The sequence below is a fragment of the Kogia breviceps genome, chromosome 4, assembly GCF_026419965.1.
Source record: "Kogia breviceps isolate mKogBre1 chromosome 4, mKogBre1 haplotype 1, whole genome shotgun sequence".
In the NCBI taxonomy this organism is placed as follows: Eukaryota; Metazoa; Chordata; class Mammalia; order Artiodactyla; family Physeteridae; genus Kogia; species Kogia breviceps.
This window is the reverse complement of record NC_081313.1, coordinates 129,684,123-129,756,211: the sequence shown is the minus strand read 5'-3', so window position 1 is coordinate 129,756,211 and position 72,089 is coordinate 129,684,123. Positions and strand designations below refer to the sequence as shown.

The window sequence follows — 72,089 nt, the reverse complement described above, 5'->3', positions numbered from 1 at the left end:
AAAATTAAATAATTTTCAGCCCTCCCTGTAGGAGGACAGCCTCCGTCCAGGAGATGGTAAAGCCCCAGGGTGGGCACTGAGATGTTCTTAGCCTAGTATCCCCAGAAGACAGGCACGGGGTAGTGCTTCCACCTTTGCTGAATGAGGTGTTGATATTGTGGATGCATAGCCTCTAATCACGGGAGAAGCAGTGGGCAGCACAGCTTGGCCATCAGCTCCACTGGGCACCGCTTAAACACTGATGGTCCCAAACCCTGCTGTTATACCTGGTGGGACCGGGGACATGGTGAGCTGCTGGGATGAGAGGCTGGAGGGACGGGTACCTGTCTGACCCACGGGTTTGCTCTGGTCCTTTAGGAACCTCCTCAGGAGGTAGACACACTCATGCCCCAGACCAGACTTCCTTTGCTTTTCAATGGCCACGTTGCCTCCCAGTTGCACTTGGTGTTGAGGGTGATATGATGGCAGCCATCAGTCTCTAAGTGATGTAGTCCTCCACATCAGAGCAAACTGACAAAACCCTTGGACACTGCCATCAGCCGGGACCTTGAATCTGGCCATGAGCTGGAGAACGTGAACACTGGAAGGCCCCAGCCTCATCAAGGGTGCTCTGGGGTGGGAGGTGGGGGAGGGTGAGGACCCAGGGGTCATGCACACTGCCTCACACACTGGTTTTCTGCTCAAAGCCTGAGGACCCTTTCAGGTACGAATGAACTTATTTACAACTCAGAAGTAGAGGCATGAAGTAGGAAACTAACTTATGGTTACCAGGGGATAAAGGGGTGGGGGAGGGATAAATTGGGAGATTGGGACTGACATATATACACTACTATGTATAAAATAGATAACTAATAAAACCCTGCTGTATAGCACAGGGAATTCCACTCAATACTCTGTAATGGCCTATATGGGAAAAGAATCTGAAAAAAAAAATAAAGAGTGGATATATGTATATGTATAACTGATTCACTTTGCTGTACACCTGAAACTAACACAGCATTGTAAATCAACTATACTCCAATGAATATTAAGAAAACAAAAATAATGATGCATATTCAAACACGTTGTCACTATTAAAATTTTATTATTGAGAATATTTACTATTTGAAAAGGTTTTATGTACACTTAATATGCAAAATAAATGTTAAAATGTAAAAAAAAAAAAAATGCGTGAGGACGCTTTCAAAACGAGCAGTTTGTATTTGTGCTTTTCGGGGACATTGAACATGGATGACTGGAAGCCCTCTGAGTCTGTTTTATGATCCTCCCCTCTACACAGTGCTTTTAGGTGAATTGCTCATTTTTCAGGGTTGCTTCCCCCACTCCAACCTTGACAGCCTATCCCTCCCCGGGGTACTGGCACTGGCCAGCCAAGCAGGGGCTGCATTGCTGCCCCCTGACCTGCTGGGTGAAGTGAGAGGCCCTGGACCTCAGGCCTGGGGTCTCTGCAGCGGGATGCTGTGCCGCCTCCTGAATCACTCACCTTGGCTGTCACTGAAGTAGCCCATCGTGGCATGCAGGTCGTCCTGGAACAAGCACCGCCAGCGATCACCCAGGTCACTTCTACTCCCGGGAGGCTCCCTCCTGTCTTGGAACCACAGCATCAAGGACTCCACGTTCCGATGCTCACTGCCAGACTAGGTGACCATCTGGTCCTCCAGGCACGTGAAACCAATGTACCAGGTATGTTGGGCTGAGCCTCTGATGCCACATGTGCAAGAACAACAGAGAGTGGAACACTGGGAAGGGGAGAGGGTCCCACCTCTAGGTCACAAGTGACCTGAGTTGTTCTGACATCACTGGTTCAAGCCCTTTGCATGATCCCCACTTTAGAGATGAGGACACAGAGGCACAGAGAGGTTAGGCCCCTGCTCATGATCACAGAGCTGGGAAGCAGTAGTGCTGGGTTAGAAGCCAGGCCAGGGGCTTCCCTGGTGGCGCAGTGGTTGAGAATCCGCCTGCCGATGCAGGGGATATGGTTTCGTGCCCCGGTCCGGGAAGATCCCACATGCCGTGGAGCGGCTGGGCCCGTGAGCCATGGCCGCTGAGCCTGCGCGTCCGGAGCCTGTGCTACGCAACGGGAGAGGCCACGACAGTGAGAGGCCCGCGTACCACCAAAAAAAAAAAAGAAGCCAGGCCAGGAGGTTTCAGAGCACACAGAGGATCCCTGCAAGTCTGGAGGGAAACCGCAGTGATTTTGCCACCACACTCTCACCCCTCAAGGACCCAGAAGCCCTGGGTTGGTCCTTGCTAACTGTGTAACTTGGACAACAGTCCCTGAAATACTAAATCTCTTTTCTCTTTTGAGGCAGGTGGGTGGGCAGTGACTTGGGTGAAGGGCTGGCTGGGGACAGGAAGAGGTGGGTATACACAGAGCTGCACAATGGGAGATGTGTCACTAGCAGCAGAGCTGGGCTCTGGGGCTTCCCCAGGAATTAGGAGTCCTGGGGTATCACACGGGACTCCATATCCCTCTACATCTTGCTGCACCTAAAATCAGGTAAGAAGGAAAGGAGACAGGGAGGGGGACAAAAGCCACACTGGGAGTGTTGGGGCAAGGGGAAGCAGAGGACAGGGGCCTATGCAGCTTCCTCCCTCTAGAGATGGCCCCTTCTCAGAGGCCACCATCTAGTCTTGAACTGATTTCAGCTGCTCAGTCCTCTACCTCCCAGTGTGGTCAGTGCTGTCAACCCTCACGAGGTGATGAAATGGAGGTAGCCCAGGAAACCTAACTGAGGTGAGTTATACTTGGGAGGAGAAGGAGGGTCAGGGAATAGCCAGGCTCCTTTAGAAATGCATTCTAGGGACAGATCTGTTGCAGGAAGGGGGACCTCCATCCAGGGCCCAAGAGTGGGCTCTTGTCTAACACTCGGAAATGAATTGCCTGAGGAGGCACACGTACTGACAAAGCAAAAGACTTTATTGAGAAGTGGCACCTGGGTTGAGAGCAGCAGGGTAAGGGAACCCAGGAGAACTGCTCTGCCATGTGGCTCCCAGTCTTGGGCTGTATGGTAATGGGGTTAGTTTTTGGATTGTCTCTGGACAATCATCTTGCTTGGCCCATATTTGGTTTGACTCAGGGTCCTTCCTGGTGGCACACATCTCTCAGCCAAGATGGATTCCAGTGAGGAGGATTCTGGGAGGTTGGTAGGACACAGGGACTGGTGTCTCCTGCCTCCTTTTGGCCCCTCCCAGATTCTTCCAGTTAGGTTTCAGTGGTAGCACGGCATTCATTATCGGGACCTCTTGTTGCAAGACAACTCATGCAAGTCCAAGGAGGGAGGTTTCAGTCAACAGTTCTGTAACAGATCCAGCAACACTGGGAAAGAGTCTTTTCCCCACAGGGGGTGTCCTGGAGACCCAGGAACAGGTGTTGACATAGTGGTGGGATTTTGGAGAGAGCCCCGGAGACTAGCTGCTGGCCAGAGGAGCCTGGAGCCCAGGATGGAGTAAGGGAGGCACTACTCTGGTTTACAAAAGACCTCTTTTCTCCACTGGGCCTTCCTGGATCCTCTGTCATGTCTTCCAGGTGGTGGTGTAAATGAGGCAAAAGCAGGAAAAGCATCACCCTCCTTGCTTCTGTTGTTGAGAGGTTGCTTCTAGCTGGTCTCTGCTTTGAGCTGCAGGTGCAACAGGGGTAGCAGCTGGTGTAGGGAATGCAGCAAGTGTGTAAGCAAGTGCTTTCTAAGAGTTAGAGCATAGCACAGGGAGATCAGCTCGGTGCTTTGTGAGCACCTAGAGGGGTGGGATAGGGAGGGTGGGAGGGAGGGAGACGCAAGAGGGAAGAGATATGGGAACATATGTATATGTAAAACTGATTCACTTTGTGGTAAAGCAGAAACTAACACACCATTGTAAAGCAGTTATACTCCAATAAAGATGTTTAAAAAAAAAAAAAAAGAGTTAGAGCAGGCAGATTGCTAGATATGAGCAGAGAAAAGTGGACCTGGACCACTTGGGCCAGGTGGCAGGAAACCATACATCTTGTGGTGACAGGGGTCCTAGAGGCAGACAAAGAAAGGTGGCAAAAGGGAGAATCTCGGGTTCAGAATGTAACCTTTTGCTCATTATGCCCTCATTACAGTAAAATTAGCCTTGCAGATAAGCAGTTCCCTTCATGCACTGAAGCCATGACACTTCTGATCAAGACCTAATAAGAGGGCTTCCCTGGTGGCGTAGTGGTTGAGAGTCTGCCTGCCAATGCAGGGGACACGGGTTCGTGCCCCGGTTTGGGAAGATCCCACATACCGCGGAGCGGCTGGGCCCGTGAGCCATGGCCGCTGAGCCTGCGCGTCTGGAGCCCGTGCTCCGCAACGGGAGAGGCCCCAACAGTGAGAGGCCTGTGTACTGCTAAAAAAAAAAAAAAAAAAAAGACCTAATAAGAACTAAAATCCCTCCTCCACTTGGGAAGATGGAGCTGGGATGAAAATCAGGAAGTATCAATACAGTAAACTCCCTCCCTTCCTCAATGAATATTCTGCCCAAACATTTTTACACACCATAGAACCAATTTGCCAAAGGAATTCAGGGCAACTACTCACATGAGCCTGCCCGCTCTCCCTTCTGAGAGTGTACGATTCTTACCGAAACGCAAGTCTGTGTGCCCGACGCACGGTGAGGCCAAACAATCCCCAAACACCAGAGTTTGGAGCAGAGAAAGGTTTATTACAGGGCCATGCAAGGAGATGGGTGGCTCGTGCCTGAAAAATCCCAAACTCCCCAAAAGCTTTCAGCAAAGCCCTCTTATAGGAAAGGTGAGGGAGAGGTGTGGTTAGTTGTTGCAAACTTCTTGGTGTCAGCTCCTTTGTTCTTAAGGTCAGGTCATGGTCAGGTAAGGATGTTCCTGTAAATCTCCACCAAAAAAATGTTGCTTTCTGTTCTGACAAGAAAGGGCAAGGTCCCAAGGCACAACTCTCATCCTCCGAGGTCCAGGCGTGGCTAAGAGAAGGAGGTCCCTGTGTGGGGAAGGGGCAGTGGTTACCCTGCCCCAGAGAATTTGTCCAGCACCCAGTCTGGGTCCTCCCACCATCACCCAGGCCTGGCTGGAGAGGCAGATCTCAGTTGGAGGCTCCCTCAGGGCCAGGTCCCCAGACCCTGCCCAGCTGTCATGACTGAGGGAGCCAGGTGTCCAGGACCCAACTGGCCCTTAGGCTCCTCAGGCCACCCAAACAGTGCCGGGTCCCCCAGACTGTGTCCCATGCAAACCGTCACTGTCATTAGGTCACAGAGTCATGGATGGAGGAGAGGTTCACCTCCACCTCAGGGCCTCGGCGCAGGCAGTGGACAGTCTTGATGGGGGCTCTGGGGGCCTGCAGGACACACCCCAGCCTGTTCTCTGGGCCCCCCAGCTCACCAGGCTGGCTGGAGGCTGGGTGAGCTGGAGGGCCCTGGGGAAGAAAGTTGGGATCTGCCTCTTACCTCACTCTCCACCTCACTACCACCACTCCCCAGACCATTTGCTCAATGACCCTCTAACAGTCGCTCATTGACAGTTGCTCACTTGGGGGCAGGGCCCACTGTAGGGCTGACCAATGGCTGAATGGTGCTGACCAATGGCTGAGCAGGAACTCTAATGTTGCTCTAACCATCGGCCATTAATTGTCTCCCAGTAACCGTTGCCTGGTAATGGGGTAGGGGGCTGGGTAACAGCATGCAGCAATGGCTGTGCACTGCAGCGCTCTATTACACTATCACTTAATAAATCCTCACTTTGCTTTCTTGGCCTCCATGTCTTGTCTCTGAATTCTTTCTGCAATGAGACAAGAACCTACTCTCTGCTAATATAAGTGGCACAATGGTACATACACAAACACAAGGTTGGATTTACCATCCTCTAGTTCAGCTTTATTGTTACTGGTAGAGGGGATCCTGTGGAATGTGGGTGACTGCAGTAATAACTGTAAGAGCAACTGCCTGAGATGACAGTTGTGACTGCAAGGACTATTTTACTACTTTAATACATTGTGTGTGGAAATTGCTTTAGCTAATGAGGAAAGAGACTGAGACTGAAATCCTTCCCAGAGAGCTGGGCAGACTGCGTGCAGACCTGATCCCACTACACCAGACCATCACTGACCTACAGGTACTGCTGTACTATTAATGGACAAGATCTTAGAGGAAACTGGGCCACCCTCACTTCTCAACCCTGTGCTGAGGCCAGGCCCAGAGCCTGCCCTACTGGGTGCAGAACCTCTGGGGGCTGTGAGACAAATACAAGGCTAGCGGGGGAGGGGATCAGATCACTCTTCCTTAAGAGTGTTAACTGCATCCTTTGAGCAGCTGGAAGCACTGGAGGCAGAAGAATAACAACTTATTACAACTTGAAATAGAAATCACTGTGTAGTTGCCCTAGGTCTGCCTTCCTAAAAACTACATTTGCTTGTCAAAAGCATTCGTATTTAGAAACATTTCAAGAACACATTAAAGTAGAAAGAAGAACATAATGACCTCTCCTTACACCCATCACCCAGGTTGCATAATTACCACATTTACTTCATCCTGATGTCAAAAACTTGGCCTCTGTACAACAGTGCTGAATTGAATCTCAGAGACAGAGTTTTGGGTGAATTAGAAAAGAATAGCTTTATTGCTTTGCCAGGCAAAGAGGGACACAGCAGGCTCATGCCCCTCAAAACCGTGTGTCCCAACCTAGGAGAATCTAGTGAGGAGTTTGGTTTTTTTTTTTGCGGTACACGAGGCTCTCTCACTGTTGTGGCCTCTCCCATTGTGGAGCACAGGCTCGCGGGCCCAGCCGCTCCGCGGCATGTGGGATCTTCCCAGACCAGGGCACGAACCGTGTCCCCTGCATTGGCAGGTGGACTCTCAACCACTGCGCCACCAGGGAAGCCCTGGTGAGGAGTTTTTATAACAATGGTTCAAGAGTGGGGTTGCTGATAAGATTAAGGTGTATGCAGGGCCTGCACTCCTTTAATCTGGTCTCAGTTAATCTCTTTTTTTTTTTTCCCCCCTGTACTACTCAGGTAATCTCTTGACAAGCTTCTGTGGTTCTTGAGGTTATCAAATTGTGACCTTCCCTCTGGAGCGAAGAATGCTTCATCAAGTAGTTAACATCTTCCATTTGGTGGGGGTTTTAGTTTGGCAGAACAGCTTAAAGATATTGTTATGTATAGCCCTTGATGGGGAATGAGGACCCAGCCCCAAGGCTGCACTGTTGTTTCTTGACTTCTCCTGCCTTGTCTCAGCATCCCCTGCATTCTCTGATTAACAACTGTTTGAACCTGCCCTTTGAAACTCAGGGAAGGTCATGGAGGCTGAATGGAGCCTATTTCCTAAAAAGAAGAAATGGGGAACACAGAATGGCTTTTATGCCCAGGAGTCCCTCAGAGTTCTGCTTGGTTACAGGACCTAGTCACATTAAACAAAATTAACAGTTATTCTTCGTATTGCTTAATGCCAGATGCATAATTTAATTTTCATAATGGATGTAAATATGTCTTTTTTATAAAAACATTTATTTATTTATAAATTTATACAATTTTTAAAGGTCACACACCATTTACCCTTATTACAAAATATTGGCTATATTCCCTGTGCTGTACAATACATCCTTGCAGCCCATCTTACACCCAGTATTTTGTACCTCCCATAAATATGTCTTTTAGAGCAAGTTTTTGGAATCAGGATGTAAAAAGGCCCACTCAGACTGCTTCTGTCTGTACCCCCACGCTGAAACTGAGCAGGGTCCTGTGGGGCCCTCCTGGGCATATAAGCCTTTCCAGGTCCCCCATTTCTTATTTTCAGGAAAGGACTTAGGCATCCTAGACCTTTCCTGGGTTCCAAAGGGCAGATTCAAACAGCTACTAATCAGGGAAGTAGGAAATGCTGAAACAAAGGAGGAACAGTCAAGAAACTGTAGGGTAGTGATTAAAGCAAGATCCTGGTTCCTCCTCACGGAATATACATAACAGGGCTTCCCTGGTAGCACAGTGGTTAAGAATCTGCCTGCCAATGCAGGGGACACAGTTTTGAGCCCTGGTCTGGAAAGATCTCACATGTCACAGAGCAACTAAGCCTGTGCACCACAACTACTGAGCTTGTGCTCTAGAGCCCACAAGTCACAACTACTGAGCCCATGCACCACAACTACTGAAGCCTGCACACCTAGGGCCCATGCTCCACAAGAGAAGCCACCACAATGAGAAGTCCACGCACCGCAACGAAGGGTAGCCCCCGCTTGCCACAGCTAGAGAAAGCCCATGTGCAGCAAAGAAGACCTGGTGCTGTAGGACCTTAACTATACTTATACCCTTACCCCCCTGGGCAGAAACCGTTCCGAGCAAACAACAAAGGCCTGGAAAACAGGACATGTCTGAGACATGCCCTAACCGCGAGCAAACAACTATGGCGGGGGATAAGAATGATTAAGCCAAAGAGTTTAAAGGTCGCCCCAGCCAACCATAACTCATGTGACTCAACCCCCCACCACAAAAACACGAAAATATAAAGTAGGCATCCGACAGTTAACCAATCAAGGAACTAGAGTCAAGTCCCCACTCCGGTCCGGAACAAACAAACCAATGAGAAAAAAACCCTTGATATATCCACACTTTGCATAATGAAAAATGAAAGCTATAAAATGTATGTGATTCCGCTTGGGGGGGGTTTCTCTTCGGCCTCCTGCGTGAGGACCAAGGAACCCCGGTGCACCGGCTCCTAATAAACCTCTTGCGTGTTGCAATGACTCTCGACTCTTGGTGGTTCTTGGGCGAGCTGGGATCCCTCGGAGACCGCTCAGGTCTAACATTGCAGCCAAAAATAAATTAAAAAAAAAAAAGGAATATACATAACGGTATCTTTGAGTTCTTCTTCAGGAACTAAGGCCCCCACCCAGTTGGAGGATGGTAACTTCAGGCTGAGCACAAGATTCTTGGAGCACCGCCCTGTTACCTCACCACCAACCAATCAGAAGAAACAATCCTGCAGCCCTCACCCCAAATTTTACCTATAAAAACTTCTCCCCCCAAACCATCAGGGAGTTCATGGTTTTTTAGAGCATGAGCCACCCATTCTCCTTGCATGGTCCTGCAATAAACCTTTCTCTGCTCCAAACTCCGATGTTTCAGTTTGTTTGGCCTCACTGTGCATTGGGCACATGAACTTGTGTTCAGTAACAATACTAGGGATTCCTTCTCATGGTATTTTCTTCTCATGGAAATGAGCTCTAGAGTCTACTTTTGTTTTCTGTTTCCTAATAATCATTGTAATTGAAAGAGACTGCATTTGCTTGCTATTTATCAGATGCTGTTTATAACTTACACGGGACAACATTCTTGTCCCTGGAAATGCTGAGGATAGAACTTGGGATGTTTCCGTTGTTGACTGTGTAGACTGCAAAAATACGTGCAACCTAAAAGTTGAGAGTTATGTTTTATTAGGTGGAAATTTTTAGGACTTAAGCCCATGAGGCAGCATCTCATATAACCCTGAGAGGACTGCTCTGAGGAGGTAGTCTGAACATCAAAAGATTATTGTAAATTCAAGAAAACCAGATACCCCAGGTTAAGAAATTTAGTGCTTTTCTATGTATGGGAAGATGCAAGAGTCTGGGCTCACTGAAATCATTCCTTTGATATGCACCTGAGCTATCTGGGGCCGATATCCTCTGTTTTCACATGCTGAGTTTCCTCAGGGCTCACCGTGGGGAGTGGCTGCAGTCTGATGGCTGCTAGATGGCAGGTATTCTTCCCTTCCTGAGTTCCTTCAGGGCTCACCAGCTCACCACCTGCATTTGCTGATGAATGTGACATCCTTTTTTCACTGATATGGCAGGAAATATTCTATGTCTCAGATCCTCCTCTTGGTTCAGAATTAGACCAATATTTGGGAGATATTTTGTGACCCATTTTTTGTCATATGGCGCTGGGAGGCTCATCCCAGATCAGGTGAAAGTTCCTGTTGATATGTCACTCCAGGTACTAAGTTTTGGATTAGACCCTATTGATAATTAAAGATTATCTGGATTCTCTGTCTCACTAACCTATCATGATCCAGGAGATATTTCCCTTGTTGTTTCTTCCCATACCTAGAATCACACTATTACAATTATTCTATGTGATAAATGTGATCTATTTCTTCAAGATGTTTAGCCATCATTAACTTGGCCAGGGGCCTGGTTACACATTGTGTAATGTAAGAGACAACAATCCTATAAAATAGAGAAGTCACAAGTAATACAGCTAATAACGTTAATAAAGCTACAAGTAGGGATTTAAGCCACAAGCTTCCAGAGCCAAACCATTTTCCCAAAACATCACCAAGGCTAGGAAGTGGATCATCTAAGGCAGCAATCTTATTTTTCATGTGAATCATTAAATGTGTTACACTGGAGGATTCATCTGGTATGTAAACACAACATTTAGTTTGAATTATAGTACAGGTGCCTCCTTGAGATGTTGTAAGGATATCAAGGGCCATATGATTTTGTAACACAGCTTTCCTCATCATAGAGACCTCAGAATTTAGTAGGCTAATAGTCTGGTTACTATCATTTAAGGCCTTTTGAGTGAATTCTGTTAAGGCTTCAATGTGGGATATCACATCTTCCAGTCTTACTGAAGGCACAAAAATAGCTGCCAAGTGATCATACCAGTGAAATACACTCTTGGTCCATCAGGCTCGTACTGATGGTAAATTTGCTGGAGTTGCATCTAGATTTGTACGTAAGTGGTCTTGAGCCCAAGGGAATCCTAATGTATACCTTCCTATTCATCCTGGTGGAAGCCAGGGCCATAGATTGGACCCACAAAGCCATTGAGTCCCATCAGGTGCCACCAGTATACCTCTGGTCACTTGACCCAATTTGTCTCATACCAATCACTGTCTTTAAGGGAAATGATATATTGGCATTTTTCATAAGGTACCCAGCCTAATTTTCTAGTGTTATTGGGCTGATTATCTTTAGTATGATTTCATTGTTCCCAGCATAGGGGGTCCTTTGGACTTAGACGACCATAGCCTGGTGTTAGCCATATATATCCATCCCATAACTGAGGAAGGGTCCCTCTTAATAGTCGAGAGTTTACATTTTTTGATTGAAATTTAGCTTGTTCTGATTTAGCTTGAGTAACCTTAAGGTAAATTCATATTTATGGCCAGGGTCAGAATAAATATGCTTGATTGGACAAGTGAGGGGGTCTCATCTAGTAATATCAGTAGTGGCCCAGAGAGAACTATAATTTCTTTTTTCTAAAATAAACTTTCTAAGGGCCATGCAATCAGAGCCTTGGAGGGGAAAAACCCAAAAAGGTAAACCAGAAGTACTAGATGCACTTAATTGCCCGCAAGCCCAACAATTGGACTGATTTTTAAAATTTGCATAGGATCATGCTCATGATAGACAAACATTTGATTCGTGTGCAAGAGTCCAAGAAACCAAGAAGAAAACGTTATGAATAGTCATACAGGTCAGGTCCAGCATCTTGGGATAGCTGTCTACTTCTGATGTTGTTGTCTTCTCATCCTGGTGCTGGAGTTTTTTTCTTATTAGAGTATTGCTGGAAGGTGAGTTTGAGGTCAGCAGTTCTCTCTATAGACCAGTCTGGTGCAGGAGCTCTTTTTAGGTGGGAAATATGAATCCAAGAGTCAATTCCCTTCAGTTTTGCTGGGCATGAGCTAGTTAAAAAAAAACCTGATTAGGGCCCTTCCATCTAGGTTGGAAGGAGTCTTTTAAATGATGTCTCTTTCAGTATACATAATCTCCTGGTTGTAAGTCATGGGGTGTGTGATCTTCATTTGAGGATAGATTACTGTGATGAGCTTCAGAAACAAGCTTAGAATGTCCTGCTAACAATTTAATTAAACCTTTCCAATAATGTAATATATTTCCCTTTAGTAATATAGGTCCATATAATCTTTTATCCAGTCTCATTGGTCTCCCTGTAATAATCTTGAAGGTAGACAAACGATGTTTGCCAAAAGGAGTGTATCTGAGGTTGAGGAGAACCAATGGAAGAGCCTTAGGCCAGGGTAAGGAATAAGCATCCATAACTTTAGCCAACTGAGCTTTAATTGCTTCAGTTGTCCTTTCCACTAACCCAGAAGACTGGGGATGATAGGCACAGTGGAAATGTTGCATAATCGGCCAAATTCTACAAATTTCCTTAACAACTTGTCCAGTAAAATGAAGTCCTCTGTCATGAGGTAGTTCTGAGGGGATTCCCCTGATGGGAATCACTCTTTCTAAAAGCAACTTCCCTACTGATTGTGCTGTGGCCCTTCTGCATGGGAATGCCTCAGCCCAGTGTGAAAACATACAAATCATTACAAGAACATACTGATAACCTCGAAAGGGAGGCATCTGTATAAAATCAATCTGCCATATCTTAAAAGGACCTGTAGGTAATGGAAAACTTCCCTGAGAACTATGTAATGGCCTTCCTGGGTTATATTTTGGACACGTTTTGCATCCTGAATAGACCTTCTGAGCTATAGTAAAGGAAGGTTTCCAAAAATATTGTTTACCCCATAACACCATCTTATCTGGGATCCAATGAGTTAAGTCATGAATATATTGTAAAACAGGATATTGAGCTCCAAACAGAAGGATAGGCTTCCCATTTGGGCCTATCTACAGCTCTTGGTTGGAGTTGAATATTTCTCCCTTCTGTATCCAGGTGTCTTTTTCTTTGTCTGGTGCTATTCTCTAAAATCTTAACATCATGTTAGTTAAGGTTACTGGGAGGTTGAAAGGGAAAGGCGGTAGTTAGTTGGTCGCTGATAATTTGTGAGACTGCTGCCTTGGTGGTGTGATCAGCTAAAGAGTTTTCTTCTGTCTCTGTAGTGTCAGCCTTTGAATGACCTGATACCTTAATAATAGCAATTGCACTTGGTAGCAGAATTGTATCTAATATCTCTACTACTTTCTTCCTGTTTTTGACAGCCTGTCCTGAGGATGTTAGAAATCCTCTTTGTTTCCGAAGCATACAAAATTCATGTGCCAATCCAAAAGCCTAGTGGCTGTCTCTGTAAATATTAGCAGATTTTCCTTTTGCCACTGACAGGCTCTTGTGAGTGCTATTAATTCAGCCTCTTGGCTGGAAGAGACATTAGGCAAGGGACCATTTTCAAGGGTAGACCCTGGAGAAACAATAGTATAGCCAGCCTGGTACTTTCCATGAGGTCCTTGTAAATATGAACCATCAGTGAATAATATAAAATCAGTATTATCCATTGGGCTTTCTTGAAGGTCAGTCTTAGGAGATAAAAATTGTCAGTTAAAACAATACAATCATGGGACTTCCCTGGTGGCACAGTGGTTAAGAATCCGCCCGCCAATGCAGGGGACATAGGTTCAAGCCCTGGTCCGGGAAGATCCCATATGCCACGGAGTAACTAAGCCCGTGCGCCACAACTACTGAAGCCTGCGTGTCTAGAGCCCATGCTCCGTAACATGAGAAGCCACTGCAATGAGAAGCCCTCGTACTGCCACAAAGAGTAGCCCTCGCTCACCACAACTAGAGAAAGCCCGTGCACAGCAATGAAGACCCCACGCAGCCATAAATAAATAAATTTATTTTTTAAAAAAACAAAAAGTGAACAAACAAAGAAACCCAATACAATCATGCTTTTCATCATCTGATTTTTCTGGGAGCAAGGTGGCTGGATTAAGTTTGTTACACCTGTGGAGAGTTATGTTTGGTGAGAGCAAGACAATCTCATAAGAAGTTAATCGACTTGTAGAATAACTTTTGGGAAGAGAGTGTAGTAAGGCTTCCAGAGTGAGGAACAAAGACAGAGGGTGACTCATAACTATCTCTTCTGTGGTCTGACATATCATAGCTGTTGCAGGGACAACTTGAAGACAAGGAGGAAGGCCCTTGGCTACTGTATCCAGCTGCTGGCTGTAATATCCTATTAGTCAGCAGTAGCGGCCATGCTGTTGGGTTAATTCTCCTAGTGCAGCACCCTTGTTTTAGTGGACAAAGAGGCAAATGCGTAAATGATTATTTGGATGCCCTAAGTCTGGGGCCTTTGCCAGGAGGCCCTTTATGGTCTCCACGGCTTTAGAATGTTCTGTTTCCCAGCAAAGAGGTTGAGTTGGGTCTTGTTTAAACAAATCATACAATGGTTGAGCTACTAAAGAAAAATTCAGAATCCAGTTCCTGCAGTAGCCTGCAAGACCTAAAAATCCGCTCAGTTGTCTTTTTGTTCTCTGGGTAGGGAAGGCCAAAATGTCCTTTACTCTGTCTAGATCAACTAAAAGCCTGTCCCTGGATATCATATGTCCTAAATACTTCACATTAGCTTTACAAAATTGTATTTTCTCTCTGGGCCCCGCATGTCCGTTTGAAGTTAACTTCCGAAGCAAGTACAGGGTGTCTTGCTGCTTATTTATTAAGGAATTTGAACACAATAGCAAGTCATCTACATATTGTATCAAGACTGATTTATGAGGAAAAACTAGATCATCTAAATCTGCTTTTAATATCTGAGAAGAGTAAGTGGGGCTTTCAGTGTAGCCCTGTGGCATCACAGTCCACGTATATTGCAGTTCATTCCAAGTGAAGGCAAAAAGATACTGATCATCAGGGTGTACAGGGATACTAAAGAATGCACTGCAGAGATCTATCACAGAAAAGAAGTCACTATTTTTAGAGACATGGGACAGTAAGTTATGGGGGATAGGTACCACAGAACGACGAATAATAATAATAGCGTTGATAGATCTCAAACCTTGTATGAATCTCCAATCGTGGCCATTAGGTTTTCTAACTGGCAAAATGCAAGTGTTACAAGGGTTGGTGCAAGGCATGATGAGCCCTTTTTTTTTTTTTTTTTTGCGGTACGCGGGCCTCTCACTGCTGTGGCCTCTCCCGTCGCGGAGCACAGGCTCCGGACACGCAGGCTCAGCAGCCATGGCTCACGGGCCCAGCCGCTCCGCGGCATGTGGGATCTTCCCGGACCGGGGCATGAACCCGTGTCCCCTGCATCGGCAGGCGGGCTCTCAACCACTGCGCCACCAGGGAAGCCCTAGCCCTTTCTTAATGTAGGCTTATAGTGATCTCGGAGAGACAGCAGTGAGCGGTGCTGAAGAGAGATCTTAGTTCCCTGCCCAGGAATTGGACCTGGGTAGCCTGGGTGAAAACCAGGAATCCCAGCCGCTAGACCACGAGGGGCCAGAGGCTAGAAGCAAAGTGGCCCTAGCTCTTTCCCCTGTTTGAAAGCAAGAGTATTTTAAGGCGGCAAAAGCTGTAAAAACAGGTACAAAGTTTACTATTAGAGACACAGCACAATGTATGGGAGAGAACACAGAGAAGCAGTTTGTTTATTTAAGTTAGAAGCTAGGCAGAAATACACACCTCGAGAGGAGTGCAGGCGTCCTGAATGAATGAGAAGCACAGTGAAGAGGTGACTTAAATCACTTATATAGGACAGTCCTTCCAGGTCTTTGTCTACCTTTGGCCAATTATCTTGTTTCTTTTTTCACAACTGGCTGGTCCCAGGACCCTCCCCAAGATGTCTGCATAACTTTTTGCTAAGATGGATCCCACTGTAGAGGCCTGTGCGTGCATGTCCACACTTATTATGGGGTGGGGGTCCCTCCGTTTTTGACCCCCAAGGAGCCATCCTGTGCATGTGCAGACAGGGAGGTTTTCCCTGACCTCAGGAGCGGGCACCTTATCTCTTTTCTTCAACAGAGCTCAGCTTCTGCCACTAGCTTTGTCCTTGGAGCATCTGAGAACAATGCTTCAATTTTACTCCACTTGACAAACACGAGCTGTCCAGCCCAGGGGCCCATCGATCTCCTAGCTCAATAGCAAGGTTTTTGTTCCTTCTATACCTCCTGCCTCAATGGATATTGACTAATATTGGGTGGGGTTTGTTTGGGTGTATGGTAAATTAATGGGCGATGCAGAATGTATTCTCCCTATGTCAGTAGGATCAAGTCCCCATAAGTCTTTAGATACTAGGCCTAGCAATTTTTCTTGTTCTGCATCACCTTTGTCATGGGCCGCAAACATTTTATGATGAAAGAAATCTTTTAGGTCTAAAAACCTTTCTCCCTTAGGAGTAAAAGAAATCTAGGCTTCATAAGTTTTTAACAAATCTCCACCTATCAGGTGAATAAGGGCACTTTCTACTAGGAAAAAGGAGTGCCTTCCTTTAAGTTCTCCTAAGTAAAATTCTAAAAATAATGGTTTAAAAGCCTTAGTAGGTGCATTGTAACCGCCCCCCCCCATTTGTATTAAAGTGTTACTTTAAGGGAGGGAGCCTTTGATTTTGATAGGGTTTAACAATTGAAAAGGTTGTTCCTGTATCTATTAGGGCTTTAATTGTTTCTCCTTGTATATTCATTTCCATTTCCCCAAGGGTGTTAGAAAGGGGAAGGGGGAAGTTTCCCCATGTTCCTTTGGAGCAGGCCTATTCTTGTTTAACTTGAAATTCTGGTCTGAAATTTAGTTTATTCTCAGAAAAAATCTTTTTTCAATCTTTTGTAGTCCCCTTCTAGGTGACCTGGTTTATGACAGAAAAAGCAAACACTAGATTTCTTTGTCAGTCGTGGATCGAACCTGGGTTTGTTAACCACTGACTGACCTTGATTACTTAATTGGTGCGATTGAAGGTTCATATTTTTCATAGAGGTATCTTCTTCTTTCTTTTTAATGGTTTTGAAAAGTTGTTCAGCCAGTGTGACAGAGGGCGTTTGTATGTAATGCAGTCCAACCTAAATCATGTCTTTTAATTAGAGTAGCCGATTCCTCATCCAAACCTTCTAAAAAGGCAGAGTTGAGTAAAGGATCATTTTGGTGGTTAGAGAATGATCCAGGTGTTATACCTGACTATTGTTTAAAAGTTTCCTGGAACCTCTCATAGTAATCTGGAATTGATTCATCTGGTCTTCGTTTACATTTCTGAATCTTTGACCAATCTACTGCTTGTAGGAAAAGCTCTGGAATAAGCTAGAGTATTTATGAGCTAATTCCTTGCAGTTATCTCCACCCTGCTGTAAATCGAAATCTGTTAAATTGTCTTTCCATCCTGCTTTCTCTATTCATTCCTTTGCTTTACTTTCAGAAACTAATAGCTGTATTAATTGATATAGATCTGAAAACCTGGGCTCTTATGTTCGAATGGTTAGCTCAAATTCCTGAGCAAATCCCAGTGGATCTTTATTAAGTTCAGGAAATGCCTTAGCTAGAGCTCTAAGTTCTGTTCGGGTCCAGGGTGTATATGTAAGCACCGAGGATGGTTCACCTTTTCCTGTAATAGGTTTCTCCTTGAAGGGAGCTATGATTACTTCCGATTTTCTGTCTTTACTGGGAGAGGGCAAGCAACAGGAGGGAGATAGCCTCTGGGTTAGGCAGTTCAGACAAAGGAGGATATAAAGGAGGAACAGAGGGAGAGACAGGGTTAATGCAAGAGGCTTTTAAAAATTGTGATATCATCTCAAGCAACCTTTTGTCGGTTTCCTGCAAAGAAGTTACTTTATCATTTCCTCTTTAGAAGCTTCTAAATACCAATGGAAATAAGCATTCCATTCAGTCTGTTTGATCTTCTGGCTGGCTTTTTCTAGCTTGTGTATGCAAAAAAATCGGTTTGGGAATGTCAAAAGAAACTCAATTTGGCCATTTTAGGTTGAGATCTCCTTTGGTATATAATTTCCCCAATCAAGTAGGTATTTGCAAGTATAATCTCCATATGTATTGCATATGAACCTGGCTGGGGTATTAGGTGGAGGCTGGCAATCTGTTGTTCCTTTTTCTTTTGTTTTGAAAGCTTTGTTTCCCATTCTGAGATCAGTTTGTTGAAATAAAATTATTAGTGACGGTGTGGTGGGCCCATGTGCTGCTTGAGAGTTTAACTCCTCTAGGTTTTGCCCCCCTCTTTCGAGTCTTGGGTTGTCCCAGTGGCATGGATTACTACAATGGCCAGTTCTCATGTGTGTCCCTGGTTGAGCAGGTTGTTAATTAAATGAGTGGTTTTCCCCGGAGGGACAGCTGCACAGCATGAGATCTTGCTTCCACCACTGAGAAAGCTGTTGCTGGCCAGGAGGAGAGAGTCCTTTCTTCGGAGCTCAGAAGCTCTCATAACATTTTGGTGTTTTATTTTGACAAATTCTATTAAGGTAGCCAATTCAAGGAGAAACAACAGGCCCGTCTTCTCCCTGATAACTCAGTCCCACCTTACTCAAGTGTTTAACTGAGCAAATTTATCCCAGTCTTTACACTGAGGATAACTCCCTCAGTGCCTAAAATGAGCAAAATCTTCCCAGTCCTTCAACTGAGGATAACCCAAGTACCTCTTCTTGAAACTAAGTTTCAAGGGTAACCTAACCCCCACTGAATAAAACTTAGGATCATCAACAAATAATGGGAGATCCTAGAACCAGGAGAGACTCACCCAAGTTCACCTGGACTCGCCAAGGAGGTGGATGGGTGTGAGAGGCCTCTGCTGGTACCAAGGATCCTCGAGGAATTCAGGCGAAGGAGAGGAATCTGCTCTGATCCCTTTGTGATCGCCAAAACTGTCGACTGAAAAGATACATGTAACCTAAAAGTTTAGAGTTATGTTTTATTTGCGGCAAGTTTTAGGACTTAAGCCCGGGAGGCAGCATCTCATGTAAGCCTGAGGAAATTGCTCTGAGGAGGTGAGGCAGGGGGTGGGGAAGCCATGTCATATAGGAGTTTTGCAGCAAAGGGCAGGTAGTCTGAACATCAAAAGACTATTGTAAATTAAAGAAAACCAGATGTCCCCGTTTAAGGACCTTAGCAATTTTCTATGTATGGGAAGATGCAAGAGTCTGGGCTCACTGAAATCATTCCTTTGATATGCACCTCTGCCATCTGGGGCCTGATGGCTGCTAGATGGCAGGTATTCTTCCCTTCCTGAGTTCCTTCAGGGCTCACCAGCTCACTATCCATGGTGGCTGCATTTGCTGATGACAGTGACATCCTTTGTTTACTGATATGGCAGGAAATACTCTATTTCTCAACTGAAAAATATTGCACAACATAAAGTTGAGAATTACGTTTTAATCATTGGCCTTACTGAGGATGAGAGCCTGGAAACAGCCTCTCATAGAGCTCTGAGGGAGAAACTGTTCCAAAGAGGTAGGGGTGGAGCCAGGATATATAGGAGTTTTTGCTGAAAAAAAAAGTGTGTAGTCATACATCAAAAGATTACTGCTAATCACAAAAAAACTAGACATCTCAAGTTAGTGATTTTAGTGCTTTTCTATTATCCACTGAAAAAAAAAAAAGCACAATGTGAGAATTGCAAGTTAAGTTTTATTTGGGGCAAAATGAGGAGTAGAGCCCAGGAGACAGCATTTCAGAGAGCTCTGAGAAACTGCTCCAAAAGTATTATATATGATTTTGGTGAAGGGGGGTATGTACAGGCAAGCACACATGTTGGCAGAGGATTGCTACTAGTCATGAGGAGCTGATGCCATCATTAATGATTTTAATGCTTTTCTAGATATGAGGAGATGCAAGAATTTGGCTCACAAAATCTTCTCCTGGGAATTCCCTGGTTGGGGAACTAAGATTCCCCAAGCCATGTGGCATGGCCAAAAAAAGACAAAAAAAGGGAAAAAAATATTCTCCTGAAAATATCTAACTATCTAAAAGCCCGAGGCTTCCCTGGTGGTGCAGTGGTTAAGAATCCGCCTGACAATGCAGGGAACACGGGTTCGAGCCCTGGTCTGGTAAGATCCCACATGCCGTGGAGCAGCTAAGCATGTGCGTCACAACTACTGAGATTGCAAATCACACCTACTGAGCCCACGAGCCTAGAGCCCATGCTCCACAACAAGAGAAGCCATTGCAATGAGAAACCTGCACACCACAAAGAAGAGTAGCCCCTGCTCTCCACGACTAGAGAAAGCCTGTGTGCAGAAACGAAGACCCAATGCAGCCAAAAAAATAAAAGCCTGTTCTGCCAGGTTAACCCAGAGCACGGAGTGCCTCACTCGTGATCTCCACCCTGAACTCCTTTCAGGGTGTGTTGAAGGTTAGCGGCTGCAGTGGCTAGTGACTTAATCCTTGTAGAGGCAGATGGCTAGTACCAGTTTTTAGTTGGCACTATGTACTGGAAAGAGATGATGCAAGAGCTTGGACTTATTGAAGTCATTCCTTTGATATGTATCTTAATTATCTAGGACCAGTATCCTGTATTTCTCCATCCTGAATTCCCCTCAGGGTGCAGCTGCAGTGGCTGATGGCTTTAAGGTCCCAACATCCTTTGTTTACTGAAATTGCAGGTGACATTCTTTGTCCGTGCCCTCACGTGAGAAGAAGAGGATATTGATTCAGACCAGGTGTCCTGGGTTCTGTGGCTCCAGCAGATTTAGGAACCCCCTGAGATTGTGTGAAATGTTGAGTGTGTGCTTTTTTGGGTTGGTGGTAGTGGTGGGTGGGGGATGTTGCTTAAAGATTTAATAAAATTCTTTAATAAAGACCATTTGACCAAGGAAAGGTAAGTGACAACTGGCTTAGAAGGCACTCTGCCAAATCCTTTCAAATGAAACAATTCTGCGATTCCACTGCCAAAGGAGAGTGAAAAAAAGGGAGCACAGAAGTGGGAGAAGAAGGCTGGTTAGGACAGAGACAAGGACTGAGCAAAGAGAGAGAGTTATGGGGAAGGCAGATTCCATGATGGGCAAAGGTAAAAACCTGTTTTTAATGTCAAGCCCCCTTGCACCCTGCCTGTGTTTTCAGTGCAAACCCAAGCGGAGACCTCAGTGGGTAAAAACCAGCCCCAGGGCCAGGGTCTGGGCAGGATCATTCAGGACTGGCCCAGTTGGAACCACACGGTCCAAAGAAGGCCAAAGCCAAACTGATCATGCATCATCAGTCTCCTATTAACTTTGCATTAGTGAAGTGTAAACACCTTATCAGTTTTCATGTTGGATTGGTCCTAACAGTTTAGAAAAAAAGAGATTGTAATTCAAGTTTGTTAATTTACTTATTTACGTGAATACTCGTTAGGTCAGCTGGCCAGTTAGTCTGCCAAGTAAGCGAGCATGAAATGAGCCATTACACATTTTGAACCATTACACATTTTAGCTCTGATACGGCAGTCTGACACCTCAACTGTCTTAGAACTTAACTTTTTAAAAAAACATTTATTTATTTAATTTATTTATTATTTTTGGCTGCGTTGGGTCTTTGTTGCTGTGCATGGGCTTTCTCTAGTTGCGGTGAGTGGGGGCTACTCTTCTTCCTTGTGGTGTGCGGGATTCTCACTGCAGTGGCTTCTCTTGTTGTGGACACGGGCTCCAGGCACGCAGGCTTCTGTAGTTGTGGCTCGTGGGCTCTAGAGCACGGGCTCAGTAGTTGAGGTGCACGGGCTTAGTCGCTCCGCGGCATGTGAGATCTTCCCGGACCAGGGCTTGAACCCATGTCCTCTGCATTGGCAGGTGGATTCTTAACCACTGCGCCACCAGGGAAGCCCAGAACTTAACTTCTTCTCCTGACATACACTTTGTTCTGGAGTATTTGTTTTTATCCTTTATGTGAGAAAAACTATCTATAATACTGGAAATGGAATGGGAATGGAGAAGCAGGGGGCAGTTATCCAGACATACAGGGAAGCACAGGGAAGCACGGATTCTCCCCAATCCACCCTCACCCTTCACTCCTTCTGTCATTTCTTCCTTTACCCAAAGCTTGGATCACTTCAATTTGAGAAGGACAACAGCATTGCCAGGAGAAGCCTAGACAGAAAGGCGGGTGGAGGCTCTGGAGACGTGAGGGACAGTGAGCCTGGTCTCCCCGGGTGCTTGCCTGCCCTGTGCTGCAATCCCAGATGCCCCCGTCTTCTCCTTTCTTCAGTTGCCCTTTCTCTCACTCTCCACCCCAGGGTGCAGAGAGGGTTCCACAGGCCGGTGTGTCACCGGGCAGGGATATCTGAGCTCCTTCCCAGGGAAGGCCTTCGCTGATGTTCACTTCTTCTTCTTCTTCTTTTTTAAAGAAGATGTTGGGGGCAGGAGTTTATTAATTAATTAATTAATCTTTGTTGTGTTGGGTCTTCATTTCTGTGCGAGGGCTTTCTCTAGTTGTGGCAAGCGGGGCCCACTCTTCATCGCTGTGTGCGGGCCTCTCCCGTTGCGGAGCACAGGCTCCAGACGTGTAGGCTCAGCAGTTATGGCTCTAGTTGCTTAGTTGCTCCACAGCATGTGGGATCCTCCTAGACCAGGGCTCGAACCCGTGTCCCCTGCATCAGCAGGCAGATTCTCAACCACTGCGCCACCAGGGAAGCCCCTGATGTTCACTTGTGTAAGTGAGTCCAGTGTCTGGAGGATCCTCCTAGGCCACGTGTCAGTGGTCTCTGCATCTTGGGTCAACTCTTCCCTGTCCAGTAGCCATCCAAGCATTGATTTCCTGAGGAAAATTTGGGCAAAGAATGTCACCTGCCATTTCAGTAAACAAAGAATGTTGCAGCTACCACATCATCAGCCTCTGCAGCCAATCCAGATGGTGAACACTGAGAGGAAATAAGGATGGAGATAAACAGGACCCTGGGCCTAGATGACTAAGGTGGATATCAAAGGAATAATTCAATAAGCCCAGACTCTTGCAGCTTCCCATACTTAGAAAAGTGCTAAATTCATTAACTTGAGATGTTTGATTTTCCTTAATTAGCAGTAATCTTTTGATGTTCAGACTACCTGGTTTTTGTTTTTTTTTTTCAAAAACTCCTATATATCCTGGCTTCTCCCTTCCCTCTTCAGAACAGTCCCTCAGAGCTGAGAGGCTGTATCCCAGGCTGGAAACCTCAGTAATGCCCCAAATAAAACATAATTCTCAACTTTAAGTTGTGCGCTTTTTTTTTTTTTTTTTTTGCGGTACGCAGGCCTCTCACTGTCGCGGCCTCTCAGGTTGCGGAGCACAGGCTCCGGACGTGCAAGCTCAGCGGCCATGGCTCACAGGCCCAGCCGCTCCGCGGCATGTGGGATCTTCCCGGACCGGGGCACGAACCCGTGTCCCCTTCATCGGCAGGCGGATTCTCAACCACTGCGCCACCAGGGAAGCCCTGTGTGCTTTTTTTTAATTGACAGAAGTAGCTAAGAGCTCAGCACTTGAAAATGGTTTCTTTTGCACCTTGGTGTGTGTGTGTGTGTGTGTGTGTGTGTGTCTGTGTGTGTGTGTGTCTGTGTGTCTGTGTGCATGTGTATGTGGGTGTGGTCACCTGTGCTGATAAGGAACTGGATCTGGACCAGTGGAAATGGGGTTAAGGTGAGGCAGAGACTGAAGGGGCTCTACCCAGGAGCCCTCTCCCCACTCCCATGAGCTGGAAAATGGGGGGCTTGATTAGGAGAAACCTCTTCCAGAGACAGACTCTGTTTTCTGATTTCTGGACCCTATTAAGCTGGAGCCATACACATCAGGTTAAAGGAAGTGTGGGGAGTCAGAGCTGGCTGCTCAAATATACCTGTGCACTTGCAAAGTGGTAAACATCCAACATCATTCATTACAGCTTCACCGTAGATGGAAATATACCAGAAGTCCATCCATGGGGACTGTTAGTTATGTGATGATACAACCATATATGTAGAATATTATGCAGCATTAAAGAATGAGAATGCTCTCTATGTACTGACATGGAAAGATCTCTACAAAAGATTGTTTAGTGAAAATGAATGTCTGTTATGCTACTTCTTCCAGAGGAAAGTAAGAATTCATATTATTTCCTTGTATATGCATAAGGAATCTAGAGAAAATATTTCTACAAGAAATTAAGCTGTCATGTAAATAGCCAGGAGATGGAAGCAACCTAAGTGTCCATCAACAGATGAATGGATAAAGAAGATGTGGCACATATATACCATGGAATATTACTCAGCCATAAAAAGAGGCTGTGACAAAGTTAGACATGTTTTTTTAGTCATCAATGTTAAGTATAACACTTTAATTGTATTGTACCTAGGTTTACTGAAATCAGATAAGTTCATATTATTTCTATCGCAAATTTGTCAGCAAGAAAAATAACTTGATATGATGAAAAATTAAATGTAAATGAGGTGAGAGTATTGGGGTGAACTCTTTGGGAATAATTATGTTTTAGGAATGTCTACTTAAAAATAGTCTTGCTACCAAATCAAACTTGGGTCCCTCACCCATGCACAGTAAAGTCAATCTACTGACTCTGGGTTGTGGTGAAGAAAAGTGCAACATTTATTTCAGGGCGCCAAGCAAGTGTTCCAGGTAGGTAGTGGTCAAAAGACCCAAACTCCCTGATGGCATTCAGGGAACGGTTTTTAAAGCCAGGGTGAAGGGAGGGGTGTCTGAGGTGCATGATCAGCTCATGGACATTCTACTGATTGGTGGGTGGTGAGGTAATTTGGGGTCAACATCATCAACCTTTTGGTTCCAACCAGTCTGGGGTCTACATACTTGTGAGCATTATACACTTAACTGAAAAACAATAGAGGTCATTACTGATAGTCCCTCATTCTGTGCCCATCTGATGGTTCTTCTGGTCTCCTTTTGAATTTATGTTGTTCTACAAGCCTCTGCAACAAACACATGAGCAGGACATAAGGTCAGAAGAAGTGAAGGGTGAAACAGAGCCAAGGGAAAGCTTGTAACTAGGGTGCTGTGAGAGGAGAGTGTCCTTGGCAGGAAAGTAGCTTGGGAATCTTCCATATAGAACCCTGGAAGCTATTCATCTGCCATAACCCATGGCTTCTGGTGATCAAGGCAGGGAGGAAGCCTATGTTGGACAGAGTCAGCATGACTTGCAGATTCCTAACAGGAGCTCTCCAGTTTCAATATGTTCACGAAACGGAGAGTGCTCTGAACCGCATAATTTGGGGATTTTTATGGAGGCATCATCATGTAGGCATAATCAATTATTAACTCTATTTGCAGCCCCTCTCCCCTGTCTAGAGGATGGGGGGTGGTGCTGAAAATTCCAAGCTTCTAATAATAATGGCTTGGTCTTCCTGGTGACCAGCCCCCACCCAGGAGCCATCCAGGAGCCCACCCAGATTGCCTCAAAGTATTCAGGAGTTTGTGTCCAGGAAGGGGTCAAAGAATATATTAGAACAAGAGTTGTTTCTAGTGTTCTTATCACTTAGGAGATTACAAGGATTTCAGAAGTTCTGTGCCAGGAACTGGGTGCAGAGAACAATATATATTTTTTATTATCTCACAACCCTGGAACCCATCTGAAAGCTAGCTCCAATACTGAGACTCTTTGTGGCCCCTCAGGGCCTGGTGTTCTCTCTGGGGAGGGAGTAATCACAATACAGTCTCGAAAATGTCTTGATACAATTCGATAAGAAAGCACATATAAGTTATTTCATGAATGTATAGTGCACTATATGATATAAGGTCTTCTTCATATCAATCCTTAAGAGGTAATCCACGCCTCTCACAGCCCCTGTCTCCTCCTGTCCTGCTGACTCCCAACACTTGGGGGACCCAGGTCAGTGGGTGATTATGGGGGAAGGAGAACTGACCCTGCCCGAAATTTCTCCTTCTGCGTCCTGGACTACAGTCACCAAGCCAGCCATAGCTGGTCTCCTGTGTCATCCTCCCCTTCCTCTTCCCCTTGGTCCCATGGACCCCATGCTCTCCATATTCCCAACCTCCCAGTTAGCCAGATCACAGACTTTTGCAGGGAGTTCTCATTGCTCCAAAAAGTACACTGATCCCCCAATGGTGCAAAGGCCACATGCAGTTAGTGCCTGGGTGAGGACCAGAGCTGGAGATCCTGTCTCCTTGCCACATTCCTGACCTTTTTGTTCCCTCCACAGGGCCTCCTCCCTCAACACCCACTAGCCCCATGTGTGTAGGACTAACATTTCAGAAGATCCGGTGTTAACCCCGGAGAGTTTCCAGGGAGGAAGCTGTGAGTAAGAGATAAAGGAGAAATCAGAGAGGAAGAGCTGAGGATGTGGGAGATGTGAGAACAGAGGAGCAGTTTATGACCCAAACCCACCCTTGCCTTGGAAGGGGCCTGGGGTAACAGAGTGGGTGGTCAGCAGGAATGTCCCCTCTGAGAATGCTGAAGGAAAGCCCATGTGCCCAGGCTCCTGGTTTCATGTTCGGTTTCATGACAGTTGACAATCCCACGGGCCACCTCACACAGAAGTCCTCCTAGCTCATAGCAGGGGTTTGCATGCAGCCACCACTGGGCTTCACAGCCCCAGAGAAGAATCCTCTCCCTCCTTAACTTTTAAGCTGATTTTTTTTCTTTCTTTTAAAACTGTTACCAAATTATGACATATGGATCCCCCACACAGGCCATAGACTGGCCGAGGCCTCCTGTCTCAGCGGGGAATGTAATCTTTCTGTTTCAGTTCGCATAGCCAAAATGAAACTGAAGCTGAGACTGAAGCAGAGCAAGCTTTATTCAATGGTCAGAGAATAGAGAAGCAGGAACTTGTTTACAACTATCAACTTAGTTTACAACTATCACCTTAATGGTGAGAGGGATTTGCTTTTAATGAGTAAGGACAATGGGTAGGAGGAGTGAGACTAATGATGGGGAGGCATGTGCATTGGTTTTCTGGAAGAGAGGCAGGGCTTTCCTGGAAATGGGATGTCATCCCTTTTCTGTCCTTTTTGGTCCATGGCCGCTGGTAGGTATGTCATTTAGTACCTAATGCACTAAAATCAGGGTAGAATGAAACTCAGGGTCTGTTAGAGGTCAGATTTGTCACCATCTTGGTTTTAGCTAGTTCTATCTGGTTTTTGTTTTTCTCTTCATACACCTTCTTTTGTGAGTGTGTGTGTGTGTGTGTGTGTGTGTGTGTGTGTGTGTGTGTGTGTCCAGACCTTGTGACTTAAAGATATATGTTAGTTCCTGTTCAAGGGAGGTGTTGGTGTGTTTTGAGCAATGGTCTGTGGCAACTCTGGTAATGAAATCAATTAACTTTTTTGGGCCCTCCCGTGCAGAGGGCTGAATTGGCTCTGCTGTCCAGATCATGGCAAAGCACTGTCTTTGTTTTGTGCACAGCACACCTGTTGTTTTTAATATTAGCTCATTAGTCAATCAAATCCCATCCATTCATTCTGCTCCTCTCCCACACAAATGGCACTTGTCTCCTTTGATACAAATTGTTAAATTCATTTTTATCTTTGAAAATTCTGCGTTGTGTTTTTATTTTATTTTTTGTGCCTTAAAATGACACAAATTTATTATCTTATAGTTCTGGAGGTCAGAACTTTGAAACGGGTCTCATGGGGCTAAAATCAAGATGTAAGCAGGGGGCTTCCCTGGTGGCGCAGTGGTTGAGAATCCGCCTGCCGATGCAGGGGACACGGGTTCGTGCCCCGGTCCGGGAAGATCCCACATGCCGCGGAGCAGCTGGGCCCGTGAGCCATGGCCACTGAGCCTGCGCGTCTGGAGCCTGTGCTCCGCAACGGGAAAGGCCACAACAGTGAGAGGCCCGCGTACCGTGAAAAAAAAAAAAAAAAGATGTAAGCAGGGCTGAAGGTTTTGGGGGAGAGTCTGTTTCCTTGCCTCTTCCACCCTCTAGAGGGTGTCCTCATTCCTTGGTTTGGGCCCCCAGCCAGCAATTGTATATCACTCCAACCTCTCTTCCTGTCATCACAACTCCTTTAACTCTTCTGCCTGCCTCTTTCACACTTTAAGGACAGTTGTCATTACACTGAGCTCAACCAGACAATCGAGAATCCCTAACTCAATCATATCTGGCAAAGTCCCTTTTGACATGTGGGGAGACATATTCCAAGGTTCTGGGGACTAGATGTAGACATCTATCAGGACCCACTCTTCTGCCTGCAACAAATCTATTTATTTATTATTGGATTATAATTGCTTTACAATGTTGTGTTAGTTTCTGTGACACAAAGAAATTAATCAACTATATGTATACCTATATCCCCTCCTTCTTAGGCCCCACCCCCCGCTCCCACATCCCACCCATCTATGGTCATCACAGAACACCGAGCTGGGTTTCCTGTGCTTTATAGCATGTTCCCTCTAGCTATTTGACCCATGGTAGTGTATATATGTCAATCCTAATCTCCCAATTCGTCCCACCCTCCCCTTCCCGTGCTGGGTCCACATGTCTTTTCTCTATGTCTACATCTCTATTCCTGCCCTACAAATAGGTTCATCTGTACCATTTTTCTAGATTCCACATATATGCATTAATATATTTGTTTTTCTCTTTCTGGCTTACTTCACTCTATATGACAGACTCTGGGTCCATCCACATCTCTACAAATGACCCAGTTTTGTTCCTTTTTATGTGGAGTAATATTCCATTGTATATATGTACCACACCTTCTTTATTCATTCAGCTGTTGTTGGGCATTTATGTTGTTTCCATGTCCTGGCTATTGTAAATAGTGCTGCAATGAACATTGGGGTGCATGTGTCCTTTTGAATTATGGTTTTTTTCAGGGTATATGCCCAGTAGTGGAATTGCTGGGTCATATTGTAGTTCTATTTTTAGTTTTTGAAGGAACCTCCATACTGTTCTCCATAGTGGCTGTATCAATTTACATTCCCACCAAAAGTGCAATAGGGTTGCCTTTTCTCCACACCCTCTCCAACATTTATTGTTTGTACATTTTTTGATGATGGCCATTCTGACCTGTGTGAGGTGATACCTCACTGTAGTTTTGATTTGCATTTCTCTAATAATTAGTGATGTTGAGCATCTTTTCACGTTCCTCTTGGCCATCTGTATGCCTTCTTTGGTGAAATGTCTATTTAGGTCTTCCACCTATTTTTTAATTGGGCTGTTTGTTTTTTTGACATTGAGCTACATGAGCTGTTTGTATATTTTGGAGATTAATCCTTTGTCCATTGCTTTGTTTGAAGATATTTTCTCCCATTCTGAGGATTGTCTTTTCATCTTGTTTATGCTTTCCTTTGCTGTGCAAAAGCTTTTAAGTTTAATTACATCCAATTTGTTTATTTTTGTTTTTATTTTTATCACTCTAGGAGGTGGGTCCAAAAAGATCTTGCTGTGGTTTATGTCAAAGAGTGTTTTTCCCCTAAGAGTCTTATAGAGTCCAGTCTTACATTTAGGTCTTTAACCCATTTTGAGTTTATTTTTGTGTATGGTGTTAGGGAGTGTTCTAATTTCATTCTTTTACTTGTAGCTGTCCAGTTTTTCCAGCACCACTTATTGAAGAGGCTGTCTTTTCTTCATTATATGTTTTTGTCTCCTTTGTCATAAACTAGGTGACCATATGTGCATGGGTTTATCTCTGGGCTTTCTAACCTGTACCATTGATCTATATTTCTGTTTTTGTGCCAGTACCATACTGTCTTGATTACTGTAGCTTTGTAGTATAGTCTGAAGTCAGGGAGCCTGATTCCTCCAGCTCCATTTTTCTTTCTCAGGATTGCTTTGACTATTCAGGGTCTTTTATGTTTCTATACACATTGTAAAATTTTTGTTCTAATTCTGTGAAGAATGCCGTTGGTAGTTTGATAGGGACTGAATTGAATTTGTAGATTGCCTTGGGTAGTATAGACAGTTTGACAATATTGATTCTTCCAATCCAAGAACATGATATATCTCTCCATCAGTTTGTGTCATCTTTGATTTCTTTCCTCAGTGTTATATAGCTTTCTGAGTACAGGTCTTTTGCCTCCTTAGATAGGTTTATTCCTAGCTATTTTATTCTTTTTGTTGCAATGGTAAATGGGAATGTTCCCTTAATTTATTTTTCTGATTTTTCATTGTTAGTGTATAGGAATGCAAGAGATTTCTGTGCATTAATTTTGTAGCCTGAAACTTTACCAAATTCATTGGTTAGTTCTAGTGGTTTTCTTGTGGCAACTTTAGGATTTTCTATGTACAGTATCATGTCATCTGCAAACAGTGACAGTTTAACGTTTTCTTTTCCAGTTTGGATTCCTTTTATTTCTATTTCTTCTCTGATTGTTTTGGCTAAAGCTTCCAAAACTATGTTGAATAATCGTGGTGAGAGTGGGTTAACCTTATCTTGTTCCTGATCTTAGAGGAAATGGTTTCAGTTTTTCACCATTGAGAACAATGTTGGCTGTGGGGTTGTCATATATGGCTTTTATTATGTTGCATTAGGTTCCCTCTATGCCCACTTTCTGGAGAGTTTTACCATAAATGAGTGTTGAATTTTGTCAAAAGCTTTTTCTGCATTTATTGAGATTATCATGTTTTTTTGTTTGTTTTTTCTTTTTTTTTTTTTTGGTGGTACGCGGGCCTGTCACTGCTGTGGCCTCTCCCATTGTGGAGCACAGGCTCCAGACGCGCAGGCCCAGTGGCCACGGCTCACGGGACCAGCAGCTCCGCGGCATGTGGGATCCTCCTGGACCAAGGCATGAACACGTGTCCCCTGCATCAGCAGTCGGGTTCTCAACCACTGCGCTGCCAGGGAAGCCCTTATCATATGTTTTTTATCCTTCAGTTTGTTGATGTGGTGTATCACAATGATTGATTTGATATTGAAGAATCATTGCATCCTTGGGATAAATTCCACTTCATCATGTTGTATGATCCTTTTAACATGTTGTTAGATTATGTTTGCTAGTATTTTGTTGAGGATTTTTGCATCTATGTTCATCAGTGATATTGACCTGTAGTTTTCTTTTTTGTGATATCTTTGTGTGGTTTTGGTATGAGGGTGATGTGGCCTCGTAGATTGAATCTGGGAGTGTTCCTCCCTCTGCAGTTGTTTGGCAGATTTTGAGAAGGATGGATGTTAGCTCTTCTCTAAATGTTTGATAGAATTTGCCTGTGAAGCCATCTGGTCCGGGACTTTTGTTTGTTGGAAGATTTTTAATCACAGTTTCAATTTCATTACCTGTGATAGGTCTGTTCATATTATCTATTTCTTCCTGCTTCAGTCTCAGAAGCTTGTGCTTTTCTAAGAATTTGTCCATTTCTTCCAGGTTGTCCATTTTATTGGCATATAGTTGCTTATAGTAATCTCCTATGATCCTTTGTATTTCTGCCATGTCAGTTGTTACTTCTCCTTTTTCATTTTTAATTCTGTTGATTTGAGTCTTCTCCCTTTTTTTCTTGATGAGGCCGGCTAATGGTTTATCAATTTTGTTTATCTTCTCAAAGAACAAGCTTTTAGTTTTATTGATCTTTGCTATTGTTTTCTTCATTTCTATTTCATTTATTTCTGCTCTGATATTTATGATTTCTTTCCTTCTACTGACTTTGGGTTTTCTTTGTTCTTCATTCTCTAATTGCTTTAGGTGTAAGGTTAGGTTGTTTATTTGAGATTTTTCTTGAGATGGGATTGAATTGCTTTAAACTTCCTTCTTAGAACTGCTGTTGCTGCATCCCATAGGTTTTGGATCCTTGTGTTTTCATTGTCATTTGTTTCTATGTATTTTTAAAATTTCCTATTTGATCTTTTGGTTATTTAGTAGTGCACTGTTTAGCATCCATGTATTTGTGCTTTTTACAGTTTTTTTTCCTGTAATTGATTTCTAATCTCATAGTGTTGTGGTCAGAATAGATGCTTGATATGATTTCAATTTTCTTAAATTTACCAAAGCTTGATTTGTGACCCAAGATGTGATCTATTCTGGAGAATGTTCTATGTGCACTTGAGAGGAAAGTTTATTCTGCCACTTTTAGGTGGAATGTCCTATAAATATCAATTAAATCTATCTGTTTTATTGTGTTAGTTAAAGCTTGTGTTTCAGTATTTATTTACTGTTTGAATGATCTGTCCATTGGTGTAAGTGAGCTATTAAAGTCCCCTATTATTATTGTTTTACTGTGGATTTCCCTTTTTATGCTTGTTAACATTTGCCTTATGTATCGAGGTGCTAAATTTACACAACTAATACTATTCTCTGGAACAGTGTCTTTCTTACTTTTTCCTCACAGCTTTATGTCCACTTTGCCATGTGTATGGACAACTACATGATAACCCACAGTGGGTTCTTCCTGCATCCTACTCACATCACATCCCTTACCCAACCCCTGGGTTGCCTCCCAGTCTCTGCTACCGGCTCAGCTGCAATGCACATTTGGACCACGTTTCCACCTGTGCCTGTTTGAGAAATTCTGGCACTGATAACTTTGCCTGATATCTCTCCAGAAAGGCTGCAGCACCCACCCAGGGGTCAGCAGAATGACGTTCTTGCTTCCCTCCATCTTCCCCCACGCTTGGCACTCCTCTACTTTCTTATCTTTGATAGGCATGGATGGGTGTCCCTCTTTTGTTTTAATTTCCATTTTTTCCTAATGACAGTTGATTTTGAGCAACCTTTCACATATCTGTTGGCCATTCAGGTTACTCTTCCTGTGAATTGCCTCTTCAGAATCTTTATTTTTCCTTAGGGCTTACTGTCTATTTCTTCTCAGGTTGTAGAATTTCCTGGTATATTCTGGCCACTGACAGTTGTAAATGTATTTTTCCATCTGTTCTCTACCGTTGTGTATGTGGTAACCACCACTGAAGAGAAATCTTCAATTTTGATGTCATCAAGGCCAACAAGTTTCTTCCTAGATTTTTGTTTCAGGGATTTGTTTGATATTATCACCTATTCTTTAACAAAACTTTTAATTTTGAGATCATTGTAGATTTACACACAGTTTTTATTTATTGTGGTAAAATACATGTAATGTAAAAACTTACCATCTTCTAAAACATTGAAGTATAATCGACTGACAGTATTATATTAGTTTCAGGTGTACAACAAAATGATTCAGTACTTTTATACACTACAAAATGTTCACTATGTTAAGTCTAGGTACCTTCTGTCACCATACAAAGTTATTACAACATTATTGACTATAATCTCTATGCTTTACATTACATCCCTGTACCTTATTTATTTGATAAGTCAAAGTTTGTATCTCTTTTTTTTTTTTTTTTGCGGTATGCGGGCCTCTCACTGTTGCGGTCTCTCCTGTTGCAGAGCACAGGCTCCGGACGTGCAGGCTCAGCGGCCATGGCTCATGGGCCCAGCTGCTCCGCAACATGTGGGATCTTCCCGGACTGGGGTATGAACCCGTGTCCCCTGCATCGACAGGCGGACTCTCAACCACTGCACCACCAGGGAAGCCCTAAAGTTTGTATCTCTTAATCTCCCTCACGTATATCACTCATCTCCCAAACCCCTCTCTCTGGCAACCATGAGTCTGTTCTATACATCTAGGAGTCTCTTTTTGTTTTTTAATGTTTGTTCATTTTTCTTATTGATAGATTCCACATATAAGTGAAATCATATGGTATTTCTTTTTCTCAGTCTGACTTACTTCTCTTAGCATAATATCCTCTAGGTCCATCCACGTTGTCATAAATGGCAAGATTTCTTTTTTTTTTTTTTTTTGTGGTACACGGGGCTCTCACTGCTATGGCCTCTCCCGTTGTGGAGCACAGGCTCCAGACGCGCAGGCTCAGTGGCCATGGCTCACAGGCCCAGCTGCTCCACGGCATGTGGGATCTTCCCGGACCGGGGCATGAACCTGTGTCCCCTGCATCGGCAGGTGGACTCTCAACAACTGCACCACCAGGGAAGCCCAGATTTCATTCTTTTTTATGGCTAATATTCCATTTAAAGATATATACCAGGGCTTCCCTGGTGGCGCAGCGGTTGAGAATCCGCCTGCTGATGCAGGAGACACGGGTTCGTGCCCTGGTCCGGGAAGATCCCACATGCCGTGGAGCAACTAAGCCCGTGAGCCATGGCCGCTGGGCCTGCGCGTCCGGAGCCTGTGCTCCGCAATGGGAGAGGCCACAGCAGTGAGAGGCCCGCATACCGCAAAAAAAAAAAAAAAAAGATATATACCACATTTTCTTTATCTGTTCACCTATCAAGGGAGACTTAGGTTGCTTCCATATTTTGGCTTTTGCAAATAGTGCTGCAATGAATATAGGGGTGCATATACCTTTTGAATTAAAGTTTTCATTTTCTTTGGAAAAATTCACAGAAGTAAAATTGCTGGTATTTCTTTTTTAATATTTTGAGGAACTTCCATACTGTTTTTCATAGTGGCTGCACCAAATTACATTTCACCCCACAGTGTACAAGTTTTCCCTTTCCTCCACATCTTTGCCAACACTTTTTATTTGCTGTCTTTTGATAAGAGACATTCTGACTGGTGTGAGGTGATATCTCACTGTGGTTTTGATTGGCATTTCCCTGATGATTACTGATATGGAGCATCTTTTGATGTGTCTGTTGGCCATTTGTATACCTTCTTTGGAAAATGTCTATTTAGGTCCTCTGCCCATTTTTAATTAGATTGGTTGCTTTTTTAAATGTTGAAATGTATATTTTGGATTTAAACTTATACCAGATATCTGGTTTGCAAATATCTTCTCCCATTCAGTAGGCTGCTTTTTTTATTTTATTAGTTTCCTTTACTGTGCAAAAGGTTTTTAGTTTGATGTAGTTCCACTTATTTATTTTTTCTTTTGTTTCTCTTGTGTGATAAGACATATCCCCTCAAAATTGCTAAGACCCATGTCAGAGAGCTACTCCCTGTATTTTCTTTTAGGAGTTTTATGGTTTCAGGTCATACATTTAAGTCTTCAAACCATTTTGAGTTTATTTCTGTATATAATGTGAGAAAGTAGTCTAGTTTGATTCTTTTGCGTATAGTTGTCCAGATTTCCAAACATCATCTATTGAAAAGACTGTCTTTTCCCCATTGTATATTCTTGCCTCCTTTGTGATAGATTAATTGATAATATATGCATGGGTTCATTTCTGGGATCTCTACTTTTTTCCATTGATCTATGTATCTGTTGTGCAAGTATAATACTGTTTTGATTACCGTAGCTTATAGTATAGTTTGAAATCAAAGAATGTGACATTTCCAGCTTTGTTCTTCTTTCTCAAGTATATTTTGTCTATTTTGGGTCTTTGTGTTTCCATATAAATTTAGAATTATTTGTTCTAGTTCTGTGAAAAATGACATTGGTATTTTGATAGGGATTGCTTTGAATCTGTAGACTGCCCTGAGGAGTATGGTTATTTTAACAATATTTATTCTGCCAATCCATGAGCATGTTATAACTTTCCATTTGTTTGTGTCATCTTCAATTTCTTTCATCAATGTCTTAAAGTTTCCCAAGTATAGGTTCTTTTACCTCCTTGGTTTTATTTATTTCTAGGTATTTTATTCTTTTTGATGCAATTGTAAATGGGGTTGTTTTCTTAATTTCTCCTTTGAGTAATTTTTTGTTAGTGTATAGAATAGAACAGATTTATGTATATTAATTTTGTATCCTGCAACTTTACTGAATTCATTTATTAGTTCTAATAGATTTTTGGTGGTGTCTTTAGGATTTTCTACATACAGTATCATGTTATCTGAAAACACTGACAGTTTTACTTCTTCCTTTCCAATTTGGATTCCTTTTATTTCTTTTTGTTGCATTGCTGTGGCTAGGACTTCCAATGCTATGTTGAATAAAAGTGACGATTGTGGGTATCTTTGTCTATTTTCTGATCTTAGAGGAAATGCCTTCAGCTTTTCCTCATTGAGTATGATGTTGGCTATAGTTTTGTCATATGAAGCCTTTATTATATTGACATATATTCCCTCTATATTCTCTTTGTTGAGAATTTTTATTGTAAATGGATGTTGAATTTTGTCAAAAGCTTATTCTGCATTTATTGAGATCATGTAATTTTTACTCTTCAATTTGATGATGTTGATAATGTTTATCACTTGATTGATTTGCAGATATTGAACCATTCTTGCATTTCTGGAATAAGTCCCAATTGATCATTGTGTGTGATTCTTTTAATGTATTGTAGAATTCAGTTTGGTAGAATTTTGTTGAGTATTTTTGCATCTATGTTCATTAGTTATATTGGCCTGTAACTTTCTATTTTTTTGTGCTGTATTTGTCTGATTTTGGTATCAGGGTGACGCTGGCCTTGTAGAATGAGTTCAGAAGCATTCCTTCCTGTTCAGCTTTTTTGGAGTAGTTTGAAAAGGATAGGCATTAACTCTTCTTTAAATGTTTGGTAGAGTTCATGCATGAAGCTGGATAGTTGTGGACTTTTGTTTGTTTGGAGTTTTTTGATTACTGATTTAATTGATTACTAGTAATCCACCTTTTCATATTTTCTGTTTCTTCCTAATGCATTTTTGGGAGATGGTACATTTCTGCGATAGTATCCATTTCATCTAGGTTGTTCATTTTATTGGTGTATAATTGTTCATAGTAATCTCTTATTCTTTGTATTTCTGTGATGTCCCTGTCTTATTGTGTGAGCCTATACTTTTCCAGAAGTTGATTAATAACTTCTCCCTGTCATTTGCTGTCTGTGGCACATCTGTCTGGATGGAGTGATTGGGAACAGCTGTCTGCTGACCCCTGAGGCTTCCTGCATTCTGTGATTACTGGTTTTCCACTGATTATGGACAGGGGGGGAAGAGAAGAAAATTTGAGGAATTCATGTGAAGACTTTATATCATATAGTGCACTATACATTAATGAAGTAACTTATGTGTGCCTTTTTATTGAGTTGTATTAAGGCCCTTTGGAGACTGTATTGTGATTACTCTCTTCCCGGAGAGAACACCAGGCTCCGAGGGGCCGCACAGAATCAGTGTTGGAGCTGGTGTTCAGATGGGTTCCAGGGTGGTGAGATAATTTTTAAAAATATTGTCCTCTGTTCCCAGTTCCTGGCACACAGCTCCTGAAATCCTTGTAATTTGCTAAGTGATAACACTAGGAGCAACTCCTGTTCTAGTATTTGTTTTTGACCCCATCCCTGGCACACAACTCCTAAATTAGAATTTTCTGGATGATAACAGTGTCTTTTCCTCTATTTAGGCAACTCTGGGTGGGCTCCTGGATATCTCCTGGATGGGGGATAGTCACCAGAAAGACAAAACCATGATTAGAATATTGGAATTTTTCAAAACCATCCCCTTTCTGGAAGAAAGGGGAGAGGGTTTGGGAATGGGGTTAGTAATTGATTATGTCTACATGATGAAGCCTCCATAAAAATCCAAAAAATTTATGGTTCGGAGAGCTTTCAGGTTCATGAACACATTCAAACTGGAGAGTTCCTGTTAGGAATCTGCAAGTCATCACAACACCAACCTTCTCCCTGCCTCGGCCACCTGCTGCCATGGGTGATGGCAGCTGAATAACTTCCAGGGTTCTAATATGGAAAACTCCCAGGCTACATTCCTGCCAAGGACACCCTCCTCACGCAGTACCCTAGCTCAAGCTTTCCCTTGGCTTTGTTTCCTCTTACACTTTTCTCTGACCTTATGTCCTGCTCACATCTATGTTGCAGAGGCTTGTAGAATAACATAAATTCAAAAGGAGACCAGAAGAAACATCAGATGAGCACATAATGGGGGACCATCAGCAATGACCTCTATTAACTGGATATGTGCAGACATCAAACACTTATTGAACACCTACTGCACACCAGCCATTGAGCATAGCAACTTGCTACTACGATAACTACAGTGAGATTAGCCCTGGACACAGAGTTGCTGTGTCACCAGAGAGATGGTCTCTCTTCTCAGCATAGAATTCCAAATCCCATTCCTTTTTTTGTCCCTTAAGGAGATTTTAAGTGAGTCTTTAAGACTGATCCCATATTTTGTCAAATGAAAGTCACTGAGGTGGAGGTTGTCCAGGAGTGGGAGCATGGAAGTATCTGGGGGTCCTCGTTTGGGGCAGGGGCACCAGGCCTTCTTAGAATAACTCCACCATCAAGTCAGCTGGTGGTGAAAAGTTTTTCTTTTTTAGGAAAAGCTTTAGTATTATTCACTATAGTATCAAGGAAGTGATTTTGCAAATAGAAGGTCTTTATAAAGTAAAGGCCAATAGCAAGGGCTCCCCCAGTGACTGAGCAGTTTCTCAATGTATTTTAACAGTTTCCCCCCTAAGGACTCATTACCCTTTTCAACAGAAAACAGGGAGACATAATGTTTGCCTTGAATTTCTATGCCGACACATGCAAATCCTTGGCCATGATTTCCAAGGATGTGTCAAGTAGCCCGAGGTAAGACCTATAGAGAGTTAAAGTCTCCGTTAGCTTCTCCACATTATTATCATTGGCCAAGTCACAAAAGGGATAGTGGCTGGGATTCAGCATTTAAGGCCTCCAACCAGACCTTCTGTTTCAGAGAATCCCTCTTTCCATTAATGACAGCTTCAGTAATACTGAGAAGCCATTGCACATCTTCATGATGTGCTGCTTGTGGGCTGCTTGTGGGCTGGGAGCTCCCATGGAAGAGTGGTCTCCAGATTTGGGAAATCAGTCAGACACACAAATGCTGAAGACTAAGAAGACCTGAGGGTCCTTCACACTGGCCACCAGTAGTTTTTCCAGACAGTTGTTTCAAATCTTTTGTAGGAGTCTCTCCTTATCCAAGGTCACAATTTTACACTTTTGTTCACTATCTACATTGGTTCAAATGAAATTATTCTTCATTTTTCCAATTACTATGGCCAGTTCTGTATCATTTTCTTTGAAGTATATAGGAGAGATGATAATATAGTCTTTCTTCCCTCAAACTTGCTGTGTGGTCATGGGTATGCTGTGTTACCTTCCAGGATCTGTTAATAATTAACCTTGTTTTTTCAAAGTTGTCTGATGGTTGTTGCTGAGATGTGTCTTGTAATCATAATAAGAACCCCAAGGGCCAGTCCAGCCACAGAAATATCTCCAACTTGGGAAATTTTCATAGGGGTGACATATATCCTACTATTTTTTACATACTAAAATGCTTCCCTTATTACTTTAGTAGCTATAATTACTTATATATGATACTTTATAAACTTAAAAACTTTAATTTCTAGTGAAAACCAAGAAGTATGTCATTGTGAACTATTTGTCATACCAGCATTTTCTGATTGGCAACTTTATGAACATATTTGATAACCTCTGAAAACATACACTGTCTCATAGCATAATTTCTTTCTTCTATGTGATACATGTGTCTAATAAACCCAAACATCTCTAGTTCTTTTTCTCATAAGAAGACAAATGTAGGTAAATTTAGACTTGTCTAGAAATCAATGTTTCAGTATTTTATCTTATTTAAAAATTTTCTAGACACTCAATGAATTCTCATAATTTAATTTAATTTAGCAAAACTCTCAAGTTTCAAGTATTAAAAATCCGGAGAGACTGTAACTGAGCAGGACCCTATTGGGCCTCCCCAGAACACATCCCCCGCAATGTCCTCTACCTGTCTCTTTTCTGTAGAAAAACTTTAGCCTCCTAGGCCTTCCCTGAGTTCCAAAGAATACATTTCATCAGAGAGGTGAGAAAAGGCAGAGATAAAGGAAAACAGTCAAGCAGACAAAATAATAATAGTTTAGTCATTAAACAAAGTCAAAGACCTTTAGTTCATCCTTGAGGGGTATAGATAATATTCTGAGTGGTGACCTTTGAGCTGTTTTTTAGGTAAGTGTACAATGCCCACAGGCAGTCTGGACCCCAGACTGGTTGGAAGCAGAAGACTGATGATGTTGACTCCAGATTACCTCACTACCAACCAGTCAGGAGAATGTCCACAGAATGATCATGAACCTCACAACCCCCCTCCCATTCCCTGTCTTTAAAACCTTTCCCTGAATGCCATTGGAGAGTTCACATCTTTTAATCCCTAGCTTCCTGGACTCCTTGCTTGGTGCCCTGAGATAAATGCTGCATTTTCCTTCACCACAACCCAGTTTCTGTAGATTGGCTTTATTGAACATGGGTGAGCAGACCCAAGTTTGGTTTGGTAACAAGATTATTTTTAAGAAGACATTCCCCAAACATAATGATTTCCAAAGAGTTCATCCCAGAACTCTTATTTACATTTAATTTTTTATCATATCAAGCTATTTTAAAAAATTTGCCACAGAAATAATATGAACTTATTTGACTTTCAGTAAACCTATTATACTTGACATTGATGACTCTAAAGACATTATTAATTAAACCTACAATCTTCAACTTGTTTTTATTCATTAAAAGTTAGTCCTAGGTCATGTGCTTCTTTAAAAATTTGGGTTAGTTTCTGTTGTATTTAAAAATATTTGATTTGTAAGCACTTACTTTCCTTAAAGCCAGTTAAATAGGGCCCATTTACAAATTAATTTTTACATGAAGTCAGACAGAACCAGAGATCTTGTAGCTTCATTAAAAAAGTTAGTCATGGGGCTTCCCTGGTGGCGCCGTGGTTGAGAGTCCGCCTGCCGATTCAGGGGACACGGGTTCGTGCCCCTGTCCGGGAAGATCCCACGTGCCACGGAGCGGCTGGGCCCGTGAGCCATGGCCGCTGAGCCTGCGCGTCCGGAGCCTGTGCTCCGCAAAAGGAGAGGCCACAGCAGTGAGAGGCCCGCGTACTGCAAAAATAAAAAATAAAAACTACCTTGTTTCCATTGACCCTTAGTTGACAACATTTGTGCAAATATATTCTCCAGGTTTTTGAAGATTTTTTTGTTTTTTACTGTCAGTAAGCATTTCTTTCCATGAACAGAATCTTTTCATTTTAATGTAGTCAAAGTCACCCAGTTTGTTAATCTTTTCTATCCAGTTATCATCTGGGTATCTTGTTTAAGAAAATTTTCGGAACCCTAAGATCAGCTATAGTTTCTTCCAGTTTTCCATTTGAAATTTAGGCCTTTCCTCCTCTAGAGCTGATTATCAAAAGTGATATAGATAGGGAATCAATAACGTTTTTCCATATGGATAACTAGTTTGTCCAACTTCATTTACTAGACAGCGCCTTCATTACCCACTGACATACAATGTACTTCTTCCATTCAACACAATTCTGTAAATCCTGAGTCTAATACAGTGTTCTGTGCTGTGTTCTGTGAGTCAGTTCATACATCCCTGTGCCGGCACTCAAGTACAGCATTAAAGTATACTTTATTTTTACAGTGTATAAAATATACCTGAAAAATACCATATATGGTACTGCAAACCCTACCATTTCTTCTTCTTCTAAAGAAAATTTGGTATTTTCTCCTTAATCTTCCATGTAAATTTAGGAATTCAGGCTCCTCCCTCTTCTCTGTGCCCAGCTCCTTGCGGTTTTGCCTTGTGTCTCCAGACCCCCTGCTGGTAGTTTGATTCGCTCATCAGATGTGACCCCATGACCTGCCAGAGTGATCCAGGCCCCGGGTTGACAATGTGGCAGTCAGTTATAGGTCTCCTAACGATGAAAGAACAAAAAGACAGAGAAAAGTTGGAGAAATGCTTCTCCCTCATTCACTGGAAGCTTTGAAAAGTTTCTCACAGCCTTCCTTCTTCCCTGTTGTCTGTGCTTCCCTGGGTGTCTTGGTTAGGTGACCTCCCAGGGGTCCTAAGAGACCTACCTTTCCTGGCCTTTAGTACCTCTCTGCCCTCTCCTTACTCAGTGATCCTCCGGAAGTCACACTCTTGTATTTTCTTTACTGGAAAATGTGGTGCTGTAGAGAAAGACATATACATGATTTCCCTGGTTTCATTTTCATTTCTGGAAATGTTAGTTTCAACTATCAATCTTTTCTTCCTAAGGGAGGAGCTCAAGTCAGAGGCTATTGTACTTCTTATTGCCTCCCATCCAGGGCCTCATTTCCCACATAGGACCGAAGTTTGCCAGTCCTTGCTCTCTACTGTGTCTGCCTTTAACTGAGCGAGGACAGTTCTCTGGATTGTTCCTGTGCTGGGAGCTGCAGGGGGCACTTCACCAGACTCTGCGTTTTCTACTGTTTCAGTGGAAACATTTGGGTCGGAGCTCTGACCAGAAATGTCTTTTCTGTCTTGAACTGGTGAGTGAGCAAGCTTTTTGCACTTGCAGGGATGGGATGTTTGATTTTTGTTTGGAGGCCCGAGGGGCAGGGCTGGCTGTTGGAGACCTGTGGCTTGGTGCAGAAAGCCTGGTCATCCTTCTCAGGTGGTTAAGAGAGTGAGGGAGGGCTGAGAACTGCCCAGGGCTAGGGCAATAGTGGTGAGAATGGGAGGAGTGACTGGATTCTGGATAAATTTGGTCAGGTTGCAGGATTGGGGGTGTGAATTGTGAGAGAAATAAGATTATGTGGACAGCCCCATGTGCAAATGAGGGGTGGCATTGACATCATCTGGCAGGGAGAAGTCTATGGGAGGAGAGGGATGGGGGCTTGAGATAGGTTTGGTCTTGTTCAGTTACTAAAGATCATCCTAGACCTACAAACAGGAGATGTTGTATAAACAATAGGATATTTAGGTCCGGGGTCAGGGCAGATGCCTGGGGTAGAGATATAAATTTGGGAGTTGCCAGCACATAGATGGTGCTGGACAGCATGGGACAGGTTAAGATAACCTAAAGGGAGCATGTATGTGGAACAGGGTCAGGACTGAGCCTGTTGTAGGGGAGGAAATAATTTTCCTCTACCCTTGTAGGTTCTTATGTCTGGTTTCAGAATCAAAATGACATGAGGCAGATTAATAGAAGAAAAAAACAAATTTAACTTTGTATGTGCAGGGGTTCCATAATATGAGGCACACCTGTGTTCAGGCAATTGAGGCTTATATGCTATTCAGATTTCAGGAGAAGGGGTAGGAGTCTGGGACTTCAAAGAGGGAAGTCAATTTACAGGAAGATGGAAAAATAAATGTTTGGTAAACAAATGTTTGCCATGCCATGCAGAAACAACGGGAAACAGAGGGGACTTGGATCAAACAGGCCTTGCTAAGTTTCCCCAAGTCTACCACACTAGCTCATAGTCTTTGTAGACATCTTTGGTGATAGCTCTTCTTCCTGAAACAGGCCCTTTATCTAAGTTCTTTTAGGCAGTTAAGGGGAAGGTAAAAGCTCTTTCTGAGTCTTTGGTTTCTTAAAAATAATCATCCTAAAATAATCCTATGCCAAAGAGATACATTTGGGGACAGCAAATTTTGCTCCCCTATGCTATGGGCACCCCAATTTCAGATCACGCTGTGTGGGGGGACGTACACACAAAGCAAGGAGTGGTCGGCCACACCCACTTCCTGCTTTAGTTTAACAAAATGGTGCTGGGGAGGAGGAATTTTTCCTCTACCCTTCTAGGTTTTTGTGGCTGGTCTAAGAATTAAATTGACATGAGACAGATTAACAGGAGGAAAAACAAATTTAATTACCATATCTATGAAAGAGGGCTCCAGAAGAATATGGGGCGCAGAGGCAGTCAGGCAATCAAGGCTATGTATTCATTCTGAGCAAAGGAGATGGGGCTAAGGGTGTAGGGCTTCAAAGGTGAGGAAGATAAGGCACAGGGTAATGGGAAGAGGAAATGTTTGGTAAACAAGTATTTGCCTTGCCATGTAGAGACAATGGGACACAGAGAGGAATGGGAACAAATAGGTCTTGGTAAATTTCCCAGTCTACATGTCTCGCTGATATTTTTTTAGTTATCTCTGGTGACAGCTCCCTTCTTGGAACAAGCCCCCCCCCCCATCTAAATGCTTTTTTAAGCAGTTAAGGGGAAGGTAAAAAGGAAAACTTCCTGAGTCTTCTGTTTCTTACAAATAACCAACCTAAAATTATCCTCATACTAGAGAAGCATTTTGTGGTGGCAATTTTATCCCCTACACTGGTCATTCATCTGATTTTTCTTTCACCTTTGAAACAAAATGTCTTCTCGTTGCTCTAGTACCCTTTGTTTTTATGACTTAAAGGTCACATTTCAAATACATTCAAAATACCCTCTCTCCAGGCTGAGGTCCCTGAGGCTAAGTGTAACAGAACATCAGAATGGGACTCATTCTTTCTTTCTCCCTATGGGCTGATACATGGCAATAATTGCTGCTCCAAGTCAAGGTGAACCACCACATAGATATTTCAAATTAGGTGGCCACAAACTAGTTAGACCACTGTCAAAGCTCTCACCTGAATAGCAGGTACAAAAGGGTTGGGGTGAGGGAACATGTGAAGGGATATTTTGAGGGAGATGTTAGGGGAAGGGAGCCCCAGGGCAAAGATGGAGGGGTGATGCCTGCCCCTCAGAATGAGGGTTGTAGCAAGAGCTTAGGGAGAACAGCTAGAGGACAGGAAATTGGGTCTTTCCCAAGCCTGAGAAATCTAAAGTGAACGTCAGGTTAGCAAGATGAGGCAGGCAAGCCCAAGAAGGAGCTGGGCAGAGAGTATGTTGGGGCGAAGGGGGTGATGTGTGGTCCATACGTCTGATCCAGGCCACGCACAGGAGAAAGCTGGTATGGGGTCACCTCAGGGCATCTCTCAGAGGGCTGTCCGCAGGAGGGACCAGTCTGGAGTGTGGAGTTGATGAGAGAAGTGTGCGACGTGCATGCAAACCTAGGAGTCATCAGTGAGTATGGGGTCTTGTCTCGCTGGGGCTGGAGGCGATGTGGGGGAACTGAGTAGATGGAACAAAGAGGTTCCCTAAGGCTGCGCATCTCACCTCTCTTTAGGGTTCCCAAGGGGAGACAGTGTTTGTAAAGGGCTTCAGCCCTGGATTGGGTGGTTTCACTTCTAGGGAAATGACAGGACTGCCCGTTTTCAAATTATCTTGCCTTTTGTGACTCTAAAGCCCACCTTAAAAATCTCTCTCCTCTTTCCCCTAGTTCATTTCTCTTCCCATCACAGACTACCGCAGTCTTTTCCATTTAATATGTGTCAGGATATTCATCTTGAACATATTTATTAATGTATATATGTATCCATGAAAGCTATATAGTAATGCTTTATGTTTGTCCCTTTAATTGTCCACAAAATGTATTGAGCTTAAATTCTGTTTTATAATAAAAATACCTATTTGGTCTTTGTCCACAATTCCTGGAAGGAGCTCCTAAAAATGTTGAAATTTCCTCAGTGATAGGAATGTCTTTTGCAAGATAATGAGATTATTGGGGCAGGGAGCCTACAGAGAGCATCAGGATGGGGGCTGGTGGCCAGAAAGATCAAGCCAGAATTAAAGGGTTGGCAGTTTCAGTTCCTTCCTACCCTTCCTCCCTCCAAACTTCAGGGAGGGGAGGTGGGCTGGAGATTGAGTTCAATCATCAGAGGTCAATGACTTATTCAACCGTGCCTATGTAACGAAACATTAAAACCCCTAACAAGGTCAGTTTCTTACTTCCTAAGCTCAATGTTTTTTTTTTTTTTTTTTTTTTTTGTTTTTGTTTTTTTGTTTTTGTTTTTTTTTTTTTTTTGCAGTATGCGGGCCTCTTACTGTTGTGGCCTCTCCCGTTGCGGAGCACAGGCTCCGGACTTGCAGGCTCAGCGGCCATGGCTCACGGGCCCGGCCGCTCCGCGGCATGTGGGATCCTCCCGGACCGGGGCACGAACCCGCGTCCCCCGCATCGGCAGGCGGACTCTCAACCATTGCGCCACCAGGGAAGCCCCTAAGCTCAATTTTATTTGGGGCATCTCTCTATGTTGATGTGCATAGGTCTACTTTATATTTTCTGACACAGCAGTCAGTCAAATGTACATCCCATTATTTATTCATTATGAAAAGAACACAGCATTACGTAGGGTACAGGCCACGCTGTTGTAAAAGAGGGACTCAAACACGGAGACAGAGCACCAGGGAAGGCTTTCCCTCCCTCTGAGGGCAGAGCAGAGGTTAGCAGGCTGCACAGCCGTGTGCTGGTTTCGTCTTGGTCTGGTAGAGCTCAGGCCCTTCCCATCTTCACAATCCACCATCTTCGTGCCCTTGTCCCCATCTGTGTGTTTGTTTCTAGGGGAGCAATCTAATCTTCTCTGATTATCACATCAAGCTTGGCCCACATTTCCCTTGGTTCTCTCACTCCTCTGTCTCTCCCCTGGAAAGCAATCTCTATGAAATCAATGATTTCCATTCCTGAAGCTCCATTCCTGAAGGACAGTGGCTGGCACAGAGCAGACACTCAATAAGAATTTGATTAGAGAATAAAGGAAAGAATAAAGAATGATTGTGCTTAGAGAATAAAGGGAGGATTTGCTTCTAGAATAAAGAAATAAAGGAAGGAATTAGTTGACAGTTCACACGCTGCTTTCGTTCCCCCTGTGATTGCTTTGGGCTTATTGAGACCCCTTTTGTAAGCAAGTGATAGTTTCTGAAGATATGATCTCAATATTACTGGTACTATATTTTCACAGGTCCCAAAGCCTTCACATCAGAGGGGAGGCTAGGCTAGGTTTTAGGCAGTGGAATAAGATGGGATACAATTATCCTTACGCACAGTTACTCTCTGCTTAAACAACTAAGTTGAGGCCACACGGAGTCTCAAGTTAACACCTGTGATTTGCAGTCAGTTTGAATGTTAGCCATGGATACAGGACTTTTCAGTAAGCTCAGAGCCATTCACAGCACTAATGTCACCTTTGCCACCACTTAAGGGCTAAGCATCCATTCAATTTCTCTTGAAATAGTAGGAATGGTCACCATCTAAGAGTTTGGTTATGAAATAGCATGGGGATACATCAATTTAAAGTAAATTTTACAACAAGCAGACAGAAAGTGACATGTGGAGAAATCCCTAATTTCACAGGACTGCTCCATGATTGCTTCTAGGTGAAGGTTTGGGCAATTGTCCACTCTTTCCCCACTGCTCCTAATGCTGGCTTTACATTCTCCCTCGGCCACCAGTCTTATGAATGAGTCCAGGAGTAAAAGATGCATTTTACATAGGAACCAAGTATACTCAACACACATGCACAGACACAGTCACATACCTGAAAAAGAGATTTTACCACAGAATTTGCCATCTCTTCACTATTCAGTTCCAGTGGGTAACTTAAAAAGAAAAACAAACGCTTGTTATAACCCACAAAATAGATTTCACAGCTTCAGACAAGCAGAATGAAAACCACTTAGTAGTGGATTTCCCATGCTGGTTTTTATATAACTCCCAACATGCCCAATTATCCCAAGTCCCAACCAAAGGGACCCATGGAGAAGTGTGGCCCACCTTGCACCAGATGTGGAATCCGAGGCATCAAGGACTTCTGTGAGCCCAGGATCCAATGTACATCAAGCCCCAAGTTTGCTCCCCATTTGGTCATTATCATGAAAGGCTGATGGAAAATCAACATGCTCGTTTATTCCAGGAAATTATGATAAGCCTCAACATCATCAAAGGGTCTGGGACTGAACAGGACACATCTGGGAAGATGGTGTTTGAAAAGCTCCCACCTCACTAACATCACCTGTAAAGGGAAGAGTTGGTGTCCTGCAATAGAAATAGTTTCTCCAATGCTAATACACAATTAAACTGAGGGCGACTGAAAAGTCCCATTAGACATCTCATCCTTGAAAGCCCACCTAAGGTCCCTATTCCATGGGAGGTCCACGCTGGGGAACTAGTGGACTCACAATTCCAGATGCCCCAGAAATGGCCAGGGGCTCCTTCTCCAGCTTAGACTCTAAGAGTGGCACATCTTGCCCTCCTTCTACACATGTGGTCTCCATCAGAAGACCCCGAATGCCAGGAACATGGAGATGAGAGGCACACTGCCTCCACACTGGAGGGCTGGATGGGTTTGGAGCAGCAAAGTATTTGTGTGCTGAAGAATGTCAGAGAGGGGTCCTGCTATGAAAACTCACTGAAATGAGTAAGCCAGATGCCAAGTTCTCCTGTCCTGGTGTGGGCTCCACCTTTCATGTCCTTACAGTAGCACAGTTATCGAACAAGTTCCATCTTAGGAGCTCTCTCACTTACAAACTCAATGGAAGCAGAGGGTGACGGTGATCAGATAGATGTCAGTGGCCCTCCTGGCATGTCATCCCTCCCAGGGGAACAGTCGTCTCCTCAAATAGAGGCAATTCCTTCTGGGACCATCCAATCTCAGGTTGCTCCAGAAGGAAGAAATGGAATTGTGGAGGGTTGGGGTCATCCTAGGGAGAGCTGAGGGAAAGGAAGGAAGAGGAGCTGGGAAGGACAGTTGGTTGTCCTGCAGTTTTCTCCTTCTGCGGCCCCTCGGGGACACTGGAGCTCTCCGCTGGGTTATTTCTAGATCTGAATGCTGGCAGGGCCCCAGCTCCAGGGGGACTCAGGCAGCGGAAGTTTCAGTTCTATTCCTGGAAATGACTCTAGTTGTCCAGGAAAGGGAGTGCCAGTTTCCTTTCTGCATTCCGTAGTGGAGGGGGCACTGGCCTGAGCCAGACTCTAAGGCGTCTGTGTCAAGTCAGAGCACAGAGGCCAAGCACAGAGTTGGGGAGTCCTGGGTCCAGCCCTGCTGCTTCCCTCCAGAGCCATGTCCTCGGATGTTGGTCCTCACCTCAGTCCTATGTCCACATTCAGCTTCACCGTCACCCAAACCCTGCCCCTTCCTGAGGCTCAAGACACTGTCTGCAGAGATGCTCGCTGGTGTTGCCCAGCTCACTCAGCACTTGGGTTCACTTGCCATCACCAGCTTTGCTCCGAGTGCATATTCTCCATCCACCACGGACCTCCCTGCCGACTCCAAGCTCTGACCCCTACCTGCTGTCAATGCACCCGCTGGGGGCCTGAGACCCAGCAATGCTCACCACTGGCCAGGTGACCCTGGGCATCTGCTTCACATCCTAGTGATTATCATGTGCTCACTCGCGATCAGAAGGGATCAGAAGGAAAAGCTCCCCAAGTCTTCTGTGGTCAGCAGAGAGGCCCCAGACAGAGGACTGCGTGCGTGTAACGGAGTTAGAAATTTTTCAAGGATTACAATGCTTTCAAGGTTTGGGCAGATTGCAAACGTCAATAATAGGATAGGAAATTCGTATGCACCTAAGAGATTGTGAATTCAGTTTAGCCACCATTGATTCCTTCCCTGGGTCAGAAAAAGACAGTTGACAGGTTGGGGAAAGGGGAAGGCAGAGATCACTTTAGTGAACTTGTTGCAAGGGGTGTGGCCAACAGTGAGGGCTGGATGTTCTTTTCTGGGTAAGTTGATATCAGAGATAAGAGGCTGGGGCTACCCACCTTGCCCAACTCTAAGGAGGAGGTAGCAGGCCTGCAGGTCTGGGCTATGCCTGTCCCTGAGATCCCAATGAGGATGTCAGTGTGAGCCACCCATGGCCCCACCTACGTGAGGGACAGTCACCACACCAGTGGCTTCAGCAGGATTGCACCTATCCCACCTGAGTGTGTCTTTCCTACCCTTTATTGTTCCCATCCTTGTAAGAGGGTCAGTACGAGGAAGAAAGAGGGAGAAGCTGACTCGTTTCCTGTCCCTGCTGGATAGGCAGGGATAAGCAGCTATCTCACTTGGTGGAGGGACTGAGCCAGGGCAGGGGAGATTTCAACTCTGTAAGAGTCTGCAGATTGTTTATGAGACCAATTGGACTTCTGCTTACCTGAGTGGGACCAGGAGACAGGATATTTCCTGAGACATTCCTCCCCCCTCCTCCAACCAGGAAATGTGTGCTTTGCCTCTGTGCATTTCAGAGACCTTATTGATGTCCAGGAATAACTTCCCTGTCCTGAAGGTGTGATGCCCTAAGGAGACTGAGATATTAGAGGCCTAGTCTTTTCAGTCACCCACAGAACGGGGCCCAACTGCAACTGAAAAGCTCAGTAAATATTTGCAAGGTAACACACCCACTTTCAACTTTAGCAACAATCTTATAGTTAAGCCACTTGCAGAGGATTTTTCTGGAGGAACTCAGCCTGAACCCTGCTGGCCCACACCCCAGCCTGAGGGCTTTAGGCAAGGCATTTAAGGCCTGTCCTTCCCTTTTCTCCTGTTCCTTGCTTTGCTTTGCTAGTATTCCCAGGCCTAGTCTGGTCTCAGATACAGGCCTGACACAGCCTCTTGTTCAGCTCTCCAGCCTTCCCAGTTCCTGGTGGTGAAGTGATGACCATTCAAACATCACATGGGTTGAGGACCTGCCAGAAGATGGAGAAACATGAGAAGAGGTGGCTCAACCGAAAAAGAGGCTGAATTTGGCTGCCTGCCTGGACCTTGTGAATTCCTCTGAGCCCAGGTTCAAATGATTTCAGGCATCTAATATAGACAGATTAGCCTGAAAGCAGAACCCAAACCTAGAAAAGGTTTTCAAAGTGTGGACCTACAGTGCAATCAGCAACCTTTGTATGTCTCTTGTGGACTCTGCCCAGATCCTACTTTGGGTTCCTACTCCGTGCAGGGAGAAGGCACCTTGCCAGAGACTCACAGACCTCTGATGGGACCTATTAGGAGTTTCTCCTGCAAAGGCAGAAGCCATGCTTGAGTCCAAGAAACAATTCCATTTGGTAGGTGCACAGTAGTGACAATGACATGCTGTGTCACCTCTTGTCCTGAGGAAGGTTCATGTGGTTTCAGTGGACTTAGGGCTAGAAAGTCTGACTATGGGCCATGAGGTGTGCATTGAGGGACATCACTGAGCAATGGCCGCTCCAGGCCAGAGCCTGTGAAATGGGGCACCAGACTCAGAGTGACTCTCACCATGAGGACCAGACCAGCCCGGGGGGAACTCTGAGTGGTGTTTTTAATTAATACTGAAGTCTCTTATTTATTTTATTTTATTTTATTTATTTTTTGGCTATGTCAGGTCTTAGTTGTGGCACGCGGTATCTTTGCTGAGGCATGCGAGATCTTTAACTGTGGTGCACAGTCTCTTCGTTGTGGCGCACAAACTTTTATCTAGCCATGGCGCGCAGGTTTTCTCTTTTCTATTTTTGGCGCGCAGGCTCCAGGGTGTGTGGGCTCTGTAGTTGTGGCATGGGGGTTCCAGAGCACATGGGTTCTGTAATTTGTGGCATGCAGGCTCTCTAGTTGAGGTGCTCGAGCTCAGTAGTTGTGGCACGCAGGCTTAATTGCCCCACGGCACGTGGTATCTTAGTTCCCTGACCAGGGATCGAACCTGTGTCCCCTGCACTGGAAGGTGGATTCTTTACCATTGGACCACCGGGGAAGTCCCCAAACTGAAGTTTTTAATTGGATGTCTGTATGTGTTCATCTGTATCTACAGCTAGCTGTCAAATTCATTTGTGATCTTTCATCTTTGCCTTGCAGTTCTTTCTGCCTGGAATGACAATCTCTCTGTCCCCACCTCCTTCCTCAATGATTTCTCTGTCTTTCTTCCATCATGGCATTGATTGTCTCTATGTGTCAGACAGAGTATTTCTCTGATGTCCCCAAACTATGGAAGTAGGGAGAGATTCATGACAGACTACAGAGAAAAGAATATATGCAGCGCCAATTTGAAAGAACTGAGATATTTTTCTTTTTAAAATCCTTTGTTTACTTATATAATATGATGATCACCTACACACTGAACAACCATCCCAAGAAATAGAACATCTTCAATAACTATACTTACCTATGTGTTCCTATTTACTCCATACTCTGTCACCAGCCCTTGTTTAGCAACTTCATGAAGTATGTATTTATGATTCCTTTCTGTCATTCGTTGTGTTATCACTTACATATGCATGCCTAAGCAATATTTTGTTGTGTTTTCTTGAAGATTTATTTAAAGAGTATTCTTTTTTCCTACTATTTTTTCCTACCATTTCTACTAAATTCTATTTATTTTAAACTCAGTGTTGTGTTACTAAGATTTATTTACCTATGTATAACAATGGATCAGTGTTGTAGAGCTCAATTTATTTATCCATTCTCTGTCAGTGGCTATCCTCTCCTTTCTCACAATAATGAAGACTGCTGTTAGAAAAACATTTTACATGTCCCCTGTACATTTTTTTTTTTTTTTTTTTTTGCGGTACGCGGGCCTCTCACTGTTGTGGCCTCTCCCGCTGCGGAGCTCCGGACACGCAGGCTCAGCGGCCATGGCTCACGGGCCCAGCCGCTCCACGGCACGTGGGATCTTCCCAGACCGGGGCACGAACCTGTGTCCCCTGAATCGGCAGGCGGACTCTCAACCACTGCGCCACCAGGGAAGCCCCGCCTGTACATTTTTGCACAGTGACTCCTAGGTACCATGTTAGGAGTGGAAATGCTGGGTCGTAAGGTGCATGAATGTACAATTTAATAAAATTAACCCATATTTTTTTCATAGTGATTGTATTGATTTTACATTCCCAGCAGCTATATTTCAGAGATTCTACTGATTCACATTCTCCCTAGTACTCGATATTGTCCAACTTAAAAATTTTTCCAATTGAATTGACATACAATGTCATCTCACTGTGCACAGTTTTGTATTTGCCTCATTACTAAGGAGGATGCTAAACTTTCTGTGTGTTTATTGGCCACGCTTGTTTTTGTTTTTTGTTTTTTTCCTGAGAAAGATCTGTTCATTCCCCCCCATGCCCTGCACTTCCATACTGGATTGTTTTGCTTCTTAGTGATCTCTAGCATTTAAAAAATACCTTCTTAGTATTGATTTTTAGTTTACAACATTTGTGCCAATATCTTCTCCACGTCTGGAGAATTTTTTACTGCCCTAAAGCATTTCTTTTCATGAACAGAAATTTTTCATTTTAATGTACTCTAAGGCACCCCATTTGTCAATCTTATTTATACAGTTATCTTCTGGGTATCTTGTTTAAAATTTTTTCTGTACCCTAAGATCTGCCATATTTTCTAATAGAGTTTTCTATTTGAAGTTTAGATCTTCACTCTTCCTCTAGAGTTGATTATCAAAAGTGATATAGGTAGGGAATCAGTAACATTCTCCAAATGGAAAACCAGTTTTTCCAGCTCCATTTACTTGATAGTGCCTTCTTTACTCACTGACATTCCATGTACTGGGTTGGCCAAAAAGTGCCTTCAGTTTTTAAGTAAAAATAAAAGACACATTTTTCATTTTCACCAAGAACTTTATTGAACAACATCGTCACCCTTTTGTTCCACTACCTTCTGTCATTTTTCAGACAACTTCATAATTCCATCTGCCCAAAAGTTTGTCATCTTTTTGAGCAAAGAACTGCTCCAGGTGTCTTTTACAGTCTTCCAGGGAATTGAAATTTTTCCCATTAAAAGAATTTTGTAAAGACCTAAATAATGGAAACCTGAAGGTGCAATGTCTGGTGAATACGGCAGATGAATCAGAACTCTCCAGCTGAGCTGTAACAGTTTCTGCCTGGTCATCAAAGAAACAGGCTGTCTTGCATTATCCTGATGGAAGATTATGCATTTTCTGTTGACTAATTCTGGACGCTTTCGTTGAGTGCTGCTTTCAGTTGGTCTAATTGGGAGCAGTACTTGTTGGAATTAATCGTTTGGTTTTCCAAAAGGAGCTCATAATAGAGGACTCCCTTCCAATCCTACCATATACACAACGTCACCTTCTTTGAATGAAGACCAGCCTTTGGTGAGGTTGGTGGTGGTTCATTTCGCTTGCCCCACGATCTCTTCCGTCCCACATTACTGTACAGTATCCACTTTTCATCGCCCATCACAATATTTATTTATTTTTTGCAGTACGCGGGCCTCTCCCCGCTGTGGCCTCTCCTGTTGTGGAGCACGCGCAGGCGCAGCGGCCACGGCTCACGGGCCCAGCCGCTTTGCGGCATGTGGGATCTTCCCGGACCGGGGCACGAACCCGTGTCCCCTGCATCGGCAGGCGGACTCCCAACCACTGCGCCACCAGGGAAGCCCTGATGTCATTTTTTAAATGCACACTGATATAACAGCTGTCACATACACTCTAGCAAAATTTTTTCAAATGAAGTTAAAGACAACTAAGTGCTACTAGAGCCATTTTATGGAAAAAACCCAAACGAACGTTCTGGCCAACCCATATGTCTCCCTTTCAACATAATTCCACACATGCCTGAGTCCAAGACAGGGATTGATATTATGTTCTGTGGGTCAGTTGGTTTATCCCTATGCCAGCACCCAAGTACAGCATTAAATACACTTTGTTTATTTTTGTAACGTATACAATATACATGAAAATATACCATACAAGGTATGGCAAGTCCTCCCATTTCCTCCTTGAAATGTGGGTTCTCAAGTATCAATCAGATTTTCCAGAGGGAGAGGCTCAGATTAGAAGGTATTTTACTTCCTGACGCCTCCATCTTCTGGGCCTCATTACTCAGGCAGCAGAGGCTTGCTAACCTTTGTTGTCTTCAGTGAGCACAGGAACACACCGTGTCTGCATTTCCTGGTGAGAACAGTTCTGGGGAGTGTCCCTGAGCAGTCTCAGCATTTTTTGCTGTTTTAGTGGAAACATTTGGATCTGATCTCTGTCATAGGAAGTCTGTTTTCTCTCTGGAAAACATGAGCTATACCTGCAGTGGCCAAGGCCAGCTTTGTGCTTGGAGGGCTGAGGACAGGGCTGGCTGGTGGAGAGCTGCAATTCCATCCAGCAGTTCATGCCAACCTCTTTGAAAAACACACAACCCCTGTGTCTGAAGATGCCTTTTCTTTCTTTCTTTCTTTCTTTCTTTCTTTCTTTCTTTGAGAACGTTGTAAGAAAATTCGGGGCAACAGAATGTTTACTCGTTTCTCCAGTAGTAAACTATGTAATGTTTAATGCACACTCAGGGTTTTCTGATTCTAGCCTTGCATTACCATAAAGATATTTAAATCTCTTTGAGTTTTGGTAATTAATAGCAATGCAAAATAATTAGTTTCTTTGCCATTTCCTTACTCTGTGCAGGCTATAACCAAATACCAGACATTAGGTGCCTTACGAAGAAAAATCTATTTCTCATACTTCTGGAGGATGAAAGATCAAGGCACATGTAGATTAGGTGTTCGATGAGAACACACTTCCTAGATGAATGTCTTTTCTGTTTAAGCTCACATGTCAGAAGGGTTAAGCTAGCTCTTTGGGGTCTCTTTTATGAGGGCACTAATCCGTTCATGATGGCTCTGCCCGCATGACCTAGGCACATTCGAAGGGTCCACTTACTAATAAAATCACTTTGAGCATTACATTTTATCTATGAATTTATGGGGACACATTTAGTTCATAGCCCATATAGAAATACAATCTGTCTGTTGAGGTTCAATAGTCTTCCCACCCTCTTCTTAGAAGACCTCACTCTTGTCTCACTTTGACATTCATTTCAATATTCCTGAGCTATAAATGTGTCTCTTCTTTGGTATTCTCTTTTCAACTAGCATTAACATCTGCTTACTTCCTTCATTAGTGAGCAGTTAAATAAAATCCTTAACATGTATTCATTTAATATTTTTTGATAGTCATGATTTTACTTTTTAAAAAAAATTGTTGGGCTTCCCTGGTGGCACAGTGGTTGAGAGTCCGACTGCCGATGCAGGGGACATGGGTTCGTGCCCCGGCCTGGGAAGATCCCACATGCCGTGGAGAGGCTGGGCCCGTGAGCCATGGCCGCTGAGTCTGAGCGTCTGGAGCCTGTGCTCCGCAACGGGAAAAAAAAAAAAATTGTCTCTGCACAATATGTAGGATGAGGGTGGAGGGCATTCAGCACACCCCTACTGGACAGAGCCCACAGGTAATACGTGAAATAATTTTATGGTATAAATATTTTTAAAATCACAGTTTCTTGGTATAACTTTCCTCACTCATAGTGAATGATAGGAGGTCCCATCAATATCATATTAATAATTTCCTTAAATTGCCTTGGTTTAATCAGATGCCCATGTTTCAAAACTGAATTGGATAGGGAAAAATTAGAGTTCTTATTTACTTCCTCTGCAACTTCATGTCACATGTTTTAAGTTCCACCCAAACTGGTCCATAAAGTGAGGTAAATAGACATTAAGCTGCCATGGGGTAACTATTACCACAATGACTATGTTCTTGGTTGTCTGCTTTATGGAACATACATCCTGGCAGGCAGGCCACCTGGTGGGCTTGTCTCTGTCTCCTGCCTCTCCCACAAGGCAAGTCCTGTCCTGATTTGCTGCAGGGTATTGGAAGTGAGGGTCTTTCTGGAAGTCATCTGTGCTCACTAACGTGTTGGCCTAAGTGATTCTTCCTGCAGAATGGAAAGGTGCTGGGCTCTGTATTCAGGTTTCAGGAAAATACAGAGAGTCTATAGTAGTTTCCCATTGCTCTGTAACAAATTACCACAAACTTAGTGGCTTAAGACAATATACGTTCATTCTTTTATAGTTTTGGAGGTGAGCAGTCAGCAGTCAAAATGAATCTTAAGGGGCTACAATTAAAGTGTCAGTAGGACCGGTTCCTTCTGGAGGCTCCAGGAGGTAATCCATTCTCTTGTCTTTTCCAGGCTCGAGACGCTGCCTGACGTTCCTTGGCTCATCGCCCTCCCTCCATCTTCACTACAACCTTTGTTCCTATTATCCCATCTTCTTTTCTGCACTTGGCCATGCCTCACTCTTATAGGGATGCCTGTGATTATATTTAACCCATGTGGACAAACCAAGATAATCTTTCCATCTGAAGATCATTAACTTAATCACATCTGCAAAGTGTTTTTCGCTATGTAAGGTAACATATTCACAGGTTCTGGGGTTCAGGATGTGGACATCTTAGGGGCCATTATTCTGTCTGTACATTGTTCTGACTCCTGGGACATATAAATCATCAGCTTAGAAAACAGGTAGTCTTTTCTGTAGCGATACAAACAAAAGTCATCAGGAAAAATAAATTAACCGTAGTAAAGTGAGTAAGCGTGAGAGGTAGGACTGACCTGTTGAGACCACGGTGTTTCCTCAGCTGAACCTGCCTGTTCTGCTGCTTCATTCACCTTACCTCCTTATTCTCTTTCCTTTTCCACAGATCATCCAGAGTTAACTGGCATGGATTGGTTCACCTCATATTTTCTGTCAGGAAAGAATTTTGAGCAATTGGCCCCCAAATTTGTCCCTCACTACCCCACATTGATCAGCAAGGCAGCAGGGATCCTCTCTCAGGAAAGCGTTGAAAGTATTCAAAGAGTCTTTCAGGAGGGGAAGCTAAAAGAGGTGGTTGAAGAGATTCAGGAAGCACTTCAGAAATCTGAGAATGCTCCCTTGGATGTGGCTGTGGTTGGGCAATCTGGTTCTGGGAAGTCCAGTTTCATCAATGCCCTGCTAGGTCTTGGTCATGAAGAGGAGGGGTCTGCTCATGTTGGAGTTGTGCCAACCACCATGAAGAAAACCCCCTATCAACATCCAAAATATCCCGGTGTGACCTTCTGGGACCTGCCTGGAACTGGGACTCCCAATTCCCTTCCATATCCTTATCTAGAAACTGTGGGAGATGAAGACTATGACTTTTTCATCATTATTTCGTCCTCACGGTTCAGCTCAAATGATGCTCTCCTCGCCCAGAAAATCAAGGAGAAGGGGAAGAATTTCTACTTTGTTAGAACAATGGTGGATGTTGAATTACATAGTGAAGAGAAAAGCAAACCCATATCCTTCAAAAAGGAGAGAGTCCTTCAGCAGATCCGAGATGACCACCTGTCTATTCTCAGCAACATCAGAGTATCTAATCCGTGTGTCTTCCTGGTCTCCAACTTTCACCCGGATAAGTTTGATTTCCCAAGACTGCAGGAGACACTGCTGCAGGATCTCCCCGCTCATAAGCGCTGCACCTTTGTGCTCCAGTTGTCCAATTTGTCTGATGCTTTCATTGAGGTGAAGAGAGTTATCCTCAAAGAGAAGATCTGGCTGAATGCCCTGAAATCAGCCATTTTGGCCATCATCCCTTTCATGGCCTTCTTCAGTGGCTTCGATTTGCCTAAACAGGAGAAGTGCTTGAACCTTTATCGAAGCTATTTTGGTTTGGATGAGCAGTCAGTCAAAGAGATTGCCCAGAAGCTGGGCACATCTGTGCAAGAGATCAAGAGCTCCACAAAGTCCTTGGATTTCTGGTTATTTGTGAAGAATGACAGTATAGCAGCAAAGGCCATGAAATGTGCTGAATCCTTTTGCTCAGTGAACGGAGGACTCCGATCTTTTATCTTTCAGTTTTTGAAAGTATATTTTTTACGTTTGAAATTCATCAATACGGTGGCTGATGATGTTAAAATGCTGTTGCATAAGACTTTAGAGAGCTGACGTCTAAGAGAATGAGGCAGAGATGGGTAGAGTTGCCTAACGACGAACAAAAGGGCCTCAGGTCTTGTGTTCTCTGGATGGGAGCAGGATCCTCTTCTACCTACCACCAAGGCCAACACTACCCTAAAGTAAAAAGATTGTCTCACTGTTGGAAAAAGACCATTGCTCCACATTGACGCTACACTGCTAAGTAAAGGGGATTTGACCATAACCTCTTTTCTGTACTCTCTAAGCTATTTTGCTCTAATCATGACAGATACACACCATATAACTTTCATTAATCTCCCGGTGTTATAAGGTATTTTTCATTTGCAAGTTTTACTCTGATAATAAACATTTGGTAATAATCAAGATAACTGTTATCTATTGGCTTTTTTTTTGTGTGTGTGTGTGGTACGTGGGCCTCTCACTGTTGTGTCCTCTCCTGTTGCGGAGCACAGGTTCCGGACGCGCAGGCTCAGCGGCCATGGCTCACGGGCCCAGCTGCTCCGCGGCATGTGGGATCTTCCCGGACCGGGGCATGAACCCGTGTCCCCTGCATCGGCAGGCGGACTCTCAACCACTGCGCCACCAGGGAAGCCCTATCTATTGGCTTTTTATGAATTATTATCCCCAGTCATCCTTTCAATACCATCTTCACCAAAATAAGGGAAAATACACAACTATGGGAATATGGCCAAGTGAATAGTTGATGATGTGTATGGGGAACCACAGCAGGTAGAAGAAGAGAGGATTAGAGAAATGGTTTAGAATGTAATATTTCTAGATACTGTTAGAGATTAAAGGGAGGGAAACCAAGTCAGTGTTTATATCTCTAGGACTTTTTCAACACTGGATGGATTAAGAGACCAGTGAACAGGGCACGATGAGGGACAGGAGATTTGAGAGAGTGAAGTTGAATTAGGAAGGAAAGAAAAGATTAACTGAACTGGGATAAATGAGAGAATAGAGTGTTTTTTTTCTCTCACCCAAAATTTTACATCAAACTTCTGAAACAGAAGCACACAACAACAGTACCTGTCTCGAGTCTTGGGGATTCTCACTCCTGCTGTAACGGTAATTGTACATGCGACTTTCTTCTCTTCTTCCCTAGATCACTGGTATAGGGTGGATGCTGTACAGTCTAAGAGATGTTCATGGCTGAGGCCTTCCCTTAGATCCCCACACTCTGGAGGCTCTCTTAGTGGTGGAGGGCACTGAGATGTGAAGTAGGGCGTGAGGGGCCCACAATCACCCTGCTCCTCCCTGTTCCCCCACTGCTCAGCAGAGGACTCCTGTAGGGCAGAAGCAGTCAGTGGAGGATGAAGTAGATCACTATGTGTGCTGCCTCATATTCAACACATATGCGAAATGATAAAAGGGAAAGAGCTCTTGACTTTCTGTTATGGACAGATTGCATTCAAAAATTTTTGTTCGTCAGATGTGACCAACATGGGGACTCACATGACCTTCCCCTTCTCCAGAAATTATGACTTTACACCTTCCCCAGGCTTTTCCACTTCATTTCATTGGCCTTCCATCAAGACAGCAAAGGACAAATCAAATGGGTCTTGTGTGGGTCCCAGTGGAAACACCCTTGCTACAGAACAAGAGTTATCAAATATTTACATCTGTGGTTTTGTTTTCAAAGTTCCCTTATTCCCAAATAAGACAGGCAGGATTAATGAGTCTTTCTCTCTAGGAAGAAAGAACTCAGAGGAGGAAAATAGAGAATCTGTTCTGGTGCCTTGTTTTCATCATCCAGAGTGAACAGGAGGGTTCATGTACCTAGGAGGACATTCGGGAAGAGCCTGAATGATTCCCCTCGCAGGGAAAAAAGTGGGGAAATGGGAGGAGGCTGTGAAGAAGAAGAGAGGTCTCAGGGTCTGGTAGGACGGGACAGAACTGTGCGGTGTCTCTAAACTGAGACCTTTGAGTCTAGAACATCAATATGTGTGAGCATCAGGCTCTTTTTTTTTTTTTTTTTTTTTTTTTTTTTTTTCAGGCTCTTAATAAGGGCAGTTTCTGAAGTCCAGACAGACTCTGTCAGCAGAAGCTTCAGAAGTTCCTGTGGGTGGTGCTGTAATGGTTGACCGCCACGTTAGGCATTGGGTGAGCCTCTCTCATTCAGCAGCCTGCAGCCCATAGCCTGAAACACCACCTCATTGTGCCATCCACTTCCTTGGTCCCCGTGTGTCTTACCTTGTGAGCACAAAACTCCTTTTCATGACCACTAGAGGGTTGGTGTTACTGAGAAAGGGAAGCCCCTCTTTTCTCCTCATCCCTGCCTCTCAGGGCTACTGGTTGAAGGCATCTTCCTGTCTTCTTACTGCTGGATTAGTGGTAAAACAGTTCTTATCCTGTCTTCTCTCCCAAATCAGTGTCTAGTAGATACAAATTGGTTCTCTGCACTGGGACACTTTTGAAAAGCATGTTGTGAATGGTACAGTTTCCTGGATACCTGACACTTGAGCAGAGACAAAAAATGTACATATAAGTTGGAAGAGTGCCCCCAGCACTCTTACAGCAAATGTAAGGTTGTGAAAATGGGAGGAACTTGCCATGTCCACTGAGTAGGTAGTAAGCCCCAGTGGTGGATTAGTGACCAATGGGAGAGTGGTAGGATATGAAGGCTTAGGAGTAATCAGGAAACAGGAAGGTAGGACAATGGTGGGCATGGTTTTTCTTCAGAATTTATTCTAAATATGACGGAAACACTGAAGGTGTTAGGCATGAGTTAAATTTAGGCTTGGCAAATAGATTACAGTGGAGGCTGAAAGGATAGGTCCAAAGCACCTAAAGGTGATCATTCATTCCTTCTTGTTAGCGATGATGGTGGCTTGGACAACAGTGAGAGAGACAGACAGTGTGAGAAGAAACTGGCTTCAGGATGTATTTTGAAGATAGACCTGCCAGGTTTGCTGACTAACTAGAAGAGGATGTTAGAGGGAGACTATAAGAATCACCTGATGATTCCTTCTGAGCAACTAAGTAAGTGGGGTACCATTCAAAGAGATGGGGAAGTCTCTGGGAGAGTAGACCTGGGGATAGGGGTGGGGTTGGGGAATTAAGAGTCAATATCTAAGAAAAGGACTGTTAGACTTGAGGTGTCTTTGGAACTCTGAGTGGAGGTGCCATGTGGACAGGTGGAGGTTTGAGTCTGAGGGTCAGCAGAGATCATGTTTGTGCTGCTTTCTATCTGTCTGACCTTTGGCAAATTACTGAGAAGCACTTTCCTTTACCTTCAAAATGGAGATCAACTTACCCACTCAAGGACCTTTTAGGGAATACAAGTCCTGGGATGATTTAATATTTACATGAAAGGAGTATGGTGCAGTGAAAGTGCTCCATGGAGTGACAGAATTTATTAGGAGGTAAGCCACAGGTAAATTAACTTGGGAGAGAAAAATTTATCATTATAAACCTGTCTCCAGGGAACAAATGAGGAGGGGAATGCAGGCAAACTGGTAAGGTAATCACCATACTTCCCTCCGAATCTGGGGCTCCATTAGGTTCCCTCAATTTCTCCCTTTTATTGACTACTTTTTTCCTGTCAATGAGTTAATTTGTTCATCTTTTCCCATATTGATATTCACTTGTTGCAGCAACATTTGTTGAAAAGGCATTCGTTTTTCCATTGAGTGTTGTCTTAGCAACTTGTTAAAAAATTATGTGATTATTTTTGGGTTAATTTCTGTCCTCACTATTCTATTCCATTGTTCTGTAGGTCTATCCTTCAATGCCTCAGTGTCCTGATTATGGAAATTTTCTAGCAAGTTTGGAATAGGATAAGTTTACAGTGTGAGCCTTCAAACTTTATTCTTCTTTTTCAAATTGTTTAGTCTATTCTGTTCCTCTTGTCTTTCCTGTATAAATGTAGAATTAGCTTGTCAATATCTATGAAAAAAGCTTGCTGGGATTTTGATTGGAATTTTTTTCAATTTATAGATCAAACTGAGGAAAACTGACATCACACTATTGAGGCTGTCAATCCATGAACACAATATGTCTCTACGTGTATTTGAATCTTCTTTTATTTCTTTCATCTGTGTTGTGTAGTTTTCAGTGTATATCTCCTGCATGTATTTTGTTGTTCATATCTAAGTATTTATTTAGTGCTATTATAAATGATACTTTTTTAAAAAAACAAATTTCAATTGTTCTTTGCTGGAATATAGGAGTAGTTTTGTATACTGATCTTGTATTTTGCGACCTTTCCACTCACTTATTAGTTCTAGGAGATTTTTGTGCATTTGTTGGGATTTTTTAATGCAGAATATTACACCCTGTGAACAGAGACATTCCTATTTTTTCCTTTTCAACAAGTATATCTTTCTTTTTCTTGTCTTATTGCACTAGCTAGGACTTCAATATTATGTATCAGAGTGGTGAGAGAGGATATTTTTGTCTTGTACCTTACCTTAGGGAATAGCATTCAGTCTTTCATTATTAAGAATGATGCTAGCTGTGGCGGGGTGTGTGTGTGTTTTTTAATATAAATGGTTTTTATTAGGCTAAGAAAATTCTCTTCTTAGTTTCTGTAAGCTGTTATCATGAATAAATGATAAATACTATTGAAAGATTTTTATGCATCTATTGAGATGATCATATGGTTTTCTTATTTATTATGCTAATCTAGTGAAATTATGATTGATTTTTCCATTGTTCAAACAGGTTTGCTTTCCTGAAGTGAATCTCACTTGGTTGTGATGTATTATTCTTTCCATATATTGCTGTAATTGTGTATGTAACCTTGTATTCATTATTTTTGCAGATATATGCATATATATATATATATAGATAAATTACTTCTTTATGGTTTTCTGTTGTAATTGTGTTTACTTTTCTTTGTCAGGCTTTGGTATTGGAGTGCACTGCCCTCATGAAATAAATTGGAAAGTCTGACTTACTTTTCTGGAAGAGCTTTGTAAAATTAGAATGATTTCTTCCTTACATGTTTGGTAGCATTCACCAGTGATGCAATCTGGGCCTGGCATTTTGTTTCTATTCTATGGTGAATTTTAATAATTTCAATTTCTTTAATAGATGCAGAATTCTTACATCCTGTATTTTTCTTGTGAGGTTTGGTAGTTTATGTCTCTCAAGGAATTAGTCCATTTCACCTAAGTTGTTGAATTTATGAAGGTGCAGCTCTTAGTATTCTCTTATTACCCTTTTAATGTCCATGGGATCAGTATTGATGTCCCTTGTTTCATTCATTATTGGTAACTTTTGTCTTCTATCTTTGTTTTTGGCCAGTGTGAATAGAGGTTTATCAATTTTATTCATCTTTCTGGAAGAAACAAATAAAAGAGTTGAAAATGGTTGTGCCTGGGTGTTGGAATCTATTGTGAGGCAGGGAATATTCTATCTGGTCATAAGTCTTTTAGAACCATTTGACTTTTAAAGTTACTCTTCTCTCTCTTATTCTGACATCCTTAAATGTACAATGTATTGATTTGATACATTTATTTTGCAATGTGATTGCCATAGTAGTGTTAATTAACACCTCATCACATAACACAATTATAATTTCTTCTAGTAGTAGAAAAATTAAGATCTAATCTCTCAGCAGTGTAATGTTTATAATACAGCTTTGTGTTTATAATCACTATACTGTGTATTATATCTCCAACTTATTTATTTACTAGTTGTAAATATTATATACCTTTAAACATAATCTCTTCCATTCCTCCACTCCTCAACCCCTGGTAACCACAATTTCACTTTCTGTTGTTTTGAGTTTGGTGTTTTTAGAATTAAGATACATGATATATCATACAGTATTTGTCTTTCTCTGTCTCTTTTTCACTTACACTCGTGTCCTCAAGGTTCACCCATGTTGTTGCAAATAGTGGAATTTCCTTTTTCCTCATGGCTGAAGTGGATTCCACTGTACCTACATACCACATCTTCCTCATTCATCTGTTAATGAACACGTCTTCAGCTGTTTCAGTATGTTGGCTATTGTGAATAGTGAAGCAATAAACACAGGAGTGCATATATCTCTTCAATAACCTGTTTTCATTTCTTTTAAATATATACCTGGAAGTATGATTGCCAGATTATATGGAAGTTCTGCTTTTAATATTTTCAGGAACCTCTGTTGTTTTCTATAGTTGGCTACACCAATTTACATTCCCACTAATGATGCACGAGTGTTCCCTTTTCTCCACATCCTTGCCAACACTTTTTATTTGTTGTCTCTTTGATAATAGCTATTCTGAAAGATGTAAGGTGATATCTCATTGTACTTTTGGCTTGCATTTCCTGATGATTAGTGATGCGGAGCATCTTTTTTGGTGTCTGTTGGCCATTTTTATGTCTTCTTTGGAAAAATGTTTATTTAGGTCCTCTGCTCATTTTAAAATTCAGGTTTTTTAAATGTTGAGTTTTACGAGTTCTTTGTATATTTTTGATATTAACCCCTTATCATATATATAATTTGCAAATAACTTCTCCTATTCAGTAGACTGCCTTTTTTGTTGGTATTTCCTTACTGTACAAAGCTTTTTAGTTTGATGCTGTCCTAAATGTTTATTCTACTTTTTTCCCCTTGCCTGAGGAGAGAGATGGAAAAAGAATATTGCTAAAAGTGATGTCAGCCAGCTTACTATTTATGCTTTCTTCTAGGAGTTTTATGACTGCAGTTCTTATATTTATGTAATTAATTCTTTTTAAGTTTATTTTTGTATATGCTGTAAGAAAATGATCTAGTTTCATTCTTTTGCATGTAGCTCTCAAGTTTTCCCAATACTATTTTTGAAGAGGTTCTCTTATCCGTATTGTATATTCTTGCCTTCTCTGTCATAGATTAATTGACTGTAGGAGCATGGGTTTATTTCTGGGGCTCTGTATTCTGTTCCATTGATGTATGTGCCTGTTTCTGAGCCACTACCAGACTGCTTTGATTACTATTGCTTTGTAGTCTAGTTTGAAATTAAGGTGTGCACTACCTGCAGCTTGGTTCTTCTTTCTCAAGATTGCTTTGGGTATTCAGGGTCTTTTTTGTTTCCATACAAATTTTAGAATATTTTTTCTAGTTCTGTGAAAAATGTCATTGAGTATTTGATAGGGATGTCATTGAATCTGTAGGTTGCTTTAGGTAGTATGGATATTTTAACCATATTTATTCTTCCAATCCCTGATCATAACTTTCCATTTATTTGTGTTGTCTTCAACTTTTTTCATCCAAGTCTTCTAGCTTTTAGAGGACATGTCTTTCACCTCCTTGGTTAGATTTATTCCTAGATACTTCATTTTTTAAATGAACATATAAATGAGTTTTCTTCATTTCTCTTTCTGATAGATTGTTTTTATTGTACAGAAATGCAACATTTTTCTGTATGTTAATTTTGTATTCTTTAACTTTACTGAATTCATTTTTTAGTTCTAATAGTTTGTAGAGTCTTTAGGGTTTATATATATATATATATATATAATCATGTTATCTACCAATAGTGATAGTTTTGTTTCTTCCTTTTCTATTTGAATTCCTTCTGTTTGCTTTTACTCTCTGATTGCTATGGCTGTGACATAGAATACTATTTTGAATAAAAGTGGTGAGAGTGGGCATTCTTGTCTTATTCCTGATTATAGAGGGAAAGCTTTCCTCTTTTCATCATTGAGTATTATGTTGGCTATGGGTTTGGCACATATGGCCTTTATTATGTTGAGGCTCCCTCTGTATTCACTTTGTGGCAAGTTTTTATTATAAATACATATTGAATTTTCTCAAATGCTTTTTCTTCATCTATTGAGATTATTGTGATGATTTTTATTTTTATTTTTATTTTTTAAAACATCTTTATTGGAGTATAACTGTTTTACAATAGTGTGTTAGTTTTTCCTTTACAACAAAGTGAATCAGTTATACATATACATATGTTCCCATATCTCTTCCCTCTTGCGTCACCCTCTCTCCCACCCTCCCTATCCCACCCCTCTAGGTGGTCACAAAGCACAGAGGTGATCTTCCTGTGCTATGCGGCAGCTTCCCACTAGCTATCTAATTTACTTTTGGTGGTGTATATATGTCCCTGCCACGCTCTCACTTCGTCACAGCTTACCCTTCCCCCTCCCCATATCCTCAAGTCCATGCTCTAGTAAGTCTGTGTTTTATTCCCATCCTACCCCTAATCTCTTCATGACTTTTTTTTCTTAGAGTCCATATATATGTGTCAGCATACGGTATTTGTTTTTCTCCTTCTGACTTACTTCACTCTGTATGACAGACTCCAGGTCTATCCACCTCATTACAAATAACTCAGTTTCATTTCTTTTTATGGCTGAGTAATATTCCATTGTATATATGTGCCATATCTTCTTTATCCATTCATCTGTTGATGGACACTTAGGTTGCTTCCATGTCCTGGCTATCATAAATAGAGCTGCAATGAACATTTTGGTACATGACTCTTTTTGAATTATGGTTTTCTCAGGGTATATGCCCAGTAGTGGGATTGCTGGGTCGTATGGTAGTTCTATTTGTAGTTTTTTAAGGAACCTCCATACTGTTCTCCATAGTGGCTGTATCAATTTACATTCCCACCAGCAGTGCAAGAGGGTTCCCTTTTCTCCACACCCTCTCCAGCATTTATTGTTTCTAGAGTTTTTGATGATGGCCAATCTGACCGGTGTGAGATGATAACTCATTGTAGTTTTGATTTGCATTTCTCTAATGATTAATGATGTTGAGCATTCTTTCATGTGTTTGTTAGCAATCTGTATATCTTCTTTGGAGAAATGTCTATTTAGTTCTTCTGCCCATTTTTGGATTGGGTTGTTTGTTTTTTTTTTGTTATTGAGCTGCATGAGTTGCTTATAAATTAGCTCTTCTCTAAATGTTTGATGTAATTCGCCTGTGAAGCCGTCTGATCTTGAGCTTTTGTTTGTTGGAAGGTTTTTAAACACAGTTTCAATTTCAGGGCTTGTGATTGGTCTGTTCATATTTTCTATTTCTTCCTAGTTCACTCTCGGAAGGTTGTGCATTTCTAAGAATTTATCCATTCCTCCAGGTTGTCCGTTTTATTAACATATAGTTGCTTGTAGTAATCTCTCATGAGCCTTTGTATTTTTGCAGTGTCAGTTGTTACTTCTCCTTTTTCATTTCTAAATTTATTGATTTGAGTCTTCTCCCTTTTTTTCTTGATGAGTCTGGCTAATCGTTTATCAATTTCGTTTACCTTCTCAAAGAACCAGCTTCTAGTTTTATTGATCTTTACTATCATTTCCTTCATTTCTTTTACATTTATTTCTGATCTGATCTTTATGATTTCTTTCCTTCTGCTAACTTTGGGGATTTTTTGTTCTTCTTTCTCTAATTGCTTTAGGTGTAAGGTTAGGTTGTTTATTTGAGATGTTTTTTGTTTCTTAAGGTAGGATTGTCCTGTTATAAGCTTCCCTCTTAGAAGTGCTTTTGCTGCATCCCATAGGTTTTGCATCATCGTGTTTTCATTGTCATTTGCTTCTAGGTATTTTTTGATTTCCTCTTTGATTTCTTCAGTGATCTCTTGGCTATTTAGTAGTGTATTGATTAGCCTCCATCTGTTTGTGTGTTTTTTTTACAGATTTTTTCCTGTAATTCATATCTAGTCTCATAGCATTGCAGTCAGAAAAGATACTTGATACAATTTCAATTTTTTACAATTTACCAAGGCTTGATTTGTGACCCAAGATATGATCTATCCTGGAGAATGTTCCTTGAGCACTTGAGAAGAAAGTGTATTCTCTTGCTTTTGGATGGAAAGTCCTATAAATATCAATTAAGTCCATCTTGTTTAATGTATCATTTAAAGCTTGTGTTTCCTTATTCATTTTCATTTTCGATGATCTGTCCATTGGTGAAAGTGGGGTGTTAAGTTCCCTACTATGATTGTGTTACTGTTGATTTCCCCGTTTATGGCTGTTAACATTTGCCTTATGTATTGAGGTGCTCCTATGTTGGGTGCATAAATATTTACAATTGTTATATCTTCTTCTTGGATTGATCCCTTGATCATTATGTAGTGTCCTTCTTTGTCTCTTGTAATAGTCTTTGTTTTAAAGTCTATTTTGTCTGATATGAGAATTGCTACTCCAGCTTTCTTTTGATTTCCATTTGCATGGAATATCTTTTTCCATCCCCTCAATTTCAGACTGTATGTGTCCCTAGGTCTGAAGTGGGTCTCTTGTAGACAGCATATATATGGGTCTTGTTTTTGTATCCCTCAGCTAGTCTATGTCTTCTGGTTGGAGCATTTAATCAATTTACATTAAAGTAATCAATATATATGTTCCTATTACCATTTTCTTAACTTTTTTGTGTTTGTTATGGTAGGTATTTTCCTTCTCTTGTGTTTCCTGCCTAGAGAAGCTCCTTTAACATTTGTTGTAAAGTTGGTTTGGTGGTGCTGAATTCTCTTAGCTTTTGCTTGTCTGTAAAGGTTTTAATTTCTCTGTCAAATCTGAATAAGATCCTTGCTGGGTAGAGTAATCTTAGTTGTAGGTTTTCCCCTTCATCACTTTAAATATGTCCAGCTTGCAGGATCTTAGTTCCCCAGCCATGGAGCAAACCCAGGCCCCAGCAGTGAAAGCACTGAGTCCTAACCACTGGAACACTAGGGAATAACCTTTTATATGTTTTCTGCATACAAGTTCTTTGTCAGCTATATGTTTTGAAAATATATTTTTTCCCAGTTTATGGCTTGTAATTTTCTTAATCATGAATTTTTAAAAACATGTTTACAGACATATAATTCAAATATTGTAAATTCACCTATGTAAAATATATATAATTAAATTGTTTTTAGTAATTTAGAGTTGTACAACTATCATCACAATCTAATGTTAGAGCATTTCATCATTGCAAAAAGAAACACTCTACTGAGTAATAGTCAATCTTCATCCTCCCTTTCCCCAGCCATAAGCCCTCACTAATCTACTTTGTTTCCATACATTTGCCTCATCTGAAAAATTCGTAGAAATTAAACCATATAATGTGTGGTTTTTTTGTAGTTTGCTTTTTTCACTTAGCACAATGTTTTCAGTGTTTATGTATGTTATAGCACAAATCAGTACTTCATTCCTTTTTAATGCTAAATAATAATCGATTTTATTGATATAACACAGTTTGTTATACATTCATCAGATTACATGTGTTTGGTTTTCATTTTTGTCTATTATAAATAATTTGTTATGAAAAAGTTTGTGCTCAAGTTTTTGTGTGGACATATAATTCTATTTATCTCAGGTATATAATTAAAAGTAAAATTGCTTGATCGAATGGTAACTATGCTAAACAGTTTGAGAAAGTGATACACAGTTTTTAAAAGTGACAACACCATTTTACACTCCTACCAGCAATGTATGAGGGTTATAATTACTCCACATCTTTGCATACACTTATTGTCTGTTTTTTCTGTCTTAGACACCCTAACAGGTATGAAGTGATATTTTGTTGTGGTTTTGATTTGCATTTCCATAATGTCTACTGATGTCAACCATCATTTCAGTGCTTGTGTAACCTTTGTATATCTTCTTTAGAGAAATGTCTGTTCAAATCCTTTGCACATTTCAATGGGGTTTTTCAACTTTTTATTATTATTTTCCAGGTTTAATGAGGAATAATTGACAAATATAATCATATATATTTAAAGTACACAATGTGATGATTTGATTAACATATAGATTATGAAAATATTATCAAGATCAAGATAATTAACATGCCCATCACCTCACATAGTTAAATCCTGTGTGTGTGTATTTTGTGTGTATGTGCATACATGTGTGTGGTGAGAATGCTTAATATCTACTCTCAGCAATTTTCAAGTATTCAGTTCCATATTATTAACTATAATCACCATGCTGTACACTGTCCTCAAAACGAGTCATCTCAAACTCTTCCCAAAAAATTGCAAAGGAAGAAACACTCCCAAACTCATTCTATGAGGCCACCATCACCCTGATACTAAAACCAGACAAAGATATCACAAAAAAAGAAAATTACAGACCAATATCACTGATGAATATAGACACAAAAATCCTCAACAGAATACTAGCACACAGAATTCAACAACAAATTAAAAGGATCATACACCATAATCAAGAGGGATTTATCCCAGGTATGCAAGGATTCTTCGATATATGCAAATCATTCAATGGGATACACCATATTAACAAACTGAAGAATAAAAAACAAATGATCATCTCAATTGATGCAGAAAAAGCTTTCTAGAAAATTCAACACCAATTTATGATAAAAAGTCTCCAGAAAGTGGGTAGAGAGGGAACCTACCTCAACATAATAAAGGCCATAAACGACAAACTCACAGCAAACATCATTCTCAATGGTGGAAAACTGAAAGCATTTCCTCTAAGATCAGGAAGAAGACAAGGATGTCCACTCTCACCACTATTATTCAACATAGTTTTGGAAGCCCTGGCCACAGCAATCAGAGAAGAAATAAAAATAAAGGGAATCAAAATTGGAAAAGAAGAAGTAGAGCTGTCACTGTTTGCAGATGACTTGATACTATACATATAAAATCCTAAAGATGTCACCAGAAAACTACTAGAGCTAATCAATGAATCTGGTAAAGTTGCAGTATAAAAAATTAATGCACAGAAATCTCTTGCATTCCTATACACTAACAATGAAAGATTAGAAAGAGAAATTAAGGAAACAATCCCATTTACCACTGCAACAAAAAGAATGAAATAGCTAAGAATAAACCTACTTAAGGAGGCCAAAGACCTGTACTCAGAAAACTATAAGACACTGATGAAAGAAATCAAAGATGACACAAACAGATGAAGAGATATACCATGTTCTTGTATTGGAAGAATTAATATTGTGAAAATGACTATACTATCCAAAGCAATCTACAGATTCAATGAAGTCCCTATCAAATTACCAATGACATTTTTCACAGAACTAGAACAAAAAATTTCACAATTTGTATGGAAACCCAAAAGATCCCGAATAGCCAAAGCAATATTGAGAAAGAAAAAAAGAGCTGAGGAATCTGGCTCCCTGACTTCAGACTATACTACAAAGGTACAGTAATCAAGAAACTATGGTACTGGCACAAAAACAGAAATATAGATCAATGGAACAGGATAGAAAGCCCAGAGAAATATTCATGCACCCACACACCTATGGTCAACTAATCTATGAAAAAGTAGGCAAGAATATACAATGAAGAAAAGGCGGTTTCTTTAATAAGTCGTGCTGGAAAAACTGGACAGCTACATGTAAAAGAATGATATTAGAACACTTCCTAATTCCATACACAAAAATAAACTCAAAATGGATGAAAGACCTAAATGTAAGACTGGACACTATAAAACTGTTAGAGGAAAACATAGGAAGAACACTCTGACATAAATCACTAGATCTTTTTTGACCCACCTCCTAGAGTAATGGAAATAAAAACAAAAATAAACAAATGGGACATAATGAATCTTAAAGGATTTTGCACAACAAAGGAAACCATAAATAAGATGAAAAGACAACTCTCAAAATGGAAGAGAATATTTGTCAACAAAGCAACTGACAAAGGATTAATCTCCAAAATATACAAAGAGCTCAGGCAGCTCAATATAAAAAAACCAAACAACCCAATAAAAAATGGGCAGAAGACCTAAATACGCATTTCTCCAAAGAAGATATACAGATGGCCAACAAACATGTGAAAAGATGCTCAATAACACTAATTATTAGAGAATTGCAAATCAAAACTACAATGAGGTATCACCTCACACCAGTCAGAATGGCCATCATCAAAAATTCTACAAACAATAAATGCTGGACAGGGTGTGAAGAAAAGGGAACCCTCTTGCACTGTTGGTGGGAATATAAATTGATACAGCCACTATGGAGAACATATGGAGGTTCCTTAAAAAACTAAAAATAGAACTACCATATGACCCTTCAATTCCACTAATGAGCACATATCCAGAGAAAACCATAATTCAAAGACACATGCACACCAATGTTCATTGCAGCACTATTTACAGTAGCCAGGTCATGGAAGCAACCTAAATGCTCATTGAAAGACGAATGGATGAAGAACATGTGGTACATATATACAATGGAATATTACTCAGCCATAAAAAGGAACGAAATTAGTTCATTTGTAGAGACGTGGAAGGACCTAGAGACTGTCATACAGAGTGAAGTAAGTCAGAAAGAGAAAAACAAATATCATATATTAACACATATGTGTGGAATGTAGAAAAAAGGTACAGATGAACTTGTCTGCAAGGCAGAAATAGAGACACAGACTTAGAGAACAAACATATGGACACCAAGGCAGGAAAGAGAGGCTGGGTTGAATTGGGAGATTGGGGTTGACATATATACACTAATATGTATAAAATAGGTAACTAATGAAAACCTGCTGTATAGCACAGGGAACTCCACTTCACTATACTGTAGAAATTAACACAACATTGTAAACAACTA

At 42.3% G+C, this 72,089-nt stretch overlaps 1 protein-coding gene across 2 annotated transcripts; it reads left to right on the top strand.

Moving 5' to 3' along the window:
- The first annotated feature begins 41,290 nt into the window (after positions 1 to 41,290).
- Positions 41,291 to 58,020, top strand: LOC131755276 (interferon-gamma-inducible GTPase 10-like). Of its 2 annotated transcripts, XM_067031881.1 has the most exons (3): positions 41,291 to 41,648; positions 44,026 to 44,159; positions 56,400 to 58,020. In XM_067031881.1, exons 2-3 carry the CDS (start codon positions 44,117 to 44,119, stop codon positions 57,662 to 57,664), a joined length of 1,308 nt encoding a protein of 435 aa, XP_066887982.1. In that variant the 5' UTR covers positions 41,291 to 41,648; positions 44,026 to 44,116; the 3' UTR covers positions 57,665 to 58,020. The 2 variants fall into 2 exon arrangements, with proteins under 2 accessions (XP_066887982.1, XP_058917689.1); XM_059061706.2 differs by lacking the exon at positions 44,026 to 44,159 and having other exon boundaries at positions 41,344 to 41,648.
- Positions 58,021 to 72,089: the final 14,069 nt, after the last annotated feature.

Coding starts and splice junctions, on each gene's coding strand:
- LOC131755276 (XM_067031881.1), top strand. CDS start 44,117: ATGAGAGAAGTGTGCGACGTGCATGCAAACCTAGGAGTCATCA. Junction 44,160..56,399: donor TGCAAACCTAGGAGTCATCA/GTGAGTATGGGG, acceptor CCTTTTCCACAG/ATCATCCAGAGTTAACTGGC.